The sequence below is a fragment of the Pinus tabuliformis genome, chromosome 9 (assembly GCF_031772625.1).
Source record: "Pinus tabuliformis cultivar Carrire ecotype Pingquan chromosome 9, CPIR1, whole genome shotgun sequence".
Taxonomy (NCBI): Eukaryota; Viridiplantae; Streptophyta; class Pinopsida; order Pinales; family Pinaceae; genus Pinus; species Pinus tabuliformis.
Genome location: NC_142307.1, coordinates 1,092,096,705 through 1,092,168,793, shown reverse-complemented (window position 1 = coordinate 1,092,168,793; position 72,089 = coordinate 1,092,096,705). Strand labels below are relative to the sequence as shown.

The 72,089-nt window shown below is 35.8% G+C and overlaps 1 protein-coding gene across 1 annotated transcript; it reads right to left on the bottom strand.

Annotated features, from left to right (window-relative positions):
* Window positions 1–24,351: 24,351 nt before the first annotated feature.
* On the bottom strand, window positions 24,352–67,550 carry LOC149152485 (uncharacterized). Its single transcript, XM_089441590.1, has 3 exons — window positions 66,802–67,550; window positions 66,347–66,697; window positions 24,352–24,676 (listed from the first exon to the last, which is right to left on the bottom strand). The coding sequence occupies exons 1-3, from the start codon at window positions 67,420–67,422 to the stop codon at window positions 24,581–24,583; spliced, it is 1,068 nt and encodes a 355-aa protein (XP_089297716.1). The 5' UTR covers window positions 67,423–67,550; the 3' UTR covers window positions 24,352–24,580.
* Window positions 67,551–72,089: the final 4,539 nt, after the last annotated feature.

The window sequence follows — 72,089 nt, the reverse complement described above, 5'->3', positions numbered from 1 at the left end:
ATCAAGCACCAAAGGAAGTAGGAGAAAGGAGGGTCTAGGAAGAAATGAAAGGCTACCAAGACATCACTGGACCCTATCACACTAACAAAGGGTGATTTGCACAACATCGGTGACACAGTGTGGGATGTCACCGCAGAGGCCCTACAACAATTTGAGCAGTAGCAGTAGATAATCCTAGGGGCTATCCAGATAGGTTTTTAGGAGTTGTAGACCTTCACGTCACAGGCTAGCATGGTTTCCACCAGCCTGGCTATCGACACTTTAGAAGCTGCCGAGATGTTGCGCACGAAGGCCTCCAATGCGATAGTGCTGCCTGATGGAGAAATGACCACAGAGAACGAAGCAGATAGGCCCACTGTTAGCTCCTAAAAGGGAGTAGGTTTGAATCTGGAAGCATTCCCTCATGAAGCGCTCCACCTCTTGCAGGAGGGAGTGACTGTAGAACTAAGGGCTAGTGAGAACCACGCCCTCTAGGTGATGAGTGAACAACGGATCAATAATGAGTAGATGGCACTACAACGAAATTCTTCCATCGCCACTATGACCAAGGTGAACGATCAAAATAAGCGCATTATGGAGGTTGTTGAGGAGGCCTACCGAATGGTCCCAGAGTTGGCCATTTCATGTTGGAAATAGCAACAAGAAATGCTAAAAATAGAAATGCTAAAAATAGCATTTCAGGTACCAGTGTTGGACATAACAACAAGGAATGAAAAATGGAAATGATAAAAATAACATTGCTATAAATATCATTTAGGGATAGATTCCAATTTTAGTTAGTCCCTAAACTAAAATTGAGAATTAAAATTCGAATTTGATCTTAGTAGCTGTTTGTAAAATAATTAATTAATTCATCTTGAGTTAATTAGTTGGAGAAAAACAAACATGAAGTCTTTGTGAATACATGCAACAGTTATCCCTTAATTAAGGGGATAAGGATGAGTTGTATTTGAGTTGTAATTAGTTAGCTCAGCTAATTCAATTAAGTCTAGTTAAATTAGTTCCAAACAATTGGAGGAACTAATTGTGAGTTTAGTTAGTTAATGCATGCATGCATGAAACTAGTGTTCTCCAAATCACTGAATACTCTCTCATAAATAACTCATGCATGTCAGTTCAGAGAAAGACCGAGTTGAGATTAAAGGAAGGGACAGTGTACTATTAGTTGGAGGAATTTTCCTATAAAGGAAACTCATCCATGCAGAAGGAATCATCTCCTTCAGGATTGCGCAGTTACTTCTAAGTTTAGGGAGCAGTGTGAGAGGTTAATTCATATAGGTGGTAGCATTGGACCCCAAGAGAAACTGCGCAAGGAAATAGGAGGCTTGGGGGGGCAGAGGAGAAGGTTTGTGAGAAGCCTTTGAGTATCTATGAACAGCAGAGGGATTGTACTAAGAGCTGGATAGCTTGTGAGCTAAAACTTTGTGTAATCTGGACATATTTCCACTTGTATGATAATACAGAGATCGGGGTTTTTAGCTGAGGCTTTCCCCAGAGTATTCTTCTGTGTTTCATGTGTATGCTTTCTCATCTTCTCTATTATATGTGCTCTGATTGATCTAGCTCAAATTGGTTAAGCTTCTGCAAAGTTTGATTATAGAAGTAGATCTAGTATTTTTCTTTAGTATATTGCATTATCAGGTGATCTACAGTGGGAAATTCTACATTCCGGAGGAGGAGCGAGTCGAGGTGCGCATCCGCAAGCTAGCCACAGGTGTATGTGACACTCGTACTAAGATGGCGAGGGTTTAATTGGAGTTGAACCTGCAGATCACAGAGTTATAGTTGAAGGCCCAGCCTTCAACTCTACCAGAAGTGAAGGAGTAGCAAGCAACCTCTGTCAGAGAAGTAGTAGCGGCGGTGGAGAGTGTAGTAGCAGACTGCAATTCGTTTAAGGTCCTGACAAGCTTGTAGGAGGACCCCAATGTACAGCAACTAGAGATGGAAGCATGCAAGCTACAACCACACTATGATGAGGTCAAGGGCATAGCACGAATCGTCGTGCTGACACGAAGACTAGCAAAGCTGTAACAGGCCAAGCAGTTGAAGGAACAGGTGGATGCAGTGCTATACAAGGAAGTAGTGCTGAAGGAAAGATGTAAGTCGTGGCTAGATGAAGCTTACATGGTGATAGGCTCTATTGAAGGAAAGCTTGCAACTCTGAAAGCGATGCATCAAAAGCTTTAGGTCGACAGTTCAAGAGTAGTGACCAAGCAGATGGTTGAAGACGTGAAGTAGGCGGCAACTTAGTGCATTGTTGAGGTTGCGATCATACGAGTCACACTGGAAGGTCTTCATGCAAAGATACCTACACCTTCTGAGTGACTCGAGGGTGAGTCACAATGTTTGTGTTGGGGTCCTATTGGGAACAGGATCCCCTAAGGATATTTTTGGGGCTAAAAGCTCATGCTTGGGTCAAATTTTGTAAGAAAATTGTAAATTCTTCGCATTTTGTGGTCGTGGAGCGTGAAGGTGTCATTTTTCATAAAGGGTTGTCTGCCCTTATTTTTGTAAATAAAGTCAGTTGTAAAAGATATACCCATGGTCCGCAGACCATGGGATTGTATAAAAAGAGCTAAGTAAGTAAGCTCTAAGTAGTTGATGAGTCGCTAAGATAGTCATAGCTATGAAGTAAGAATTCTAAGTTTCGGGTCGTAGAGTAGGTAAGGGCTCTGTAGCTAATTGCGCAGATGCCTAGGATAGAAGTCTGTAGTTGAGTGCGTAGACCACTGTAGATGTGTGCATAGGGTGGATAGAGTCTATAACCACTTGAAGATATCAATAAAGAGAAGCATTCTATAAATTTTGTCTTTGTTCTCATTAATGCATCTTGTCGTATTGTGTATGAATTTCATTTATAATGATTATATGATGTCTGAATATATGTAATTATGTTGGTTAAGTGAACGGAAGTGAGAACATCTATTTACATGATGCTAACTATGATTGTTTAATAAGATAAGTAAGATGCTTATACTAGTTTGGGAATCTCCACAGTATGTTGCCCTAGTAGCGTGAAAGAACCTGAGCCGTAGGTTAGGGCTACGCGAAGGTCGATCGTACCTTTTCACTGAGGTACAGAAGGGCAGAATATAGGGCTAGCCTGGCGAGCCCTAGAACTAAGTGACCTGCACGAAGGCAGGAATAGAAGGAATAAACTAACATCATGACCATCTCAAGGTTTGGAAACTTGGTTCTAGCATCCCCCCATACTGCTTCAGGTGAGACTTCGGTTCGCGCTCCGCGGGATGATGCCGAAAGGGCTAGTAGTGTAGGCATTTGTTTGGCTAACTAACACTAAACCTAGGTCAGGCCCCCACAAGCCAACACTCCATATACCTAACATCTTGCTGACTTGCCTGCAAGAACCTATCGTGTAGATATTTCCCATAGAATCTCATAGTTTCGAAGTGATTTACCTATACACGCCTGTTGAGAGAATCTTTGAGCCTCTTCCCTCTACCTTTGATGTACCAGATCTCGAAGTCAAACTCACTGATTGTGGCTAACCAGCTAGCCTACCTAGCATTCATATTTGGTTTGTCAAACAAATACCTCAACTCGATATGATCACTCATCATTACAAACCTCCTACCAAGAAGATAATGTCTCCACATATTCAATGCATGTATGACTGTTGTTAACTCAAGATCATGTGTTTGGTAGTTCTTCTCATGCTCGTTTAGTTTCTGGGACTCATAGCATACCACATGTCGATCCTACATAAGGACTCCGCCAAGTGTTCTCTTCCAAGCATCTGTGCATACCACAAACTCTTTGTCTCGAGCTGCAATTTGTAGCTCTGGTACATGTGTCAACAATTTCTTAAGCTGCTCAAAGCTAGACTCACACTCCTCTGTCCATTCAAACTTCTTTCCTTTCCTCCCAAATGGTCTGATAGGATAAGAAATATGTGAGAAGTTGTTCATGAACCTCCTATAATCACTGGCCAACCCCATGAAATATCTCACCTCATCGAAATTATTAGAAGCTAATCACTCCATGATGGCCCTTATCTTCTCTTGATCTACTGCAATTCCCTCCTTGGAGACCACATGCCCCAAGTAGTTTACCTCAGTATGAAGAAACTACACTTTTTAAGCTTAGCATATTACTAATGCTCCCTCCACAACCTCAACACTATTGCTAAATTCTCGGCATGCTCTTCCTCATTTTTAGAATATAATAATATATCGTTAATGAACACAATAAAAAATTTATCCAAATATGGACACAATACGTTATTCATTAAGAACATAAATGTATTTGGAGCATTAGTTAAGCCAAATGGAACGCCAATGAACTCATAATGCCCATACTTGGTCCAGAACACAGTCTTGTAAATATCTTCCTCTTTGATGTGTAGCTTAAGGTATCCAGATCTCAAGTTGATCTTGGAGAACACTATTGCTCCCTTCAATTGATCAAACAAGTCAACAATCCTCAGCAACGAATATATGTTATTAATAGTCACTTTTTACAACTGCGTGTAGTCAATGCATAATGTGAGGGTTCCATCTTTCTTCTTCACAAATAAGATCGATGCAGCCCAAGGTGATACACTTGGCCTAATCTATCCCTTGTCCAACATTTCCTTCAACTGCAACTTTAACTCAACCAACTGAGGTGTGCTCATCCTGTAAGGTGATTTTGATGTTGGAGTTGCCCCTAGTAATAACTCAATTAAAAATTTGACCTCTGTGTGAGGTGGAAACTCTATAATGTCCTCAAGAAATACATCCTTGAATTGCTGCAAAACTGGGTACCTGTTCAACACATATGTATTCTCAACCTCCTTACCCTTATCACTAGAAATGTGTACTGCAAATAACATACACCCTTTCCTACAGGTATGCTTTTCTTACATAGCAGTCACCATCCTAATTGATGTGGCTTTCTCCTTACCCTGCAAGACTCTTGGTTCCCCATTTTTATCCACACACTAAATATCTTTATCATAATAGTCTACCTTAGTTCTATGAAGGTACAACAAATCCATGCGCAACAACATAATGTATGATCGTAATGGTAATACATTTAGATGTGTTGTATTATGCATACCATTCAATTCAAATGCACAAACTCTTACCTAATGATGAACTCACTTCTTTTACCTGTAATCCACTGCACTAGCCAAGACTTTGCATACAATTCCTTACTCAAACCAAACTTATCCACCAAGTCAGGACTAACATAGTTATAATTAGATCCAGAGTCAATCAAAATAGAGATAACTTGATCACAAAGCTTACCATCCATCTTAATGATAGATGCGTGGTGTTATGCTTGTCTCCTTTCCACTGTTGCATAGATATGAGGAATGCTTTGCCCAACATCCCCAATAGTATGCACCTCCCATGCAATGTATATCTGAGGCCTACCACCCTGATTCTATTGACAATCTCTCTTATGGTGTTCCTTGCCACATGTCCAACACTCCAACCAACTAGTACCAAAACCTATATGCTATTGCTATGACTCATGTCGTTGTCTAGCTGCATTAAATCTCTTTTGTGATGCCACATTCTCTTTCTCATCTCCATCCTAAGGCCTTGTCCTCTTAGGCTGCCATTTACATTTACCTTTTCCATTTCCCATCCATCCTTGTTGAGATTCATTCTTACGCTTTGATTGTTCATAGAAATGCTTCAATTTCCCAATAACTCATTCAAGTGACTAGGGTCATCATACTCAATCCACTCTCTAAATGCTAATGGAAAAACCACTAACAAATATCTGAACTTTAACCTTCTCATCCGTAAGATATGGTGCATACCTCAATAGCTCTATAAACGTAGTCATGTACTCTTCGTCTGTCATCTATACCATCTTTATTTCATAGAACTCTTTATCCTTACTGTTGTATTACCTTTCTGATAAGTAATTCTTCCTAAAAAACCTCTTCAACTCACGGAAACTCAAGTCATCTGTCCTAATGTATCTGACCCTCTTAACATCTTCCCACCAAATGTATGCTTTACCTTTCAAGCTGAAGACTGCTACTCTGGCCTTCATGTTATCTATGTACTCATGCAACTCAAATAATTTGTTCATCCCACTTATCCAAGTCTTTTCATCTTCCAACTTCTTTATATCTGCATAGCTGTCACCATCCTAACTGATGTGGCTTTCTTCTTACCCTGCAAGACTCTCGGTTCCCCATTGTTATTAACAAACTTAATAGCTTTATCATATCCATATATCTTGGTCCTATGAAGATACAACCAATACATGCCCAACAACATATTGTATGATCCCAACAATAATTCATTTATATGTGTTGTGGTAGGTAGACCATTTAATTGAAATGCGCAAACTCTTACCCAATGATGAACTCACTTCTTTTTACTTGTAACCAACTGCACTAACCAAGACTCTTCATGCAATTCCTTACTCAAGCCACACTTATCCACCAAGTCAGGACTAACATAGCTACAATTAGATCCATGGTCAATCAAAATAGAAATAACTTGATCACAAAGCTTACCGTCCATCTTAATGATAGATTCCTAGTGTTTCGCCTGTCTGTTGTCCACTATTGCACAGATATGAGGAATTATTTGCCCAATATCCCCAACAATCTGTGCCTCCTGTGCAATGTATATCTAAGGCTTACCACCCTGATTTTGTGGACAATCTCTCTTAAGGTGTTCCTTGCCACATGTCAAACACTCCAATAGACCAGTACCAAAACCTCTATGTTTTTGTTATGACTCATGTCCCTATATAGCTACATTAAATCTCTTTTGCGGTGCCACATTATCTTTCTCATTTGCATTTTGAGGCCTTTTCCTCTTAGGCTACCATTTACCTTTACCTTTTTCCTTTCCATTCCATTCTTGTTGAGGTTCATTCTTACACTTTGATTGTTCATAGAAATGCTTCCATTTCCCAATAACTCATTCAAGTGACCAAGGCTCATCATACTCAATCCGATCTATAAATGCTAATGGAAAACCACTAACAAATCTCTGAACTTTAACCTTCTCATCCGTAAGATATTGTGCATACCTCAATAGCTCTAGAAACTTGGTTGTGTACTCTTTATCTCTCATCGATCCCATCTTTAGCTCATAGAACTCTTTAGCCTTACTATCATAGCACCTTTCTAATAAGTAATTCTTCTTGAAAAGAATCTTCAACTCCTACAAACTCAATTCATCTATCCTAATGACTTTGGCCCTCTTAACATCTTCCCACCAAATGTTTGCTTTACTTTTCAAGCTGAAGATTGCTACTCTGGCCTTCATGTTATCTATGTACTCATGCAACTCAAAGAATTTGTTCATCCAAAGTATCCAAGTCTCTGCATATTTCGGCTTCTTTATATCTTCATCAAAAGCAGGTTCCTTTGATTTCTTAAACTCATTTGGCAAGTATTCCCTATCATTCCCCCTGTAAGGATGATAATGATGACAATCATGATGTGTATCATAACCAGAACTAGAATAGTACATGTATCCATCGCCTCTCCTATCTAGAGTATCAGAAAGCCTACCATCTCTCACTGTATTAGATCTATCTGACCTGTGTATATGAGGATACCTACTACCATATGCCCCATTAGTTGTATCCTCATGTCCATGGCTGATCCGAAGTGGCTCTGGTCACTGAAAGTATAAAAAACTATAAAGAAGTATAACATTAACCTCTACATGTTTCTCTTATGCGTGTATGATCCGGTCATTATCTACATTACAACTCCTTATCTCTTCCTTCAAGCTTCTCAATGTGTCTACCAAATCATAAGAGTGCCCCACACCATACTACTCATCTGATTCATAGGGAGATTCTATGTAGTCTACCACCTTGCTAGCCATTTGATCTCTTTCTTGCAATGCATAATATGTCAAATAAACCAAATCACAATAAATCAATGTACCTTAGTATAATTCAGGGAGGATAGCTCATCTTCAAGGTCATCAAATCAGCATGATACATGTATACAATATTCATAACGACATATAGACATATAACAAGTAAGTGCATCAATGCGTAAACATCCTTCTAGTCAGGGTCCAGTCATCAATGCAAGGCCATATCAATAATGCATGCTATCACCTCATGCATGAAAACAACCATTACTCCACTGTACACATTGTTACATGCAACCATCAACATGCATAAGCAATGCCAAATCAACTACACATACAAATAAATGCATGTAATTGAGCATAAGCGATCAATTCTTGCAATCAACTTACAACATTGATACATGTAATAAAACCTACAAGAATGTAGCCTAACATACAAGGATGTAAGTAGGTGAAACAAATATCAACATATAAGTGAAATGTAACAATATGTAATGATTCATATACTCATGACAATGCATTCCACAAAATCAATATCCAATTCTCCATGGCAACATTACTACAACCATATTCAATAAAATGCAACAAGCACTTTGAATGCAAGTGTAAGAGACACACATGCAATTGACATGCATGCATGACCAACGCACACCACACATCCAATCTGAAGGGTGAACCATGCTTTCATACCACAAATACACCCTCCTCCCACATCCACCAAGTAACCATCCCAACTAGGGTAAACATGACACGAGAGGCTACTATGATCAGGTTCGACCTCCTATGTGACCTTAAGGAAGTGGAATTGATGGAAACATCACACATAGTCATCCAACATCAACTTCAAAATCCTCAAGAGACATGTGAGCCACTCAGACAGTTTGTCCCTAAGTCCCACTGATGTTATGGGTCTCTTAGGCCAAAGTCGCTCTCATGCTATGGGCAAGGGAGTGACCAGAAACCCAAATTCACTCTCACATGCTTGCCTCCAAGTGACTAGAGACCAAAGTTGCCAATTATGTGTTATCTACCATGGGATTTAAGCCACATTTTTAGGACGAGAGCCCAGGCCAGTGTCTAGAATGGAGTGATAGCTTAAAATCAATAAAAATACACTGAAACAATGATGCAAAAGCAATAAGTTGAACAATACCTGAATCAGACCGATACTAGCCATGTTGCGCATTTCATCAAACATATCATCAACATGTAACCTATAGGCGTAAACAAAAGAATTAAGTGTAGGGACCTCATAATTATCTGAGAATCACTATGAACCATTGTTCCCTCATGTCATTTGTTGCATTATGGCATCTATTAGGTCATAGACATATTATCCATTCATTTACAAGTAAAAGCATGCTCAGAGCCATACATAGCTATTATCATAAAACATACATATAGCCAGCATAATAGGGACAAAAATATCATAAGCATATCAGCCATCAAAACCCACATAGACATCAGTACATTTACACATGAAAATCAAGGGAATGAATTTCTCATTAATGAATGCAATAAAACAACTGGAGATGGGATTACCACGTTCCACCCAACCATAGAATGACTGAGCCAAAACTCTCTTCATCCATTAAACCCCATGCCATATTCCAAGCATGAATGTGGGACTCAAGCCAAAGAAACCAACCAGGGCATACCGAGGCTAAACCACCTCACCATCATCAATAGAAGCCAGGATTTAACGTAATCTATCCCATATCACTAGGCCAACACAATGAACACATCATAACAGCCATTACCATGATCTCCACCTAATCACTAGACTAAACAAGCATGGATGCCACCTAATTTCTCCACCTACACTGTGAGGAATTTTCCTTTCCCTTAGTCTCTCAAGGTTTACCACAATCCAAACCTGATATTACTAGGCCCAACAGAGAGCAAACCACCTTTTGGCTTTACCGTATATCTTGCCATTCACTGGAAAGGATTCCTATGCCATCTGAGGCAACACATTTTTGTTTTTTTACAACAACCCACAGTTCGAATCAAGGGTTCCTAGGGCATGTGTTCTATCATTTCAGAGATCCACTTCAATGGGCTTTGAATCCATCAAGCAATCCAACTCAACCAAAACATGAGAACCCCATCACACCATGGCTATCTAGAAATGGCAAGGCTAGGCTGAAAACACTGTCACACCTAGAAACACTCATGCCATGATAGAAAAGAACCACATGCAATCCCATTCATTACAAATCTAGTAAGGAAAATACACATGCAAGTCGATACCCGCAATGAAGCCCATTTTAGCTTCTTGATCCCACCTGAAGCCCATTTTAGCTTCTTCATCCCACCTTTCCCTGCTTGATTTTTTCTTTCTCTTGCCTTCTTTTGTTTTCTTGCTCCAATGCCAAAATGGTCCAAGCAAACTCTAAGTGTCCAAGAGTGAGTGAGAGAGAGAGAGAGAGAATAATGAAAGAGCTCCAAAGTTAAACTCACAAAAAATTACCAACTTATCCTCAAAATCCTTTTTATGAATGAGGACTCTATTTTCTTCATTTTCCATCATTTTCCTTCAATTTCCTCCTCACATGCAACTTGTGACCTTTCACCCTCATTTTCTCCTAATTTCCATTATTTTCATAAATAAATGTGCCAAAAATGCCATTTTTCCTTTCTAAAGCCTTAGCCATTGCATTTTCTAATTTGCTTAGTGTTATAGACATTTTTGGGCACTACAACCCCAGTCACAAATGTCCATAAACCAAGGGCTCTAAGTCCCTAAAATTGTTGTTCCAACCCCTAAAAGAACAAGGTCAACTGATTATAGCATCTTCTAGAAGTTCTCCATGAAAAACTACTCAAAACTGGTCAAAATTGGACCATCTCACCTGCTCCATGGTCAAAGTGCGTTGCATCCCACCTAAATACACATGGGAGGTGCGATGGATACTGAAAAGCCCTTCTATGGGGTGTGATGGACGAGAGAGGACAAATGGCAGGGTCAATCTGTGAGGTAGAGGATCATGGAATCTTCCAGAAACTTCTCCTGTGACACTTGCCTCTTTGCATTCGCCCAGGGATGAGTAAGAGATCATCAATCTCCAAGTGGAATCAAGAACTATCAGAGAGAGGAAACTAATCAAATCTCAGAAGCTGACTCACCCCCCTTTCAAACATCTATATATGGATCCCTCATCCCAGAGATCCGGAGACTGGAATTTTGTATCTTGTAAGGAAGTGCTGCTGGTTTCTTGGTGTAACATCATAGTGTTGGGTGATCTAAGTTTTTCATGAGGTGAAGAAGGGCTTTCTTACTGAGAGGATGATGCTGGGTCAGAACAATTGGTTGTAATCCGCTTTGCTATTCTTGATTATTAATAAAGATATTCAAGTTTTCTTCCACATTCTTGTATGATTGATGATATATGCATTTGTGTGGTCAATATATATCTGGTCCTATATTGTTTATGATAGTATATCTATGTTCTTGGATAGTGTTATGCTGCTTTGATTCTACAGGTGCTCTTTGAAGCTGGGTAGACGAGGAAGCGAGTGGCAAAGATCTATCAGAAAGGAGAGGAATCAAGCAAGGAACCAAGCGCAAGACAGAGGTTGGTCTCCTTTATTCCCCTCTTATCTACTTCTCATAAAGGAAAACGAAAGTGGTTTTTGTTTGTTTGTTTCTAAGGTAGCTACCAGCCTTAGTGGGACTAGCAGCTCTGCATAGACACTAGATTTCCCGATAAAAAAATGGCGACTCTGCTGGGGAGCGAATAGAGTGTTTGTTTGTATACATTTGTTTGCTTTATAAGCTTACATACGGAGCCTGAAGTCAAGCAAGCTAGCCTTCAAATTGCATTTGCTATGCAAGTTCAAAGTAGATCAATGCTACTTCAGTCTATCTCCGGGTTTTGTTTATGAATTTAACAATCGATTTACAAGCTCTCTAATTTCCCTTGTGGTGGCTCTATTAACCTCCTTAGATCTACCCCTGTGATTTATTTACTGATTATCACTTGCTCGGCCTAAATCCCTGAACTGAGCTGCAAACTGTGACCCGAAACCCAGTTGAAGTCTCGTCCCTGGACCATCGCACTGTCTCTTCTTTGGAAGCATCGCACTTCCCGTGTGTAGTAGGTGCGCTGCATCTCACTTTCCCTATGTTACAGGTGCGCTGATTAGACAAGACCTCTTCTGCTATTAGATTTTGGTTTCTGTGTTCACTCTTTTTAGCTCTGTTCAGGAGCTTTGTTGTCTGTAGTCAGTATACCTCTGTTGAAACCCCCTTCCTTGCCATTATTTCGCCTCCATTGTGGAATGAACTGTAAATGTTTTTTATGTATTGTGATCCATTTTCAGTTCTCTCTTACAAAGAAGTAGCGTAATTGAACTGTCGTTTCTTGATTTGAAAGTGTCACAAGTGTCATTTTCAGTCATAGAAGAGAATTCGATTGTTCTTGATAGTCGATTACATTGTTACTCTTGTATTTGATTTGAATTAGTAATTTTTCAAGTGTCGAAAGCAAGTCTTCAATTCCAAATCGCAAAGTGTCGTCATTGCCTTCATTTTGTCTTGAAAAGAAACTTGTTAGTAATGTCGCTTTGAAAAATAATTCAGATTTGCACTTAGCTTTCTTTTTATCATTCACACATTAAGAAGGCTGAAAACAAATACATGCATGTGCATTTTCATTTAGACTGTTTGTTGGTTTGATTTAGGACAGTGAATATAGTGTGTGCTCTCTGCTCTATGTTGAAAGAATATCGTTTCTCTTTCCTTAGTAGCTAGGATTTTCATTGCAAAAAGAAGATTAAACGATTGTTTATCATCTTAGATTGCATTTTAGGAATTATATATCTACATCACGCGGTGAACCTGAAAGGCAAATTTCTTAAACAATATCAACTGTAAAATAAATTTAATGAATCTAAAAATGCTTTGGAACCTAACGCACAACATTTAGAAGTCTAGGCTAGAGACGTATTCCGGCTTCGTAAAGCCTGGTAACTGTTGTTTTCATTGCTGGTTGGGTGATTCCTCCACTTTGAGACGATAAGTGCCAGTACGAACTTGTACTCCCACGTACAGTCGAGTATATATTGGGAGACCACAATAGGCTTTACCCTTTATCCATAGGAAGCCGTGTCTGCCGCCCTATCGATCGCAATGCACTGAACACAACATTCGGGAAGATTGACTGCGATACCGTAAAAAGTATTATGTGGTTTTGCGATTGGTTTGGTAATCCCTCTGTCTAGATTTCCAGAGTAGTCTCTTTCATTCCTTTTCAAACTCCTTAAAGAAAAAGGTCCATATGAGCACTTGTCACTTCAATCTCATTAAAAATCGAAGGCGGCTAGAGTCATCTTTTGTTTTTTCTCAACTCTTAAAAATTGAAAAAACAAGTTGTGTCAAAGCGTCTAAAATTTATTTTAATTGGAATAAACATCACCTTTCCTATGTTGGTCTTAGGTTGAGAAAAATGGTGTCCACCAACCAAGGATTTCCCCTTGGAGGAAATCCTAGTCTTTTCTCCTCTTGGGGAGATGTTGGTGCACCCCACATGGCCACATTGTCGCTTCCAGGATTGACAATCGGCTTGCCCGTATGGATCTACTCGACCTCTGTCATTCAGAATACCGTGATTCCTAAACAATCAAGTCAGCAACTAAATGATGCCAAAGTTACCCCCCAACCTTCTACTTCGTCCAGTTCTCCCTCTCCTCCTTCCTCTTCGCTTGATAAAGCTGGTAAAGCCAAAAATCAAGTAATTGAGAAGAAGAAGGAGAAGAAGAAGAAGGAGCCAAAGGCGAAAAGGGGTGACCAGGCATCGTCTAGCGAAAATCCACACACTTCACCGTCCAGGCATAAATCTCCATGTGTCATTTGCAAAGGAGGACACTATCATCAAGATTGTTCTTGTATTCCTCGGATCTTAAGGGACTGGTCTCCTCGTTTGCACAATCCGGTGTCGTCAACCTCTGATGATTATGTTGAAAATACACCGTCAACTAGTGAAAGTGAAGCACCTGGACAAAAAGGAAAATGTAAATTTCCTTGTAAACTGTGTGAAGGCGATCACGTCGTCCATCGTTGTCCCTTCTTAGACGAGGCTAAAAAGTTCTGGACGACCGTCCGGTTTCACCGTTACAACTTCCTCCTGGATATAAGAAACTCTTGCCGAGTCCGTCACTAGTTAAAAATCCGGCTGACACGCTATTGTGGTCAGCCGAAGCGTCTATCATTGAAGATAAACCATCTGAATCCACACCAGACGAAATTCAAAAGGTCGAGGCGGCAGTTGACCCGGTCTCACCTTCAGAGGATCCATCTTCAGATGATATAGTCACCGGAGAGAACAAGAACGACACCGTCCAAATTCTCTTCATAAGCACAGACTCCGATGAACATGGGGGCAGTCTACCCGTTCCTTTACCGCAAGAAGGAAGTTCGTCAAAGTCATATCCGGCCATCTATTCGATCCCACCTCCAAGCAACCTAGTTGTTTCCTTCGATTGGAATCTACTAGGCAGACCCCGCTTACTGGCTAGTGTACCATTTTGAATCATTGCTCAAATATATAGAATGGTCATGGCGGTACCATCATAGATGAAGGGGCTTCTGTGAGTATCCTTTCCTCAACTGCCTGGAAAGCGCTCAGTTCTCCATCGCTTTTGCCTGAAATGAGAAATCTAACAGGTTTTGACAAAGGAACCAGTTGACCGTTAGGGATCCTTCCCAATGTGTCGATAACATTGAGAAGGAAAACCGTTCACATGAACGTAATGGTAGTCCAAGGACCCCTGGATTATAATCTACTCCTTGGACGTGACTATATTTATTGCATGGGAGCCATTGTCTCCTAACTCTTTAGAGTAATGTGTTTTCCGCATGAAGGAAGAGTGGTCAAGCTCGTAGACCAGCTTTCATTCCCCGGTTCACACATCGTAAATAGTCAAATACCATCACTGAATGGTCTTTTCATGCAAGGAATGTCTCATCAATCCCCAGACCATCCACCTGATGAGTGCGAGTGATTTGGACGACATGGATGAAACCCAGGGGGCATGCACCCTGACCTGTTTCGATAGGAAAACCTTGGGTATAGGGTAGGTTTCCGTGAAGGATATATGACTAGTTTATGAAATTAGACTAGAATAAGATTCCTACGTCAAAGTTATGTGAGTGGAGCCAATCGCGCCACTCACCTTTGTTTATTTCGGTAGACATCGCTGAGGAAGTGTTTTGCCTAAAGTATGGATAGAACAATCTTTGGTAACCTGGAAATTTTTCGCTATACCTGGGGGCATGCGAACCTTTTGGCATGCAAGCGAAGAGCGACCATTTATTTTTTAAATTTGTAGGTCCTCTAACCCTTTAAAATCGTAGGATTGGTCATTTCCTAACTTGCATAAAGAAAGGATGCGGTCCAAAGATTTGAAAAAATGCTAATTATATGAGACATCCTTATTATACGACTGGATCGAGCAGTTTTAACGCGGAATTCAAGCTCGTTAAAAAATAAACATAAGCAATGAGAAAATGTTCCCCCAAAGTTTAAGCTCATTAAAAAATGAACCAATTTCTGGTAAATAACCATCGTGAATGTATTATCATCAGCCTTTGAAGCCTTGGTCATGTTCTCATCATCATCTCCACTCTATTTTGGCTGATCATTCACCTCCATTTGATTGTTTACCCTTTTTTAGTAACAGCTACGAAGATTGATCATGTTAGCCATCCTTGTGACACTGCTGTGATTGGAAAATTCCAAACCTTACCTGGAATTAGCTGCTACCCAAATTTATCACTCGTTCCTGAAAAAACGAGTCTCCTTTAAGCTCTTTTCAACTGACTCGTAAAATATGAAAAGATTGCCGAGTAATTGGCCTCTCCAGCTCGTTAAAGTGACCGAAAGTGCTATCCCTCCTTTAGATTTTAATCTTTTTGGACTTGAGGGATTATTACACAAAAAGATCGAGCGCTTGTTTTGTTTGACTCGTTAAAAGTACCGAAAATTCATCCCTTTTGTATTGTTTTATACTTTTTCAGACTCAAGGGATTATATGACGAAAAAGGATTATTGGAGTTTTCTTTATGTCCCTTTTTTAGAATCTCTAAAATTGAAAAGGACCGAGTTATCTTTGTCGTTAAACTTGTTGAAACCGAATAGCGACAAACTTGTCCATACAGACAAGAATGAGTTTCACTATCGCTAGGCTCGTTAAAACAAGCGATGGGTTTGCCCGAAGGGTAAATTATAAAACAAGCATATTTTATCCTCCTCAAGCTTGACAACAATAAAGAGGTACTGGTCAGCAATGACTGGGGAAAAATTGGGAAGAAAACTTGAAGAAACTTTATTGGTAGCAAGTCGCTCTTGAACATGACACTTTCACTCCGCATCCGAGTCGGGTTGGGTTCTTCCGTTCACTGGTCATATCACCATGGGTCCATCACACCATCCATATTTGGGGTTAACGCTACCAATCCATCATGTCAGTGTCGCCGATATGTTCAAGAGAAGTCGCTCAGAGAATTCACCTGTGTCTCACCCACTGCAATACATTCACGCTCCATCCTTTCATGACCACCACCCTGAACCTTATATCATTATATCATTTTCACCTCCATTAAAATCATTTTCTCCGTTCCGTGTCATTGATGTTGGATTCACCAAGGCCCTCCTATGACGGATCGCTTCTTGTCGACATCAGCTCATTATCCAGGAAGTCAATCTAGGAACAACCCTTTCAGTACTTTGAAGCTTGCATGCCTCAATGGCAAGTTTCTCAATTCCGGCGACAGGTTTACATCAATGGCCTTCGACCGAAAGATTTTGCGTGGTGTTCGACGCCAAGTCCCTTATTCACGCCATGTAAATTGTACTGTAGTACCTTGAGGGTCATCATCATTATCGGTGATTCCTCTTGCGCCTGTTAACAACTTACATCATTGGCTGGTAATCAGGCGATGTCTTTCCATGTTCGACTCCAGAAAATCTCTCACATGGATCGACTTGTACTTTGAGTGAAGATCGAACGCAATTGAAGACCCCGGATCTAGTTTCATCCATCCGGGCTGCGATATATATTCAGGAAAATAAAGACATCAAATGTACATCATTGCTGCACAGATAATCATCCAACCTAAGGGATGATGGCTCTACCAGAATCATCAGTCTGCACACAGACGATTATCTGTCTTAAGTACATGAAAATTAATTTATAAAGCTGAGCATGGGAATGCCCGCCTCAGCTAGATCATGAAAATATTATGAAGATAATGTATTGTATTGTACCTTATTACAGGTCACCTTCCAGCTCGAAAAAACTTCAGATCCTCATGATAAAGCATTTCACCCGACATCAATAGATTAACGACCTCATGTTTTAGGGGGCAACTGTTATAGAAATTTTTGGGCACTGCAACCCCAATCACAAATGTCCATAGACCAAGGGCTCTTAAGTCCCTAAAAGTGTTGTTCCAACCCCTAAAAGAACAAGGTCAACTGATTACAGCATCTCCCAGAAGTTCTCCATGAAAAACTACTCAGAACTGGTCAAAATTGGACCATCTCACCTGCTCCATGGTCAAAGTGCGTTGCATCCCACCTAAATGCACATGGGAGGTGCGATGCATACTGAAAAGCCCTTCTATGGGGTGCGATGGGCGAGAGTGGACAAATGGCAGGGTCAATCTGTGAGGTGGAGGATCATGGAATCTTCCAGAAACTTCTCCTGTGACACTTGCCTCTCTGCATTCGCCCAGGGATGAGTAAGAGATCATCAATCTCCAAGTGGAATCAAGAACTATTAGAGAGAGGACACTAACCAAATCTCAGAAGCTGACTCACCCCCCTTTCAAACATATATATGTGGATCCCTCATCCCAGAGATTCGGAGGCCGAAATTTTGTATCTTGTAAGGAAGTGCTGCTGGTTTCTTGGTGTAACATCATAGTGTTGGGTGATCTAAGCTTTTCATGAGGCGAAGAAGGGCTTTCTTACTAAGAGGATGATGCTGAGTTAGAACAATTGGTTGTAATCCTCTTTGCTATTCTTGATTATTAATAAAGCTATTCAAGTTTTCCTCCACATTCTCGTATGATTGATGATATATGCATTTGTGTGGTCAATATATATCTGATCCTATATTGTTTATGATAGTAGATCTATGTTCTTGGATAGTGTTATGCTGCTTTGATTCTACAGGTGCTCTTTGAAGCTGGGTAGACGAGGAAGTGAGTGGCAAAGATCTTTCAGAAAGGAGAGGAATAAAGCAAGGAACCAAGTGCAAGACAGAGGTTGGTCTCCTTTATTCCCCTCTTATCTGCTTCTCATAAAGGAAAACGAAAGTGGTTTTAGTTTGTTTGTTTCTAAGGTAGCTACCAACCTTAGTGGGACTAGCATCTCTACATAGACACTAGATTTCCCGATAACACTTAGCCATAAACAATCAAATGAACACCCCTAGGATGTCTTACCCAACATTTAGCTTGGGATAAGTGTCCCATCAACCATGATTATTATTTTTTCCTTTATTAACTATTATTACATCGAATTTTCACTCGGTTTGTTACACAATAGCCCGAGTTGAAGAGATTATTATGGAAAAAGATGAAAGGATACGATAGTTAGAGAAATTGTCTCCATAATTTCAAGCATAGTTGTAAGTACATGTCACCTTGGTTAAAGATCAATATGAGTCTCAAGTTAAGCAAAGAGATGAGAGGATAAATGAGCTAGAGCAAAAGATAAATCAAACATAGGCAAGTGCTTTAGATCTTGTCAAATGCAAACATGAAGCTAATGAAGTAAACCAATAGCTTCAACATCAACAACAACTCCGTTGCGAGAAGTTGAATTTGATATATGTTCAAAACAAGCTAGTTGATTCATTGGTTGATGTGGTTGGTGTAAGCCAATATAATGAGGCCAAGCATAAACTTAGTGAACTTTTGAAATGACTAGAAGACCCTAAAAGATTCTATCCAAACTTTCCAAATATTAATGAAATGCAAAAGTCCACAACACTTCACACTAGGAAGGATATGATACGCCTCGTTAAGAGATTAGTAAATGATGTTGAGAGGTTTTCAAATTCAATTCTTTGCTCTATCAGTGAGTCACTCAAGGAAGCCATTTTTTTTATCATGCGATGAATAGGATGATTTTCGAGAGGCAAATGTATTAAAACAAAAGTGGAAAAGTAAGAGGAAAAAATGTAGTAAAATAATATGCAATTGTCAAAAGTAGATTATGAGTTGACCTTGGAGTTTTTAATCAAACTACATAGTTACATTTAGGTAACCAAAGTTATTATTGAATAAGAAACTCAACTACTGCCACCTTTGCAAGCTCATGTCTTCATGTGTAAAATGAACATTAGGCCTCATTCTCCTCCGAGCTAGCATCACTTCTAGAAGTTTATTAGCAACAACAATTGCCCACTCTCTCCACATCATCCAAATTGATTATTTTATTTCAAATTGTAATTAATGTCTATTTTATTGTAGGTTGTTTCAATTTAGTTAATAGAATAGCAGACTATTAATTATTCTCTCTATTGTTTTGAGAAACTCTTTAAAGGCCTATGATGGGTTCTCAAATTTTGCAAGACTAGCTTTGTTACAATATTATACTGTGTCTTTTCTTTAATATAATTTCAACTGCTTCTTGATTCGAGATATATGAAGAGTAAAGGAGAATTGGTACTTTTATCAACTATGTTTTATTTTGATTTTTAACTCAAATATTATCTCATGCTTTCTAGCTTATGATTATGATTGATCAACTGAAATATTGTCACTTTTGATTTATGCTTATTTGTTGATTAAAAATATAAGTCAAATGAGAATTATATTTAAATGTTTTATGAAATTAATTCAATTAACAAATTAATTGGATTAATTTATTTTCATATTTCTTGAATTAATGAAATCGCCTTAAGATCTTTATTTTCAATTATAATTATATTTCTTTTTCACATATAAAGTATCACACCCTAGTTATTAAATAATTGTTAGTATATATTATAGTTTAATTTATACATTCATTTACTCTTTTCATTAGATATCACCAATCCATTCCCATTTCTTCTTTATATCTTTCACTCTTTCCAAGTCTTTATATGCTAGAGCAACCTCTTTAAAGGTAACTGGACCCAATTCAAAACTAGTCAAACCACCACTTCAAAAGTGAAAGACTTTAATTTAGTCCCCTAAATTAGACTATGAGTAGCAGTTCTCCTAAATGTTGATGATGACAATTTTTCCATCAACACTTAGCTTATATTAAAATTGAAAAAAATATTTACTTCAAATAAGGTTTGTCAAATTATCCATATTATTTATGGAGCATTATATTTGTTAATAGACATAACAAAATATTGGGAATTAAGTATAGAGCATTATATTTGTTAATACCAATAACAAAATATTAGAGATAAAAAAAAAAAATTTAAAAAACATAAACCCATTGAAAAACAATAATACATTCAGTAAAAAAAAATTAATAGATTAACATCTATTAGATTTCCTTTTATCACAAACATAAACATAGAAACACCAAAATTATACTAGGAAACAAAACTAATACCCACTAACTTTGCTTCCATCATAAGCACAAGTGCAACGCCAACAACATTCCACTATGATTGAAAGTTAACACTTATTAACTTTACTTCTCGCACAAGCATGAGTAAATCATAGATAAAAAAAAATGCATCATGATAGAAAGTCGGTTTTTTTTAAAGCACAAATACATTTCCCACTCCCTTTTCTTCAAACACAAACATAAGCATATACAAATTGTAATAATGGGTTTTTTTTAAGCACAAACACATTTCCCACTCCCTTTTCTTCAAACACAAACATAATCATATTTCCATTAACAAATTATTATTACATTGGGAAGGAAACCTAGAACATATTATCTTTCCTTTTAGAACCAAGATAATAATCCACGGAATAATAATCCACGGAACATTAAAAGTACACGTTTGAATATTTGTGCTTATTACGGGGAAATTGGTTTAGTGGTATTTAAAATTAATCAGATCCATAGAGAATAAAAATATTTGGAGCAGATTCACTGCTCGTTTCTTTGATGGGGGCAATTTGTAATTATTTGTGTGATTATGGGTTATTATTGTGATTAATCTAGGTTACTATTTTCATTTTAGCTAGTATAATGGGAGGAGATCAACATTATCTAAAATGAATCAGATTCATATAAATATAAAAAAAATATTTAGAGCAGATTTTTTGCTAATTTTTTTATGGGCAATTTGTAAATATTTGTGTTACAGTGGGGCCATCATTGTGATTAATCTAGGTTACTATTTTCATTTTAGCTCTTACCATGGGAGGAGACCAACACTAGAGTGGAAATTATATTTCTATTGGGTGTTTCCCTGGCTATTGAGTCATTAGAAGTATATGACTATTCAAAAAAAGTGATTGGTTGAGTGATGGAAAGTTCAATTAGAGAACTACCTTTGCTTATAAATTGGTTGAAAAGAATGAGAATATTGATTAATACTTTTGAGGTACAAGTCTCCTACATTTACAGAGAGCATAACCACATTGCATAAGCTTTACCAAAGGAGGGTCACTGATTTCCCCATGGGAAGATTATATATACTATGACGACACTCTTCAGGGATACTATGATGATATTCTTCAAGGGAGGGGCAGATGGACTATAATGATAGTTTTTTTCTATGGTTGTTGTTTATTGGGTGGATATTTTATGGTATACTGACAATAAGTGTTGAGATATATTAGTTTATTTTTTATGTGTTTTTGTAAAGAAGGTCATGCAAATATTATATATATATTGTTTATTATGATGACAGTGGATATTATGATGATATTTTTCAAGGGAGAGGTAGGTAGATTCTACATCATTGTTTCTTTTTTTTATGGTTGTTGTTTAATGGGTAGACATTTTGTGGTATACTAGCAATAAGTTATGAGATATAGTAGTTTATTTTTTATGTGTTTCTATAATCTGTTATTTTTAGTCTACATATATGCAGGGAAATGGGATATATGTTGTACTTACAGAAATACACTTGTATGGGTGTTAATTTAAAACAATATTTGATAATATGTAAACCATCAATTATTAGTATAAAAGATTTGTTGGGTTTTTCTTTTTGAAAAAAAAAATCTTTTATAATCATTAATCTTATTACCCATAGTAATTGTTAAGACAAATTTTGATTAAAAACTCTTTATAATCATGAAAAAAAAACCTTCAATAAGTTCACTATCATCTATGACAAAGGCCCTTCTAGTTATCTCAAACAACAATGCTCACAGAACGGGCTCAACATAGTCTATCTATTATCTTGTATCTTGCAATATTATTATAGTAGTTTAGGATGCAATCCATCCCTTCTTCACTATATTTAATTGGCCATCCTAGAAGTGTTGATCCTTACTAATTATCAAAATTAAGCAACAATATTTTGTTATTACACCAACAATTGTAAAACTAAATTTAAATGTTGGGTCCCTTTTCTATCTTGCTCCAATTATTTAGTCACAAAATATGTGTGTTCCATTTCAATTATAATTCCTAGGTTTCCTTGCTTGAAACTAATGTCACTTCTACTTAACTCATTGCTTAATAAAATAAACTACTTGCTATTGTGATTAGGTGAGGCTATGTGTCTTTCATCATTGCCAACATTTTATCTTTGCCAACTCTATTGATAACTTTCAGATTTTCCATTTTTCTTTTATTCTGTCCAAGAACTAAGATATTTCTATTGACTTAGTTTGTATTATCATAAAATGCACCCTTATCAAGTGGAGGTAAAGGTAGAAAATTTTGTTTCTAATAAAACCAAATCTAGAGATACCCGTAATCACTAGAACATCATCATTGACTCACTTTTGTAATACATCCATTATAAATTTCCAACAACTTATTAGCTATTTTTAATGAGTTGATTTCTCATTAAAGATGTTTCTTCAATTTATTCACTTTCTAACAAATATCAATTTCATTTAGAATGCTCATAAAAATTTGCACTAACCTAGGATAATTTATTTTTCTACTCATCTAGGATAGAAATAATACCTTTAATTCCACAAAATTAATACCTTTAATTCTACAAAATTCATTGATAATTTGAGAAACCTTCTTCACTATAAAAACCTTGGCCTTGTAGTAGCTATAATTGTTAGTCATGTTCTTCTACTCTTCATTGCTACTACTTATATGTATTACAAGACATCTTCTTATCTAGCCTCTACTCCAATCTTATATATTTTATGATACCCTACCTATGACAAATTTTAAGATATATTTCATAATCAGATTAATGTTCCCTTTCAAATTTGTTGAACTCATTAGATCAATAAGGTATTTCAAATTTGTTGAACTCAACTAATTCTACAGAAGTTAGTGATGCATATTTAAAAAAAAATCACTTAAGTTGTAGCTAATAATCACAAATCATTCATGTCATCCTATAGCCATAAATAACTATTATAAACTATTGAAGATGCATGAACTTTCTTTCCTTTCCTTATTAGCTAAGCAATTTGTCACAATCCACATAACAAAAATTATTAGCATTGAATCTTTAAAATAATGAACTCAAACCATTAAAAAAAATTATTTGGTAAGCAATATCATATAGTTAATATAATTTTAATTTCACATAATAACATAAAATTCTAATTTCACATAAGAACATAAAGATATACTTATATACCAAAAAGAAAAAATATTAAAACACTAAAAAAAGATCAATTTAGACTACAGTTTTATAAGGGGTTATGGTAAAGGGGAACACTACAGTGTTTTTCATCTTCTTTTCATGAAAAATGGTGTTATCTTAATATAGCACTTATTTAGTTACATTTGTGTTATTTTCCTCTAGCATTTTTTGTTTGTTAGTACTTGGCACTGCTATACAAGCCTTTAAAGCTGAAAATACTGATATCTTTGTTAGATTATATATTTTATTAATTTGTTTCTTTGTGATAGGTTATATTACATACCGTATGGGTGAATGTTGTATAAATTGATCTTAACTAATTAAATGTATTTTCTCTTTTCTAATTAATAACATATTTTTCTTGAATACATATTTAAATGTATATATACAAATATAATTTTGTTTTTTTATTCATAACAAAAATACATAATGACAACCAACTTTAAATCATTAACAAATATTTTTAATAATTTAAAATCTTCTAATACTAGTTATCAAAAACTTTAATTTATGAAAATTGTACTCGATCATGACCTTTTTTTAAATAAATCCAATAGAATTATTTTTCCCTCCAATGAACTGATTTAGCCTATTGTTAATTCTTCATCATTATGTTAAGAAACCTCTTCATCAGTATGTTAACAAACCCATAAGAAATTGAGGTTGTTTCTATCACTCCATTAATTAGATTCAGCAACACAACGCATAATTTCTATATGATTTTGCAATTAATTGGACACGTCCACAAAAAGACAAGTTATTTTTCTTTTATAATGAAATGATAATCGAAGTGAGCAGATCGTTCAGGTAACCCAGGCTTAAACACGGATGAAAAGATAATTTGAATCATATAAAAATTTTGGAAATAATCTGATAAAAATATTGTAAATGATCTCTTAAATCAACTAAACCATTTCTAAAAATGGGTTAAAAACAAGATAAGCTAATTTTAATAGTGTAGCAGAATCACATAAAAAAAAATACAGCAATTCATAATATAAATGTAAATCTGCGTACATAGTTTTCAAAGAAAGCGCTATGTATCTGCTTTACCACCTTCACGGCTCTAAATTGATTTGAGGCTCCGGCTTCATAAGCATGTGCAAGGCGTCCGTCAACGCCTTCCTGCCAGCAGCATCGAGAGTGTGAACAGCCTGTTAATCAGTCATCAGCAACACATTCAGATTTAAGGTGCAAAACTTAGAGCCCAAGATTTAGATTTATATATATATATATATATATATTATTTTATTTTTATTTTTCTATTTTAGATTTTGTGATTTAGAGATTGTTTTTCAGATTAATTACATTATTAATATTTAGTGGAATGTGATTTATATTTTATCTATATCTTGAAGATGAACTATATTGTGGTTTAGTGGACAGTGATTTATCCTTTATTCTGAACATGAACCACATTAAATGGTTGGAAAAGTTTACCAAAGGTTAATAATGTGATTAATCCTAAAGACAATATCATTATTTTAATTTTTATTCTAACTAAAATAATTGAAAATATGCATATGTAATGTAAAAAATAATGTATAATCAACATTTTTATATCTTTCTAAATAGGTTAAAATTATCATATTTTTTAATATAATATTTTACAATTGTCTTAGGTTATACTAATTTAATATATATAAAATTTATGCTAATATATAATTTATAACCCCATGTTATAATTAAATAACTAGAATTTTAACTTAAACGGATAAAATATTTCTTAATATATTATTTTGTAATTTATACTTAATATTAATACAATTTAATATACATAACATTTTTTAATATTATTCTTAAAACATGATATAGGAAATAGTATATTTCTTAATATAATATTTTGTAATTTATAATTATTTTAAATTTAATGTCATTCAATATATACATTCTAAATCCATTTTAATTCTCCATCCACCAAAATAAAATGGAAAAAGCAATTTTTTTTACTTTAAAAATGACACTCTGTAAATTTAAACTTAAAATAGAACTAGCTTAGTAAATAATATAGTTAATGTATACAAATTAAATAAAGTATATAAATTAAATATTAATAAACCTAGTAACGGCCATAATTTACTTATTCTGCAATGATACCTCACAGCACAAGAATGAGATCTAGGCAAAAGCAGTACAGGAAAAAATACTTTTCTAAATCATCGGGGAAACAAAAATTGCTGCTATTGGTGGTAGATCAACGGATTATTCAACCAGCAAAAATAATTGGACTAACTTGCCCTCATTCAATTGCTTCACTAGTAAGACGGCCAACTCTGGACGTCCTCTGGAACGCGAAAGAGCTTTGCGTCCACTGCATCTGCATCTGCATCTGCATCTGGAATCTCTTGAATGGTAACTGGGGATTCAAGAGGGTCATTCACCGATTCAAGCTAAGCAAAGGTCACTCCACACATTCTTATGGGGTCTCATGTCACAAATCTCAAATGTCACATACAGATTCATAATGAGGTCGAGGCCCAAGTCTCGCATGTTTCTTATTCAAATTGCATGTGCCAAAATCATCTCCAACACATATTGTACACATGTCCCAAGTTTAGGACACATGTCCTAGGAAAAACACTATTAAATTCAACCTATCTTCCTTTTTCACTCATTTCGCCCACTAACTTGGAGGGTGAAATGGTTTTGGAGTGTACGTGAGGGTTTTAGTGCAAGGTTAAATTGATTCCAAGTGATTAACAAGAGGAATTGTCAACTAGTCTTCAAATTTTTTCCTATAGTTGTCCATTTTCTTGGTCATTTCATAGAAATCATGGTTGAATCAATAAGGGTATCTAGGAAAGGTCAAAGGTGGTATGCCCCTATTGAGGTTATCATGGCTCCTCCAATTTCATCAACCTCTACTACTACTCTATATGCTAGAAGGGGGTTTCTAAGTTGAGTTTCAAGTGATCGAAAAAAACATTGTTGTAGCAAGGAAAATGTTTGAAGAGAAAAAGTGCTAAAACTTGTCATTTTTGATGGGTCATCCTCCACACCAACAAATGCACCAATCAAATTGGATATTGAGGAGGAGGCAAAAAGAAAGAGCAATGGTAGTGATGCTCATTTTGATGATTTTGACACGGAGGAGTACTAGGAATCACAAGCAATGACATTCTTCCATCTATAGTGCTAGTATGTACCCACTTGTTTTGAAATATCCCCAAGATGACACTTTTTATGTATTGATAAATCTTATTATTAGGTTGGTGAGGATGTGTTGGGATTGCATGCTCATGTGTATATATACTATTTTAAGACCCCCATGTCTTGTTTACCTATTATAAGACTAGAGTGTCTATGTGATTAAGGCCAAAGGGCCTATGTGCAAAAAGGAGAGTGGGCCTAATATTATAATATGTAATCACATCCATGACAATAAAATACACCATGGCTATAAACCACTAGAAATAAATAGTATGAAGGGGCTAAAATTCCACAAGGTTGGTAAGGTGAGAGGGTGTAACCATGACATTGTTCCTAAGATAAGTAGATAATAAAACATTGATAAAGTGATTTTATGAATATAAACCCAAATTCTTGAAGGGATATTATACCTTAAGTCCAAAGGTAAGGGAGACTGATTTCATTGTGCACCACCTCGTAAAAATACCCATGCACATATAATTTGAATCTCTCATCATTCTAGTATTGATCCTTCTTCTACCTCTACTCCCTTTTGATACTCTATTGGTTTTCTTGATCAAGTGTTGGTTCCTTCTTGGAATATGCTGAGACCAATCAAAATTGCTAGTTAAAAAAATGACTAAACCTCATTAACTAATAAATCATTATAAGTTCTATGGTGGAATTCAAAGGCCAATTCTCCTTGCTCATCTTGGGGAAGGATTGAGCTTGGATGGGGAACTGGTTGGGAGGGGAGGCTAGATCTTTAAGTGAGGATTGTTTCAGAAAATTTCCTAGTGAATGCTATTTTCAATTCTCCATTCTCCTCTTCCGTAAGGTTGGATTTTTGACGGAGAATTGGTTGGGATAATGTTCCTAATGTGAAGCCTAAGGAGTGCCTAGATGACTCTTCGAGGTAGTTGGAACTCCCACAACTACAAAACATTGAAACTTCTTGAACTGGTACATGTTTAAAACTCAAGAATTGTAATGGCATAACTCGATTAATTGAGGAGACAAAGAAGCCTTGGTGCATAAGCTAGGGAATGTAGGGTTATAGTTAGGGAGGTTGTTGGAGTTTGTACTTTCCATAATATTTTTTCTGTATTGTATATATGACTACAACTATATCTAGATGAATCTTTCTCTTTTGGAATTATTACCCCACCTCGGGGTGACTTATTGCTAAGAGAAATGGGAGTACATGGCCTATGGTTGGGAGGACATCTAAGCTTTAATGTTAGTTGGTATATTATTGCAGAGGATAAGTCTCGCAATCATGTGCTTAAATACTCAATGATGTGTATACTTTTATATTTTCACGTTATGAATATCTTTTGTGAGCATTTATGCTTAATTTTGTGTATAGTGTATGCGCATATCCTATTATGCAATATGTATGGTTATTTATGCGTGTAAGGCCTTTTTTAGTATGTTAATTGATACATAATAAGGTAATTTCATGGGGCCTACATCAACTTTAGATAGCCAAGGGATGCCTTAAATTTGTTGCTTATGAATAGAAGATTCCATTTTAAAGTGGAACTAAATGCTAAAGTAAAGGCCTAAATTTTAGACTGAAAACTCAATTGAAGGAATCTTCACATAACATCTCATCTAAAAGGTTGAAGAGTTAGGTGATAAACTAATGAAGTATATTGTAATTCATTGAAAGACTTGATTACGCTTCTATATCATTTTAAATGAATGCAATGGATAAGATATTTCCATGGGAATAGATTGTTATTGGACAACCAAGTTATGCCCCTATTGGTATGAGAAGAATTGAAGGTTTTCTTTGAATGAAGGCCTTAAATGGAATCAAATAAACATCTTTATTTGGTACAAGAACTTAGTCTTAAATTGCTTATATAGCCTATAAAAGTACCTTGGGTTGTTATATATACATTAAATATATATACATATGTATAAATGAATATCCAGTTGATAAAATATTTATGAGGACATGGTTCCCTCACAAAATTAGACATAATGCTAGTCTCTCCAATTATATTTGTATGGAACTGAAGCCTTGTGTTGACTATTTGAGAATGAGTGAAAAATTTTGACTGAGAAGGGAAAAATGAATGCGTGTTGTGGTCTTAATATACATTTTATAAGATTCCTAGTTAATGGTTTTAATTTCATGTGTTTTGATGAATTTTTAATCTAAGTTGGATTCGGTCTTCTCAAAGGAATTTGTTCAAGTGTATGCCCCATCGAAATTGAAACTATTCAATGGAAGGAATCGTGAAAAATACCTATTGGAAGCCTATAATTATGTCAAATTTGGTGTTTTCAAGTTTATCCCTAGTCCATCATCAGATCGGCTAGTGGGGGATGTGATCGAGGGCCTAGATGAAAAATATTTAAAGGTTGGAATCTAGAGATGAATGAGATCATCGAATATCTAAATCTAGACATCTATGTCCGTTCTAAATCCAAAAGATCTAGAATTCAACAATTTGTCCCTTATAAAGATTGCTGGGATTATTTCCCATCCTTTCACAAAATCTAAATCTATATAGGATTTGAAATCTCAGAATTCTACTAGTCGATAACCTAAGTGTGGAAATTTCGAGAAATAGAAGTCCTTTGCTTATCTGCAAGTATGGAAATTCTTTAAATTGCACTTAGAAAAAAAAAAAAACCTAGATATGAATCTCAACAAGGTAGATCGTGTGGTTGGAAAATGGAGCCATGTATACTAAACACATAACCTCGAGGCAACTTGGGTGTGGCATGGTGATTGAGGTATCATATGATGTGGCATGTTATGTGGTAACTAATATAGTAGTTGATGCGCCATTTTTGACATAACATGTTGACATGGTAATGTGGATGGGGTTGGATTGTGTGGCACACTCATGCGGTGTGTTAAAATGGAATGATTGTATGAAATAGTTTATGTGGAAATCGATTTCATGCACACCATGGTGTGTGACATGGAATCTTGGATTTTGGAGGTCGAAAATTTGTTTAAATTTGTTTTGTGATTTTTTTCTAGATAAATGGATTTTAGATATTAGAGAGTTTAGATATTTGGATCAGACTTTCTATTTTAAAGGGACTTACATATTTCTTTAGATAAGTGGATATTGGATATCCAAGAATCCAAATATCTATTAATTCCTCTTTATTTTAATGATATTATTTCAAACTTTTGGATGGAAGATGTTCGAGAGGTCTAGAAGTTTTCGCTTTTCTATAACAATGAAATATATGGAAATATTTGGATTCCAATATGACCAAGTAGGATTGCAACATGTCTATCATGTGTTGGATGTGTAGATTTGACATGTGCATTGCGATGTGTGAACTATGCAGAAATTTCTTATAGATTCAAACTACAGATTGTAATATGCTAAAACAATTGACTTGAATCTACTCTACACAATAATGGAAAAAATACATGAATGATGAAATCACAATGCATATAAGAAAAATAATTCAATCACATGTAACACAATGATCTTTTGGGGAAAGCCACAACTAAAAAACAGTGCTATCTGTATATTCCATTAAATAAAAAATATGAGAAGATTACAATGATTTTCTCAAGCCCGAGCAACCACTGCACTATCTCTATCTATCTCACTGCTTCCCAGAGAATCTCAATCCAATACTTAACCAATTATACTACATGCCAAGCTCCTATTTCCTTGCATTCTTCCCTTGGTAATTAGCCCATATTTAATTGGGAAATTCCACAATTATGAATTGCGCAATCCTCAAAGGCCTTCCTTTGATTGGATGCACCACCTATATAATTCACATGATTATACAACTTCGTAAATTGTCCTTGGAATCCAATCTCAACTGGGTCTTTCTTTGATCTGACATGCATGAGTTAAATATGAGCAAATCTTCAGTTTACTGTTCACTACAGGTTACACCCCACTACTACAGGTTACACCCCACTATAGTAAGTTACTATTAGGCCCCTATACTACTAGTGTAACCCCTTATTATTATTAGTACAAACCCCTTATTATATTGTTGTACCCATGTAGACTCATATTGTTATTATTGCGCCTCATAGAAGCCCACTATTGTTATTATTGTGCCCTTACATTATTATTGCTATATTGGCTCTGATTATATTATGACCCCTTAGACTCTTATATAGAAATGAGGTCTTGTCATTTGCATCATCCAAGAATTGTTCATTTGTGTAATGTAAGGGAGGTTGTCCCCTCGAAGAGACTTATTTTTAAGGCGTTCATCTATCTTTTCTATACATTTGTGAGCTGGTTTCATAACATTTGGTATCAAAGCTTTGGATTCTAGGGTTTCGCTGCTCCAAATAGGTCATCATGCCATTTTTTCTATAAATGTTTTTCTATGAAGTTTCAGAAGATAAAAAAAAAAAACTCATTTGGGATGAAATAGTTCTGAACTTCAGGTCCAAATTTAAGATCTTTTGCCACTCCATTTACGGAAATATGATCTGAGGAAATTGGCATTTTTGTAGACTTCCGAATTACATTCAAAATAGGTGACCTGGGGAAAATCATCATAACTTTTGTTTTGAGCGTCAGAGTGAAATCTCGTTAGAAGTTTTAGAAAGAGAATGGCCTCTAGCTTTCTGTATATTAGTTTAAGGTACTAAGGTCAAAACAGTGACACGTGGCATGTCGTACAAGTTCGCTCCACTAAACTAGTCTTTAATCAGGTCACCATGGGATATTTCGCATAACTTCTCCTTGAGAATCCAATTTTGATCAGAATTATGGCATTGGAAAGAGGACACAAAGGGCTATTGCAGGTCACGATTTCTGAACTAGGAGAACCAAATTTACATAGTTACAGTCGTTTCAAGATCAAGCTCCTAAAATCAAGAAAAATCAAGATGAGGAAGTTTGATGGCAAGGATCTAGTAAATTGGATACTACAGATGGAGAAATATTTTGATCTACATGGTGTACCACTGTTACAAAAGGTATGTATTGCATCTTCATATTTAGAACAAGATCAATTTTTATGGTATAAAGAGCTTTTTTCTCGCAAACCACTTGTTACGTGGTCAATTTTCACGGAGGAAATTATAGCACATTATGAGGATACAAAGAGAAACACCTTCTTTAGAGCAACACCACAACAATTGGAAGAAAAAGGAGAAAAATGTATTTGTTACAAAGTGGAAAGCAAAATTTTGGCAACAAGGAAGTCTACCCCTCACAACTATAAAGATGGAAGTGATGTTTCTCCTAGCCTTCCACAACCTACAAGGGTTACACCACAACAATTGGAAGAAAAAAACGAAAAAGGGCTTCGTTACAATTGTGATAACAAATACATTAAAGATCATAAGTGTGCTAAGAAGAAATTATTTTACATTGATTGTGGAGAGGAGGAAGAAAAGGATCAAGAAACGTCAAAAGAAGAGTGTATACACTAGGAACCAACTTGAGAGAAAGAAGAATGAATCAGACCATATCTTATAAAAGCATTAGAAAGAATTACTACTCATCAAACTCTTAAGATAGAAGGACATATCAAGAAGAAAAAGTTTCAAGAAGTGAAAGACCACATCAAGAAAGAAGAAATGAATCCAACCATATCTTGTAATGCAATGGCCAAAATTACCACTCCTCAAACTATCAAGATAGAAGGACATATCAAGAAGATAAATGTTCAAGAAGTGAAAGATCACATAGAGCATCAAGAAATGAATCTAACCATATCTTGTAATGCATTGGAAGAAATTACCACTCCTAAAACTCTCAAGATAGAAGGATATATCAAGAAGAAAAAGATTCAAGCAGTGAAAGATCACATTGATCATCAACAACAAGTTCTCCAACTTTTAAAGGATAATGCCACTTTGGTGCAAAATCGAATGAAACAACACGCAGATCAACATTGCAATGAAATAAGTTTTGATGTAGGTGATTGGGTATTTTTATGGTTACATACATACAAACAAATGTCCCTCAAGAAAGCTATTTATGAGAAGGAAATGTTGGCAATACTACACGCACTTGAGAAATGGTGACCTTACCTAATGGGAAGACACTTCAAGGTAAAAACGAATCATGATAGTATTAAATACTTCTTAGAACAAATATTATCCTCTGAAGAGAAACAAAAATGGGTCACAAAGATGTTGGGTTATGACTTTGAAATCATCTACAAAAAGGGGAAGCAAAATGTTGTGGTAGATGCACTCTCAATAAAGGATGAGGATATGGAAGCGTTCTTGTGCGCCATTTCTATTATCCAACTAGATTGGATAAACAAAACAAGGTATGAATGGAAGAAGGATAAAGAAGTGTGGCCACTCATTCAAAAGTTGCAGAAGATTTGAGTTCAAACAATATTGCCAGAATTTGACGAGGAAGGAAAAATCATGTTGGAGCGTGGAGCAGTCACAGAAACAAGAACCCGACAGCTACGAAATCGATCAATTTCAAAGTATCTCATCAAGTGGAAGAACTTAGCTGCTGAAGATTCCACATGGGAGGACAAGAATTTTATAGAGAAGCATCAAGAACTACTCAAGCGTTGAGGACAACACTTTTTGAAGGAGAGGGGCATGTTAGGCCCCTATATTACTAGTGTAACCCCTTATTTTTATTAGTAAAAACCCTTTATTATATTGTTGTACCCATGTAGGACCCAATATTCTTATTATTGTGCCCCATAGAAGCCCACTATTGTTATTATTGTTCCCTTACATTATTATTGTTATGTTGGCTCTGATTATATTATGACCCCTTAGACTCCTATATATAGAAAGGAGGTATTGTCATTTATATCATCCAAGAATTGTTCATTTGTGTAACGTAAAGGAGGTTTCCCCTCAAAGAGGCTTATTTCTAAGGCGTTCATCTATCTTTTCTATCTTTTTATGAGTTGGTTTCATAACAGTTACACCCCACTACAATAAGTTACACTCCATTGTAGTAAGTAACACCCCACTATAGTAAGTTACACCCAAGTAATACAAGTTACACACCACTGTTGCACGTTACACCTCACTGCTGCAGGTGACACTTCACTACTCGATATGCCACTAATTCTTTCATCCCTTGGAACTAGTTTAACTGAATTTAACTCAGTTAGATTGAATTAAATAATTACAAATCAAAATAAACTCAACTACTACTCCCAATTGTAGGAGACATCTACATGACTCTAGTTAGACACCCAACTCGAATTTAACTGAGCTAACTAAGTGAAACTAACTTAGTTAACTATTAAAAGTTTTCATGAGATATGGAATTACAATTTAATTCCTAATTTAATTTAAGGGAAAATTAAATTAGGATTTTCTTGTTACATTTTCAATACTCCCTCTCAACAAGAAAGGGATTATCTGCTACCCCAATCTTGCCTTTATGAAACTAAAATTTGCATCTTGACAATTACTTTGTCAAAATTTTTGCATCCTTCTCCTGTGTAGGAATGTACACCAACAACATGATTCTCCTTTGCATAGAAGATCGTAGATGGTGATATTGGATGTCAATATGTTTGGATGGATCATGAAAAAATAGATTCACAGAGAGTTTGATACAACTCCAATTTTCATAGTAAATCACTGTGGGATCCATCTATTGAGTAAATAACCCAAAAAGGATCTTCCTGATCCAGGTAACCTCTAAAGATGCTTGACTAGCATCCATGTACTCTACTTCTGCTGAACTAAGTTCAAGTGATCTCACCTTCCTATTGTACAAAGAAACTACTCCATACCCAATACTGAAGATTCCCCTTGATGTGCTCTTCCTTTCGGATGGGATCCATGCCTAATTCTCATCTGTGAAGCCTTGAAGCTTCACTACCTTTTCTCGTTTGTACCAAAGACCAAATTGAGAGGTGCCTATGAGGTATCTCAACACATTTTTAGTTTCCTTCCAATAGAGTTTGGTTGGCTTAAACATGGCTTAACTAAGTTGGTTAACAACAAAACATATTTCAACTCATGTGTTCACAAACTATAGAAGTGAACCCACAAGCTATATATAATTAGTAGCCTCCACTACTTCACCTGAAGTAGCACCTTCCTTCCTCCAAATACCTACTAGAGGAGTCTCCATGGGTTTGCTTCTCTCCATGTGGAACTTATTCAGTATCTCATTAGCATACTTGCCTGAGAGATGAATAATTCCCCATCTCCTTTCCATACTTCCATACCAAGAAAGTAATGCATGAGCTCAAGGTCCTTCATCGAATTCTCTTGAAAGATCTTATTTGCAATATTTATGCGCTTTTCATTACCTGTTAGAATCAAATCATTGACATATAATACTATAATCAACAATTTACCTTCAACCACAATATGGTAAGGTTTCACATCTGATTCACTTTTGGAGAAGCCCAACATGGTGAAATAGTTATCAATCCTGGTGTACCAAGCATAGGGTTCTTGTTTTAGTCCATACAACACTCGCTTGAGTATTCACACATGCAACTCTCTGTTGAAGGTCTCAAATCCTTCTGGAAGCTCAATATGCATCTCCGTATGTGTGGTTATATCTTCATGATCCATAGCATTTTGTTATTTTATGCATCAACGTTTCAAACCATCCTCTGTGGTTCATCATCAGGATTTATATTTGTGAAGAAGTCAGAGACAGATGAGGATAAATAAATAAAGGTTATGGTAGGTAGTGTAAGGAGCCGACATGTTTTGATGAAAGTAAGGTTTCTAATTAATTTAATTTAGTTTAAATTTACATTTAAATTTAATTATGATTTTTGTTTTAATTTAATATGTTTTCATTTAATTTAATTCTGATTTAATATAATTTACTAATTTAATTTAATTTAATTTTAACTTAATTTAATTTAATTTTAATTTTAATAAAATTTTTATTATAATTTAATTCACATGACAGCGAGATCAGCAGGAACATGAGCAGTAAGAACAGAACTACGACACAAGAAGAAATCTCCAGTATAAGCGTTAAACCCACAGTGACAACAACTATAATTAATGAAACAATGAACAATAATTACGATATTAGCCCCAACGAAGACTATAATAAGTCCCCTCATGAAGACATTAATCTCATGATGGATGACACGAGTAAGGACAGAATAGAATCTCAACAAATCAAAATAAACGGTCAGACAAAAACATCCAATGATGAAAAAGTAAGTATAATAAATCTCTCAAACACCCACATTGACGAAGTTACTATAGGTTTGCTAGAAAAAGGCTTGAATTTTGCTATTTCTCCACGCACTATCCCCAAAGAAGATATTTTGTGCAGTATAGAATATGGGATCAAGGACATGCCTGACAACATTAAAGAAATCATAAGGCAGGATTGTTCCATAATCCTCAGAAAAGCTAAACCACCCAGAAGCAACATCTCAAAACAAGAATACCTAGCTCTCAAAACTTTAAACCAAAACCCTTACATTGTGGTCCTAAAGGCAGACAAAGGGGGTGCGACAGTTATAATGAACACAAAAGACTACAATGAGAAAATGCTAGACCACTTAACCAATAGTGGTTGCTACATCAAATTAAAAAAGAATCCCATAAGGAAGATATCCAAGAATGTCAATAACTTAGTAAAATTAAGCAATGAAAACAATATGAAGAATCTTATTGAAACCAACCCCTACACCCCCAGGATATATGGAGCCCCTAAAATTCACAAAGAAGGTATACCTATTAGACCCATTGTCAACACAATTGGAGGCCCTACTTACCACCTCGCGAAACATCTTGCTAAAAAGCTCAAACCCTTGCTGGGTAACACTAGCTCCTTTGTCAAAGATTCCAATCATTTCATTAATGAGATCAAACATATAAAACTAGACCAAGATGACATCTTAGTGAGCTTTGATGTAAAAGCCCTCTATACCAACATTCCTATAGATGAAGCCATGGATGTTGTTCACAAGATCACTAACCCTAACACAGCTAAATTGGTGGAAATCTATCCAACATTCCTATAGATGAAGCCATGGCTGTTGTTCACAAAGTCACCGACCCTAACACAGCTAAATTGGTGGAAATCTATCTAAAATCCACCTTTTTCAGCTTCAAGGATGAGATATATGAACAAACTTGTGGCATGTCCATGGGATCACCCCTGCCTCCCGTCATTGCTAATTTGTTCATGGAACATTTTGAAACCAACATCATTTAGTCTTCCCCCTTAAAACCTAAACTGTGGAAAAGATTTGTTGATGACACTTATGTCATTTGGCCTCATGGAAAAGAAAATTTAAACAAATTACTAGAACACCTTAACAGCCAATCAAATTCCATCAAGTTTACGATGGAAGTGGAAGAAAATGGTTGTCTTCCCTTTCTTGATATCCTTATCAAAAGAAACTAGGATGGCACAATATCTCACCAGGTCTATCGTAAGAAAACACACACTGAACATTACCTACATGCTAACTCTCACCATCATCCGGCTCAGAAACTTGGGGTGCTAAACACTCTAGCCACAAGGGCGATACATATTTCAGATCATGATAATTTTGAGCAAGAAAAGAACCACCTCTTGAATGTTTTCAAAAAGAATGGATACAAGAGACAACAAGGAATCAATGTTTTCAAGAAATTTGAGAATCCCATAAACAAACAACACAGGGATGATTATGTTGGTACAGTTCACCTTCCCTACATTCTAGGCACCATTGATAAGATTTCGCACATCTTAAAAAAGAACAACATAAAAACCACTTTCAAACCTATGAAAACAATTAACAGATGTCTTAAATCAATAAAAGATCCTATTGACCCTAAACACCACAAAGGGGTCTATTTGGTCCCTTGTTCATGTGGAAAAACATACATTGGTGAAACCGGCCGGTCTATATTAACTAGGATTCAAGAACATGTTGCTGACATCAACCATAACCGCTCCAAAACCTCAGCTTTGGCTGAGCACTCTAGTAAAACCAATCATCACATTTGCATTGAAAACTCCTGTGTTATGGCCAAAATAGAGCATTACCACCACAGAAAATTTAGAGAAGCTATCGAAATAAGAAAACACCCCAATAACCTAAATCGTGATGACGGTTGGAAAATAAGTGATAATTGGATTCCCACGCTAACAGGGGATTCCACCACATCCTAGACAAATCTCGACCCTTTGCTTCTTGGTCCTCCTATTCCAATCCTTAAAAATCTTTAGTTAGATTAAACTCACTCATTATCATAATTTAATTACATTAAACTAAATCAAATCAAATTAAAACCATAATTTAATTAAAATAAAATAAATTTAAAATAAAAATTTAATTTAATTCAGAATAAATATATATATATATATATATATATATATATATATATATATATATATATATATATATAGATAATTGGAATTAAATTAAATTAAAATTAAAACAAATTAAATTATAATTATAATTATAATTATAATAAATTAAATCTTCTAGTCCATTTAGTTAACCTTAAAAAAAAAGAAATGAAAAAGAAAAAAAGATTAAAATAAATAAATCAAACTAAAATTAATTAAATTATATTAAATTAAATAAAAATACACTACATTATATCAAAATTAAATTAAATTAAGTTAAAATTAAATTATATTAAATCAAAATTAAATTAAATGAAAACATATTAAATTAAAACAAAAATCATAATTAAATTTAAATGTAAATTTAAACTAAATTAAATTAATTATAAATTAATTAAAAACCTCACCTTCATCAAAACATGTCGGCTCCTTACACTACCTACCATAACCTTTATTTATTTATCCTCATCTGTCTCTGACTTCTTCACAAATCTAAATCCTGATGATGAACCACAGAGGATGGTTCGAAACGTCAATGCATAAAATAACAAAATGCGATGGATCCGGAAGATATAACCACACATAATGCAGATCGCAGAAGTCTCAAATCCATTATACATCTCCTTCTCAATCATACCATTGAGGAATGCTGTCTTCACATCCATCTGATGTATCTTCCATCCCATCTGTGATGATAGTGCTAGAATAGATATGATTGAAGAATACCTTTCTACTGGAGAAAAGGTCTTATCGTAATCAATGCCCTTAATCTCATTGAATCCTCTAGCCACAAATTTGGTCTTGTGTTTCTCCATACTCCCATATGCTACTTTCTCTACCTTGAAAAGCCATTTGGAACTCACTACTGACTTGTCTGTTGGTCTTGGGACTACTTCCCAAACAATTTTTTTGATAAGGGAGTCATACTCCTCAACCATGGCATCAATCCATACTGGTTGTTTCACTGCTTCGTCAAATGAGGATGGCTCAACCTCTACACTCTCACTCATCAGAGCCATGTAGCCAGTGTATTGATATGGTGACCTCCTCCACTTCCGTTGTGATGTGGGTGATCCTGCATTCTCTCTAACATCATGCATCAATCTTTCATCCTCTTTGGTGTGCTTCATTCCATCTTTGGAAGTCTTTGCATGAGTGGGTTCTTCCGCTCTGTACTCCTATGCATGTGGCTGATCCACATCATCTTGAGGTTCCTCCTTTAGAGCTAAAAGCTCCTCATATGCATGTAAGTGAAGCTCCCTCTCAAGGGGACATCTCATGGGCTTCGCTTCATAGAAATTCACATCTCTATGAACCATTGTCATCATTTTGGATGGAAGGTACACCCGATAGTTGTGAGTTGAATTAGTGTACCCCACAAATATGCCCAACACAGTTGTTGGTTCTAGATTTTTCCATACATCCTTGGTAACATGCCAATAGACTGATGAAACAAAGATCCTAAAGTGTGCCACATCTAGTTTATTACCTGAAAAAACTTCTTCTAGTGTAATCATCCCGAGAATTCGATGAGGGCTTATGTTCTGCAAACAAACAAATGTTTTGCATGCTTCATCCCAAAAGTTCAACTGTAGGCCCTCATCATGTAACATCGTTTGTGTAGCTCCCACAATACTTATGTTCTTCCTTTCATCCACCCCATTCTGTTGTGGGTTATGAGGTTCTATTAACTCTCATCAAATTCCTTCTGATGCACAAAATTTCTTGAATTCATTCAACACATATTCTCCACCATTATCGCTTTTTAGATATTGAACTTTCCTACTAGTATTTTTCTCGACAAGTGCTTTAAATTCAAAAAATATAGTGAACATCTAATATTTCTTCTACATGAATAAAATCCAACACTTACGAGAAAAATCATCAACAAATATTACATAATACTTGTGCTTGGTCGTTGAGGTTGTCGAGAACGGTCCACACACATCTAAGTGAACTCTATCAAGTATCGCTTGCGCTTCACTGTCTTTATCATGAAAGGAAGCTTTGGTGTACTTCCCCAAAGTATACCCTCTGCATGTGTCTCTTTGCTCTATTATACCCTTGGGAAGTCCTATAGAAATTTTTTGCATGATCTTGAAAGCTCCATGGCACAAGTGACCCAATATTTTATGCCACAACTCACTTATGCCTCGGCTTCGCACCTTCTTAGCTTTTGTGCTTAAAGAAGTGTAGTCTTCTACATCAAATTTTTAGAGGTTCTTCACGTGAACCTCGATTTGTTTCACATTTCCTGAGGCTATGTGATGAAGGAAAGCCTTTCCCTTCCTAAATATCACATCGTAGCCACGGTCCTCCAACATGGCAATTGAAACAAAATTCTTCTTGAAACCTAGAACATACATGACATCTTTTAATATGAGAGGAGAACTAGACTCCCTCTAAAAGGTAAAAATACCGATGTTGGTTGCACTATACCTCCCATCATCTCCCATATCGATGTGCATCTAGAGGTCCTTCTACTCTAAGTCATTGAAGAACTCTTTGTTTCCAGTCATATGGAATGAAGCTCCACTATCCAGGTACCACACACTACCCATCACCGATGTTAACATGCAAGTGATGAGGATGAAATATAGCTTGAATTGTGAAGCAAAAGCTTCACCTACCGCTCCTCCTGAGGGATTCTTACTGGCCTTCTTGTGCAGACACTTTGTGGCATAGTGTTGCAGCTCTTGACAATGAAAACATTTAATATTCGAAAAGTCCTTCTTCTTGCCACCCTTACTGGAATCTAATTTTGAATGGGATGGCTTCCCCTCTCCTTTCTTTGCTTTTGTGCTCAAAGAAGTGTAGTCTTCTACATCAAATTTGTAGAGGTTCTTCATGTGAACCTCAATTTGTTTCACATTTCCTGAGGCTATGTGATGAAGGAAAGCCTTTCCCTTCCTAAATATCACATCGTAGCCATGGTCCTCCAACATGACAATTGAAACAAAATTCTTCTTGAAACCTAGAACATACATGACATCTTTTAATGTGAGAGGAGAACTAGACTCCCTCTAAAAGGTAACAATACCGATGTTGGTTGCACTATACCTCCCATCATCTCCCATCTTGATGTGCATCTAGAGGTCCTTCTCCTCTAAGTTATTGAAGAACTCTTTGTTTCCAGTCATATGGAATGAAGCTCCACTATCCAGGTACCACACACTACCCATCACCGATGTTAACATGCAAGCGATGAGGATGAAATATAGCTTGAATTGTGAAACAAAAGCTTCACCTACCACTCCTCGTGAGGGATTCTTACTGGCCTTCTTGTGCAGACACTTTGTGGCATAGTGTTGCAGTTCCTGACAATGAAAACATTTAATATTTGAAAAGTCCTTCTTCTTGCCACCCTTACTGGAATATAATTTTGAATGGGATGGCTTCCCCTCTCCTTTCTTCGCCTTTCCAGATAAGGCACAATTCTCCTCATCATCATGCTTGGATGAGGATCAATCTATGGTGTTTCGACAAATATCTTCTTGTACCAAGTCGGACCACAACCACTCCCACTTAGGTAGTTTCTCCCTCCCATTAGTTGAGTCCTGGTAGTTGTGCCATCTCTTTGGAAGGCCTAGAAGTTCTAGTCCCACCATATCATCTTCAGCCATTGTAACACTAACACTTCCAATCTCATCCCAACATTTAGTGAACTTGGTAAAGTAATTTCGTATAGAGTCACCCTTCTCCATCTTGATCTTTCTCAGTTTGTCCTTCAGTGCCAGCTTCGTGTTGTCACTTTTGTTTTGAAACAATTCTATCAAGGCCTTCCACATTGAAAATGGAGTCTCCTTACTATGGAGGTCTGAGACAATATAATCTGAAACTCCTTCTAGGATAATCCTTGCCTCCTTTGCCACACACTTTCTCCACTCTATCATATCTTGAGCATCGGATGACTTAGGAATATATTTTTCTATGAATTCTTTAAGCTCGTTGTCTTCCAACACTGCCTCCATCCTATCCTTCCAATAAATATAGTTCGAACTACCCTCAAGGGCATATTCAAGTCTAAATCCGTAAAATGACATCCTGTTGGATCTGAAATATGATACTGAAAATTCAATTTCTCCTGCAAAAGACAAACTTGTATTCTCCTCTTCTATAGTGATTTCATCTTCGGTACCATGTAGAAATTTCTTGTAGATTCAAATTGCATATTTTAATATGCTAAAACAATTGAATTGAATCTAGTCTATTCATCAAAGGAAACAATAAATGTTCAATGAAATCATGAAGCATATAAGAGAAACAATTCAATCACACATAACACAATGATTTCTTGGGGAAAGCCACAACGTAAAACCCTTGCTGTCTGTATATTGCATTAATGAGAAAATATGAGATTATTACAATTCTTTGCTCAAACTCGAGCAACCGATGCACTATCTCTATCTATCTCACTGCTTCTGAGACAATCTCAAGCCAATAATTAGACAATTTTGCTTCCTGCCAAGCTCCTATTTCCTTGTGTTGTTCCCTTGGGAATTATCCCATATTTAATTGGGAAATTCCACAATTATGATTTTCACAATCCTCATAGGCCTTCCTCTAATTGCATGCACCACCTGCACAATTCATATGATTGTACAATTGATGGTACACTGTCCCTAAACTCCAATATCAATTGGGTCTTTCTCTGATCTCACATGCATGAGTTAATTATGAGTGAATCTTCAATTTACTTATCACTGCAGGTTACACCCCACTACTATAGTTTACCCCACTATTGCAAGTTACACCCCACTATAGTAATTTACACCCCAATGCAATAAGTGACACCCCACTATAGTAAGTCACACCCCACTACTGTAGGTTACACCCCACTACTGTAGGTTACCCCTTACTATTGCATGTTACACCTCATCACTAGATCTCCCACTAATTCCTCCATCAGTTGGAACTAGTTTAATTGAATTTAACTCAATCAGATTGAATTAAATAATTACAACTCAAAATAAACTCTATTAGTTCTCCTAATTATAGGAGACACTCTACATGACTCTAATTAGACCCCAAATCGAATTTAACTGAGCTAACTAAGTCAAATTAAATTAGTTAGCTATTACAAGTTGTCATGAGATATGGAATTATAATTTAATTCCTAATTTAATTCAAGGACAAATTAAATTAGTATTTTGTTGTTTCATTTCAATAAAATATGTGTTAAAGGATATGGAACAACATGACAGGGAGACACATGGTCATAGTACTGCCGCATTTCTACCACATTTCAATTGTATGGATGTTGACATGGCATAAACTAGCAAATCTACGAAGGGTCATAACTTTGTACTTAAAGCTAAAAATGAAGTAAAATGTATCTTGTTGGAAAGGTCTCGATGAGTAGAAAATGATGGTGACATCAAAGAGAATATTTGAGATAGTCCAAAGAGAAAAAAATGGATACCCCTCCCCCATAAAGTGACCTTGGGGTGGGGTATGTCACAGAGTGGTACCATAGTTGTAGTTTGAACACTAGGCCTAGAAGGCTAGAGACACACCATAGGAATAAATTTGGAGGAATATAAAGCTTGTTGGTTATGTATAGTAGCAATGGTACTACATATAATTAATCTTAGATAGAGGTTTGTGTTGCTTGTAAACGAGCAATTGTGTAAAGAAAAGAGTGCTCTCTAGAAAGGAGAGTTATGCTTTGAAGTTATGCCTTGAGAAAGGTTGTTTAAATGAGTGTGACTACTATGATTAGTGTTGATATTGAAGTTAATAATGATGAATAAATTGATGAAAATCCCAATGGTTACACTTGCATATATGTTAAATGCATATAAACATGCATATGTGGGTAGTTTTAGATTTCATTGAAAGTTACAATTTTGGGAGCACATTGATGGAGGGTATAATTCCATGATTTGAGGCAGTGATTTAAGGAAATGATGAAATGTATTTATGAGATATAGTTGTGCATAAGCAAATCCCCTTTATGGATGCTTATGAGCTTAGTTGAAGGAACAATAATTAATATTCGTGGGGATGTTCTATATGTTGATATTGCCTAGCAACCTTGTTTTAAAGGTTATGAATGGCTTAGAATTGTTAAGCAATAACTATCTATGAAAGGGTGGTTTGGCATTTTCCATATCTCTTCATATCATTGAAATATTTCATCTTTGGATGGATTATGTGGCTATAATAAATATTCCCTTGAGGATGGGAAGTTTGATTAATGTTAAAATCCGAGATGAATGAAGTAGGTATGTTGATTTTCGTGATAAATAGTGGACCCTATGTTATATGTACAAAAATGGATAGGCCTATTTTAGAAGCCTTGACTCTAATTCTAAGTTAGGTGACCTTGACGGCTATGAAATTGTACCTTAAAGAGAAAGGATAATGTGGTGTTATAGAGAATGGAATATCGATGTGTTTGACACAATCCTAAAAAGGAATGTGTATGTGTGTCTCCAAATTGAATTGAATGAGGATATATGTATAAATCAAAACATAAGGCTTGATTGATTTTTGGGGGGCGAATTTAACGCTACTCTATTTTCTTAATGGGAGGATATGTGGCACATGGTGGTCATAAAAATAAACAGTTCAAGAGAGAGCTCTATTGACAATAGAGAGCCATATGGTTGTAGAGTATGATGAGTGTTTCTAAATGGATGAATAAGAAGGTAAACTATTGTAGATCATAATAAATAAAAAAATTACAAGTGAAAACAGATCATGTGTGAAGTGATGCACATGGATATATGTGTATATGCACGTGAGGCTATGAAAGGCATACCCAAAGGTACCCTTGAGTGCCTTGTATGATGCATAGAATGGATGCATGTAAATGGTATGAATGATTATGTGAGTATAGGATTGGAGGAAAGTGTATTGTGAGTAAGATAAACTTGTGGAAGGTTAACATTATTAAATACTTATGCGTAATAGAGATTAGGATATTCTTCAATGCATTGATATCAATACTCATTTGGAAGCAGGTGAGAGTGCTATGTAAAGAGAAAGTTTTATCATTTAAGATAAGAGGTCTATTGGTAAGTGTGTTTATGTGGCTTTCCATTGGAGCAATGGCAAGGTTTTTAAAGATGCTTTAGAAATCTCATGATAGGGCTATAAGAATTGAATTTCAAGCAATGAATTAATAGCAAGAACATATTAGCGATGTTCATTACCCATCCATATGGATGTCACCAAGAGAAAAAATCATCCTATTATTTCATCCTACCAGCCACAAACTTTTCATGATCCACAAATAGGTAGCCTTAAATGCCTCTCATCCACTCTTTGGTCAGTGCATTCATTCACCTATCCTACTTATTCAATGAACATGGTTTGTCCATTGTGAGGTACATCAACCATTTATGTATTCAAGTGCTTCCATTTAAATGTTGAAAATGGAATTCTAGTATAGATTACAGGTTCAGATGAATGATAGGCCAGTATGAGTTGTACACTTGTTCGTTTGTTTCACATGAGTGGTTATCAATTTCCCATAGTATAGTGTGACCTTATTTTAGGCCTTTCTTTCATTACCTATAATGGGAACAAATAGGAGCCTTTGATGATGGTAGCATACCATGATTTCCATAATGATGAAACCTTTGTACCATTGTCCTATATTATGATTGTTTTTTTTCACTCACTCACGTTGGATCATTGTCGAAATTTTCCTATAACAATATGGGGATGTATATACCTAAGTTTGATGAAACTCTAAAAAAGAGAAAGAGCACAAGGCAAATGTTAAAATTCAAAAGAATAAAAAGATATGTAAAACAAAGAGATGTAAATCATGTAAAAGACAAATTTCAGCCTAATCTCTTACCCCTCTTATGTTTCCACTCATCACCAAGAATATTCAAGTTTATCATGCTTATTATAGTAAAATAAGTTCTCTATGAAGACCTCGACCCCATTGAAGTGATGAACTACCCATCACAAAAGGAGATTAGATTTTTATTGTGTATCAATCAATCAACGTTGTTAAAAAGGATATCTAAAGGAAGAAATAAAAGACTAGTATGGGATCTTAATGAAACAATTGCAAGGAAGGTAACTTAGGAATTTCTAAAGTACTCCCACTACAAAGGCACTCATGGTAAATGGTTTCATATAACCTAGCATGTTATTGTGACTCCACTCATGAAGTAAACACCATATCATAATTCCTTTTCACAGCTATCTTATGAAAGGATTGTCTTAATAATTGTTCCTCCCCTTACTATTGGAATCACCTAACATGGCCTTATAATAACCCTCCCATACTTAAGCATTGTAACTTGTGTATAAATCATAACCAAAGAATAAATTTGAAATGATGCTTGTATGAAGTATTTTGATGCCTTTAATATTAAATATGGCCCATTTTGATACTCTTATAGTTGTTGCACCCATGATGTTGATCTCATTTGATTCTATGAGTATGCCTTAGACCTTCGTTCTGAGGTACTACATCCATTTCTTAAGGGATTGTGTGATGCTTCTCTAACACTCTAGGGAGGACATCCAACTCTACTTGATTATTGCACAAGGCACTTTGATAGAGGACATTGGACACTTATTGAGGAGCTTTGAAATGGGGTTTCCTTGGTATAGTTGATGACACCTCCACCTACCTCTAGTACTTTGGGCACTACCCTTCATATCTAGAACATTTATTTGAGATTTGTTGCACCGAATAGATGAAAATGTGTCCCTAGGCTAGAATTGCACCTGCATGATGGATGTTACCCTATTTTTGGAGATTTTACATGAGAATAATGACATAGGATGCTTATGAAATGGATGGTATAGTATTATCCATGATAACATCATGCATTGGCACTAAGACATCTCCTTCATGATTCTTGGGTTAATGGCGTGGAATACTTAACGGAGGAGGTTGGGATTGATGAGGTCTTTCTTGATGATTAGGAAACCATTCTAGGAGGACACAAGACCTTTGGATTACATGCACCCCTAGAGATATTCATTGATTTTGTTATGGAGGGATTCATATTTTTGGAGGATGATGTCACCCTTGGATGGAATTTATCTCATACACATGGGTTAACTAATGCATATTTTATGTTTTATAATTGATTTAACTATCTTTAGTGGTTGAATTATGACCTCTTCAACCCGTAATCAGAATGTAATATTATTTTAGGGGTTCTAGGGGAAAATTGGAGAAATATGACTGTGTTTCCCTCATATAAATAAAGGGAAGTCAATTTTCATAGATCATTATCACACATGAAAAATTAAGAAGTACTTGCTACTCATGTATTCCCTCTTGTTTACTATAGAGCACTAGTGTAGTGAATTTCTCTTAGAGAATATTTGTTTAATGGTTCTCTCTCTTGGATGATGATTCTTTGATTATATGTGTTATTTTCATGTAATATATCTTGTATCTTGTTATTTTTGATGAACTTAGGTTTACCTTCCTCCCTTTAAATATCCACAAAATATAGAAGGATGCCTGTTGGTATCATCCCATGACCCCCTTTTTCCTCCTAAAACATATCATTTGCCCATTCCTTTTCATCATATATCTCTTAGAATCCTTGAAAATTGATTAGTTAATAGTCCTATAGTTATTAAAATGCATTGAAAATGATTTAGGAAGTTTATGTTAAAGAATTAGAAGTTTTTGGTGAAATGGTTACAGGAAGTTCCAACATCCTGTAATTAGCTCATTGTTTGACATGTGGCACAACAGCTAGGCTAGAGCGAAAGGCATGGATGAAAAGTAGAATGTCCAAGCATGGACAAACACCTATCCTACAGCAGAATCGACCCTCCTACATGCGCGGTCAACACAGGTCAAAGCATGGCATACTGGCGACAAAGGTAGCAACAGCAGCACATTCTAATTTGATTTAGCTTTTGTTCTTTTTGAAATCAGTTAGGATAGAAACATTTTGAAAATCTCGATGTAGTAAAAGCGGCAACAGCCATATTCCGAATGTACTTTCATTTTCGAAATGACATGGTTGTAATAGACATATGTAAATACAGTCTGAGTAATGAAGGCATGGTTAATCATTGTATCATTCTGAAACAGAGTTTTTGAACTTAATACTAAGAATCTAGTTACAGTTACGACTCGTGTCTTGTGCATTGATTTGATAGTCGGTTGAATATAGTCCAGTATACCTTTGGAACGCGGACAGGCCCTGCGTTAAACCGTTATACTGTCCTTTTCATTTTATTTGCACTTAGGGTATTATATGGTTTGCACAGTAGTTACGATTGGTTTCCGATTTCAATAGCTCTTGACTTCAATTGAATGTATATGGTTTGCGTTTATGGTAATGCTTGAACAGTCATCACTGAGATCTTGAAGCACGTCCTGTAAGGGATTCGAACCCTGTGTATGTCCTTTAAAAGCAATGTCATGAACTTTATTTTCATTTCAAAATCCATTTATGATCTCTGTATATTTTTACCTTGTGTAAATATTAGTGAATGCTGGGTGTTTGCTGAACAGGGGTTTTATGTGTGATGTCTCTGTAAGGAGATCGAAAACTTGGTTTGCAGTGATACACAGTGTTTAGGTTCAGTATTTAATTTGGTAAAAGCATTTAGTGATAGTATTGTAATCAGGTATGTTAGCAGAGTGACCTGAGTGTTTGCATGATAGGTAACATACCCCAATCTTCCATAAAGAAGTACTGTGACCTACATCATAACCACCTAGCCAACAATCCTTTATGTCTATATACTTTAGACGCATGCCTCTAAGCTTACGCATCCTGGTCGATAATAAATATAGTCTAGTCTAGTACCCTAGCTAGAACACTACATTTTGGCGCCGTTGCCGGAGAGGCGTACTTAAAGGATTCAGACAAAAAGAAAAAAAATTCAACACACAAAAATAAACAAAAACACAGTTAGAAATCATGTTCATTTATGCCTAGATTTAGAGACAGTCAAGGTAGATTTGTAAAAACCCCCCACCATCTAAAAACTAACCCATCATCATCAGGAGCAGACTCTCTAGGGAATACAACACCAACCGAGGAAGTTATCCAAACATTGGAAGAAAAATTTTATTCAGGACAGAAACTTACTCTTATTGAGAGGGAAACTTTATTCACACATAAATCGCAGAAGAAGCACTTTCCTAGACCTTCTACACAAGGAGAAAGTAGTACAATTAGCGAACAATCTTCCTTTCTCCTTTTTCCACCAAGTGACACTGACACAGAGAGACCAATTAGAATGGCTGAGGAAGGATCTGGATCAGTACCACGCCAAGGAGATGAAGAGGAGTCAACTTTTAAGTTCCCTATACATGAACCACAGGAGGATGAGGAGATCAAAATGAAAAACATACCCCCATCCGTGCTACCAAATTTCTATGGTATGGCTTTGGAGGATCCAGACTCATTCTTGTTCGAGTTTGACATTGTATGTCGAACTTATGGCTATACAGATGATGCCCATAGGCTTAGATTGTTCCCAGCCACATTAAAGGCATCAACCTTAAAATGGTTCATGGGGCTAGGTGAGCATGCTATAGTTGATTGGGATGGCATGAGGAGAATATTTCTAAGGAAATATCAGCCTTATTGTAGATCCAAAGACTCTAAAGATAATATCTTTAGAATGAGCCAACAAGAGGATGAAACCTTAGAGGAATATTTAGAACGGTTTGTCTACAACTTACAAAAATCTAAACACCGAACTATGCCTCTTGATCTGGTCCGCACAATATTCTTGAAAGGTATCCGAGAGGAATACATGGATTATCTCAACTTGATGGGCAAAGGTGACATTTCTGCCTTACCCTTTGAAGAAATCGCTAAGTTGTGCGAAAAGTATTCAAGGAGTAAATCTAAAATGGGAAAGAGAAGCCTGTCATCAAGGGTCACAAAATCTGCCTCTGCAAGTGTCACAAGGGCCGAAATAGGGAATCTTTTAGAAGAGTTTAAAACATATCTGTTAAGCACTCTAGGGAACCAAATTGACACTTTAAAAGCCAAGAAGAAACAAGAAGATGAAGATCATATCATGGCTATCTTCTGCCCAAAATGCCGGAAGAAACATGCATTAAAAGATTGCCCTCTAGAGAACATCCAAGTTTGTGCTTTCTGTACTGAACATCATGATATGTTTAACTGTCCTAAAGTTAAATTTTTGCAGAACTATAATATGGCAGCCAATACAGAGATGGAAAACGTGTATTACATGGGCACAAAGCGACCATGGCAGCCAAGGCCAGCACCCCAAGGTATGTTTCCAAATCAAAATCTGCAATTTCCTATGAATGATCAAATGTATGCACAAAACTCATGGAATGTACCCATGCCATGGTAGCACCAAAACCAACCACAACACCAATGGAGACCGTCTCAACAGTACTCCCAATCTTATCATACATATCCTCAATCATACCCACCTTACTCACAACCATATCAACAATACCAACAGTCGTATCCATCACATTCTCAACCATATCAGCAGTATCCTCAGCAAGTTGTCTATCAGCCCCACCCTCCTCAACAAGCACTGCCTGCTCCTCCACCAATAAATGCACCACAACTGCAATTTCCAGCTAACTCACAACCTCCCAGACCCACTCAAATTCCTGCTCAAACTGTCCCAAATCCGAATAATAGAGCAGAGAGGGCAGCCTATAATGTAGAAGAAGGAACCTCATATTCCACACTGCCTTTGCAAAACATTAATTTGAGGTCTGGTAGGGTGCTCCACAAAGATTCTCCAATAACAGATAAGCAAGAAGAAAACTCAGAAAAGGAAAATGAAATGACAAATCAAACAAAACCAAACAATGATACCAAAGATAAACAGATGCAACCATTGCATCCACCTTTTCCAGACCGACTGGTCCAAATAAAACCACCACTGTCTATACCACAATTTGATGTCTTAGATGAACTTAAAAATGTCTACATAAAAATTCCATTGCTGCAAGCTATAAAAGGCATTCCCATCTATACCAAGGCCATCAAAGACATATGTCTCAAGAAGCCTGCTAGAAAAAGGATTGATCCTCAAACCATTCATGTCATAGGACATTTAGCAGGCCTTATGACCAATACCATCTCCATGGAAAAGTATGTTGATCCTGGCATTCCCAAAGTGACCACCATCATTAACAACATACAAATTCCAAACACTTTGATAGATCTTGGAGCCGCAATCAATGTCATGACTCTTGAAACCATGAGAACACTCCAGCTCATAAATTTGCAACATACCACGATTGTTCTAGAACTAGCTGATAGGTCCAAAGTCATTCCTGAAGGGATTTTGGAAGACATCATTGTCTCACTAGACTCTTGGGAGTATCCAATGGATTTCTTAGTCCTTCAACCCAAATCCAATTTAGGAGGACACCCATTCATCCTTGGTAGACCATGGTTAGCAACTGCTGATGCATTCATAGGATGTCGATCGGGCAACATGATCATTTCAAGAGGGACCGAAAGAAAACAACTCACCCTTTATCCATCGGCACAATCACCAGCAGTAACACACAATTTGTGGCTTGATGATAAATTTAATGATAAAGAAGAAGTACAATCTATTTTTAGCATTGACCAAATCTATGATTTCCAGGAACAAGACAATAATGATTTGGTAGAATTATTCATTTCTCAACCTGATATGTCTGAAAATTTGAGAAGTGAACAATATCATGCTGCAGATGTACTTTTGGCCCAAAAATTTCAGGAAACATGCACCATCCAATCTTTGCAAACTACATTTCACGACATTTTTCCAGTTCAATCCATCACCAATACACAGAGTCAGATCATAGAGATTAGTCCAGGGAAAACTCTGAACATAGGCAATCACCTAGACTCATCTCAACAAGAGAAATTGATTCGGCTCTTGAGAAAATGCCAAAAAGCCTTTGCTTGGGACTACACCGATATGCATGGGATTCACCCCGACACATGCACTCACCATATCTATACAGATAGCACCATTAAACCAGTGAGGCAACCACAGAGAAGAATGAAACCCATGCTCCAAGATATTGTCAGAGAGGAATTGCAAAAACTTTTGAGAGTTAATTTTATATATCCTATTTCTGACAGTCAGTGGGTATCCCCATTGGTTATAGTGCCCAAGAAAAATGGTAAGTGGCACATTTGTGTTGATTACAGACAGCTAAACAAAGCAACTCTCAAAGATTATTTCCCACTGCCATTTATTGACCAAGTGTTAGACACCCTAGCTGGCAAATCATCATTTTCTTTTCTTGATGGTTTCAGTGGCTACAACCAAATCAGGATCGCCTCAGAAGACCAGGACAAAACCACATTCACCTGTCCTTGGGGCACCTATGCTTACAATGTTTTGCCATTTGGACTTTGTAACGCTCCAGCTACATTTCAGAGAGCTGTGTTAGCTATTTTCGCTGATTTAATTCATGATTGTGTTGAAGTCTACATGGATGATTTTTCAGTATATGGCAATTCATTTGAACATGCATTAGAAAATCTTGAGAGAGTTTTGAAAAGATGTATTGAAGCTAACCTGTCCCTCAGCAATGAAAAGTGATTTATGATGTTAAACGAAGGGATAGTGTTAGGCCACTATATTTCTTTTCAAGGCATCCAAGTTGACCCAGCAAAGATCCAGATCATTGTTGATTTGCCAATTCCACAGAATCAAAGAGAGGTAAGAAGTTTCCTTGGGTATGCAAGCTATTACCGGAGATTTATTGAAAATTTTAGTAAGATAGCTTTACCTTTGTTTAAACTTCTAACCAAAGATGTACTTTTCAACTGGAATGAGAACTGCCAACAAGCATTCGAACAACTCAAAAAGAAGTTATCAACCGCACCAGTCTTGAGAGGGCCTAATTGGAGCCTACCATTTCATATCTTTATAGATGCATCTGACACTGCAGTAGGTGCATCATTAGGCCAAAAGAGGAATCTTGTACTTATGCCATTTATTTCATTAGTAAAAATCTAACACCTGCAGAGTTAAACTATATAGTTACAGAAAAGGAAACACTTTCCATCATTTATGCTGTGAATAAATTCCGACATTACATAACTGGTTATGAGGTCTTTGTACATACTGATCATTCGGCCATTAGACATTTAATGAATAAACCAATAACTAGTGCCAGAGTTACCAGATGGTTACTATTGTTACAGGAATTTAACATCACAGTGTTAGATAGACCAGGCAAAGAGAACCAGGTGGCAGATTTTCTCTCTAGACTGCAAAATCCAGGTGAGGTTGTTCCAGTTGAAGATTCTTTTCCAGATGAAAACTTATTTGCAATTTCCATAGTAACTCCTTGGTATGCTGATTTGGCCAATTATTTGTCTACAGGAAGGACACCTCCACACTTTACTGCAAAGGAAAGGAAGAGACTAGTCAAACAAAGTGCTAGATATTCATGGCTTAATGGCAATTTATTTTACACTGGTTATGATATGATTATTAGAAGATGTGTAAGAAATGATGAGGTAATTGATATTTTAAAATCTTGCCATGATGAACCGTGTGGTGGGCATTTTGCAGCGAAGCGGAAAACATTCAAAGTTCTTACTCTTGGATACTATTGGCCATCCATTTTCAAGGATGCCAAGAAGTATGTAAAGAGTTGTGACAGCTGCCAAAGAATGGGCAGGCCAACAACTACCGATGAGATGCCCCTTCAGCCCCAAGTTCACTTAGAGCCATTTGACAAATGGGCTCTAGACTTTATAGGACCCATTAACCCAACCTCCAATGGTAAGAAGTACATCTTAGTATGTATTGATTACGTCACAAAGTGGGATGAAGCAAAAGCACTGGTTAGAACAACCGAACACACAGTAGTAAATTTCCTTTTTGAAGAGATTTTTGTGAGGTATGGAGTACCAAGGGAAATTGTGACTGATCAAGGTACTCAATTCACCTCAAAGCTAGTGAAGGATATCACAGACAAATACCAAATCAAGCATAGGAAAAGTACCCCTTACCATCCACAGGCCAATGGGCAGGTGGAATCAACAAACAAAACCTTGGAAGGCATCACTACTAAAATTGTTGCAATGAACAGGAAAAATTGGGAAGAGAAGCTCAAAGATGCACTCTGGGCTTACAGGATTACCTGGAAAGATACTACAGGATTTACACCATATCAGTTGGTGTACGGCAAAGAGGTAATGCTTCCTATTGAGTTCCAAATACATACTTTTAAACTGGCTGCAGATTTACAAATTGATTTGGACCAAGCACAAAAAGAAATAATTCAGCAGTTGAACCAGCTGGATGAGATGAGGCAGCAAGCAGAGGAAACCACAATCCTCATGCAAAAACAAAGGAAGCAATGGCATGATGCACATATTAAGAAGAAGCAGTTCAAGGAAGGTGACTGGGCTTTACTTTTTGACTCTAAATTCAGAGATCATAAAGCCAAGTTCACCACCCATTGGATGGGCCCATACAAAATTGTTCAGGCTTATGACAATGGTTCAGTCAAACTCAAAACTATTGATGGAGAAGGTCACTCCTTTACTGTCAATGGTCATCGCCTGAAACTATACACCAAGCCCATCAGCAAGCAAGATTTTCTTCATACACTATCTCAGTAAGGAGAGGTTGAGATACTGCAACCCTCAGCTGCAGTATCACTGCCTTAGTTTCTTTTATTTCAATTTCAGAGTCAAAAAGCAATAAAAGAAATAAATAAAAAATTTTATATAAAACAAAAACTAAAAAATATATAAAAAATATATATATATATATATATATAAAATAATGGGTTAGATGTGAAAACCAGCCTCTGGCACACTCTAACCCCGAATTCCTACTTGAAAACCAATTTGTTGGCGGGTAAGAATTCTCTTTCTTTTGTTCACTATTTGATTTATCAGCTGAATCATGACTTGAGGACAAGTCAAAATTTTAGTCGGGGAGAGAGGCATCAGCATTTTGTTCTTTTATCTCTCCATTGTAAATTCTTAAAGATTTCTTATCCTATATCTTCACTGTAAATTTCCAAAGCAGCTTGTTCCAGCATTCTAGACTTCAATAAAGAAGTTGTTTTGTCATTGTTTTATCTCAGAGGGACCTGGTTATAAACATTATGCAGGGGGACCTTTTCTTTCCAGACATCTATGCTACCAACACCAGTAGTAAGGGGACCTGTTTAAGACACCCAGAAGGGACCTGTTAAAGAGATTGACACCAAGGGCTACTTCAACAAAGTTTCATCAAGTTTCTACAAGGATTTGGGCACCAAGATTCCATCAAATGCCCAAGCTCAATGAACCTGTATACATACAAGGACCTGCATAAACATTTTCAATCTTTCTCAAGGGACCTGTTACATCTTCAAATTTTTCTCAAAGGACCTGTGCATTCAATCATTCTTAGAGGACCTGTTACAACAAGCAAAAGAACAGTCAAAAGGGACTAGTCCTACTCAGCATGTCAATACAACAACAACCAACAAAAGAGTAATATGTTTCTTATTCTTAAACATTTAATTTCTTAGATTGATTTTTAATGTAAATTTGATGACTGTGAACTGTTATGATCGATTTCAAGGACACCTACATTTCCTATCATCCCTTATTCCACTGATTCTCATCATTTCTCATACTTCAACCTATTCATACTTCTAAACCCATTACCAACACATCAACCTTGTCATGCTAAATACATCCTACAGCCATACCAACATCCTCCATCTGACCGAATGCCAACTAAAACAGGACACGTGGCGGATTGTGTTTTTAAATACAAGGGAAAGAAACAAATGTAAAGTGGCCTATTCATTGTATTCCACACGGCCAAATCATGACTCCACCACCCGACGTACCTAATGATTCAAGGGATTCCCCGAAATCATACCCAGCATTATATATATATGCTCCCAGCGCTCTTGCGGTGACATCTATGTAAGCGTACAACACTCCTCTGTTCTAAAAAAATGAATACGTTGTGAGTAAGTACAGCTGGTTATCCCACCATCATTTTCGCATTTGATCCCTGTAACTTTCAAAGTAGAATCAGAAGCAGTGAGCGCCGAAAGAAGTATTATCATTTGGGTTCGACTTACACAGTGAGGATTGGAAGCAGTGAGCACCGAAAGAGGAAAAACTAACCACTCTGTTTCGACTTCCACCACAGTCATAAGACAATCGACCGACCGAGCATCATACTGAAGATTAAGGGAAGCGATACACCAGGTAACAAATTTGAAATTTCTTTGTTGAAATTGTAGAAACATAAACAGAGAAGGGTTAGAGCACGACCCTCTACCATTATGACTAATAGGGTCGAGCCGAGTGTGTTCGACAGTTCACAATATCATGAAGATTGCATTGAAATTCTCAGAGAGATACAGTGGTTACCATTTTTAGAGAAATTTCATGGAAGTAATGAGGAGGTTACCAAGCAATTTGCTTTCACATTCAATGGAGAGAAAGCCCTAATAGGTAACTTCTCATTCAGGGTTTCAGAGGATACTATAGCTCAGGCAATAGGGATTAGTCCAGAAGGGGAGAAGTATTTTAAAACAAAACAATTTAAAGAGAAATCGTGGACGCAGTTTATGTCTAGATCCAGAGTCTCATCAGTTAACTGGAGGAAGGGTGTTCCAAGAAGTTGGTTGATGCATCCCTGGGATGAGATGGTCTACATCCTTCAAAAATTCATAACCTGTGAAGGCCGTTACAGTATTGTCTATCTATACCATATTAAACTACTGCTCCACTTGAAGAAACAATGTGTTATCAGTCTACCATATTTTCTATTACAAAGCTTAACCAAGTTGTCCAAGACTATCCAGAAGCAGAAGGGGAATGAAGACAAGAGCCTATATCACTTTGGCTTAATTAAAATTCTTATTGAGCATGAATTGCAGAGAAGAGGGAAACCGTGGAAAGAATTCCTAGCTACTAATCAAATTAGAGATGAGGAAGATAAAGAAGAAGTGCAAGAGGACTCAGGGTTCATGAAGGATATTGATGAAGAAATCCCAGTATCCAAAGCCAGCAAGGCACCTCTACCTGTGGGCAGCATAAGGACCAGGAACATGAGAAAGGAAGATGCTAAGAGGGCCGAACAAGATAAAATTTTCACCACTTACTCACGAAGAACAAGGAGGACACCAAAAGCCCAGTTACAAGAAGACCAGCTTGAATCCAATGCACCTGCACAAATGGATGTTGAGAGTGGTGACCACTCACTACCAGGACCAGAAGTTGATATAGAGGTAGAAAGCAATAACAAGCAGGAAAAATGTTCACCACCTCCCATTAAGAGACAGAAGAAATTGGAGAAACAAATTGAAGAATTAAAGGAAGAGCTCATGGAGGCTAATATGCTAGAAAAAGTTATCAAGAGAGAAAATGAAATGCTCCGGGCGCTGAGTAAAGAAACTCAGAAGAAGAATGAAAAGTTAAGGGAGAGAATCAGTGAACTGGAGGCTGAGCAAACGGAGATTTCTAACTGGGCCACTAAGTGGTACAATCAGAAGAAGACCCTCAAAGAAAAATACAAAAGGTTAAAGCAGGAGCTCAAGGGTCAGAAAGATAACCAGGTGAAAAAGAATGTGGACACATTGCTCAAGGCAGCAGAGATCCAGGCAGGGACAGAGTTCAAGGGAAGCACTTCGAGGATAGTATGAGGACATGCTAATTCCTTAAGTCGGGGAGAGATGTTGGTATCATCCCATGACCCCCTTTTTCCTCCTAAAACATATCATTTTCCCATTCCTTTTGATCATATATCTCTTAGAATCCTTGAAAATTGATTAGTTAATAGTCCTATAGTTATTAAAATGCATTGAAATTGATTTAGGAAGTTTATGTTAAAGAATTAGAAGTTTTTGGTGAAATGGTTACAGGAAGTTCCAACATCCTGTAATTAGCTCATTGTTTGACATGTGGCACAACAGCTAGGCTAGAGCGAAAGGCATGTATGAAAAGTAGAATGTCCAAGCATGGACAAACAACTATCCTACAGCAGAATCGACCCTCCTACATGCGCGGTCAACACAGGTCAAAGCATGGCATACTGGCGACAAAGGCAGCAACAGCAGCACATTCTAATTTGATTTAGCTTTTGTTCTTTTTGAAATCAGTTAGGATAGAAACATTTTGAAAATATCGATGTAGTAAAAGCGGCAACAACCATATTCTGAATGTACATTCATTTTCGAAATGACATGGTTGTAATAGACATATGTAAATACAGTCTGAGTAATGAAGGCATGGTTAATCGTTATATCATTCTGAAACAGAGTTTTTGAACTTAATACTAAGAATCCAGTTACAGTTACGACTCGTGTCTTGTGCATTGATTTGATAGTCGGTTGAATATAGTCCAGTATACCTCTGGAACGCGGACGGGCCCTGCGTTAAACCGGTATACTGTCCTTTTCATTTTATTTGCACTTAGGGTATTATATGGTTTGCACAGTAGTTACGATTGGTTTCCGATTTCAATAGCTCTTGACTTCAATTGAATGTATATGGTTTGCGTTTATGGTAATGCTTTAACAGTCATCGCTGAGATCTTGAAGCGCGTCCTGTAAGGGATTCGATCCCTGTGTATGTCCTTTAAAAGCAATGTCATGAACTTTATTTTCATTTCAAAATCCATTTATGATCTCTGTATATTTTTACCTTGTGTAAATATTAGTGAATGCTGGGTGTTTGCTGAACAGGGGTTTTATGTGTGATGTCTCTGTAAGGAGATCGAAAACTTGGTTTGCAGTGATACACAGTGTTTAGGTTCAATATTTAATTTGGTAAAAGCATTTAGTGATAGTATTGTAATCAGGTATGTTAGCAGAGTGACTTGAGTGTTTGCATGATAGGTAACATACCCCAATCTTCCGTAAAGAAGTACTGTGACCTACATCATAACCACTTAGCCAACAATCCTTTATGTCTATATACTTTAGACGCATGCCTCTAAGCTTACGCATCTTGGTCGATAATAAATATAGTCTAGTCTAGTACCCTAGCTAGAACACTACAATGCCACGATTAAGGTGTGAGGGACACAAGTTTCTATTATTCATTCTTTTTAACTCCGCATCCATTTATTTTATTCCACATAATTTTACTCTTAGACTTTGTTAGCCCTTGATTGATAAAGGCACTAGTATTATCATGTGTGCTAATCTAAGTTAATAAAGTCCTATATATTTTGATTTTATATTATCTAGGGAAAAGATAGGGTTACTTTATAGAAAAATGTTTTTGAAGTCATGTAGATAAAAAAATATTCATAAAGTCACTTCATGAATATAAACCCAAAGTCATGAAGGGATATTATATCCTAAGTCCAAAAGTAAGGGTGAGTTATTTCCTTATGTGCCACTTGGAAAAAATACCCATGCATATATAAGTTGAATACCCCATAATCTTGGCATTGATCCTTATAAATTTTCATCTCCATTTATTTTTGGTACCCTATTGGTTTTCATGTCCAATAGTAGGTTTCATGTAGGAATATCTCAAGACTAGTGTAGTTGCGAGCTAAGACAACCATTAAAACCTAAGACCTAATAAAGTATGGTATATCATATCATGGAATTTGAAGGTTGATACTCCTTACTTGTCTTGAAGAGGGCCAAAGCTTGGAGGGGAAATTTTCTCAACAATTTTCCAAGTGAATTCTATGGCCAATTCTCCTTGCTCATCTAGGATAATGATGGTACTTGGAGGGAAATTGGTTGGGATGGTATGCTAAATTTGAGGCATAAAAGACTCTTAAGGGTATCTAGAACAACTATATAACTTTGATACTTATTGAACTAATCTATGCTAAAATCCCAATAATTGTATTGGAACAACCTGATGGATTGTAGAGGCAAAGAAAGGGTGCACTACCTTGGTAATTAATCCTATTATATTTTGTTTCAAGTCTTAATTAGTCTTCTACAAGCCTTTAAATGAATGTTATTGATAAGATATTCCTATGGGAACAGCTTGTGATTGAACAACTAAGTTATGCCCTTGTTGGGATGAGAATGGAAACATTATATAGGATGAAATAAATCCCTTGATTTGGTTCAACCATATAACTTAGTCTTTAATTGTTTATATATCCTAGACGAGTACCTTGTTGTCATAAGCCAATTACAAATACAATTGTAGAGACCAATATTATGGCTAATTTCATGAGCAAACCATGTCCGCTTGAAGCTTTTATAGGGATTTTGAATTTATTACTATGCCTTGTCATATGGGTTGATGGGGGTGATGAAAAATGGCCTAGTACAAAAGGGAATAAAGGTTAGAATCTAATGATGAGATAAAGCCCCAAATATCTAGATATTCAGATATTCGAGTCTTTTAATAATACAAAAGAATAAGAATTCAACAATTTTCCCCTTTTTTAATTTTCTTAGATTCTTTCTGGTACTTTAATAGAATGCAAATATCTCGAGGATCCTCAATTCGAGGATTTTGTTAGTCTAAAACCCAAAGGTGGAACTTTGAGTATCCTAAAGTCATCTATTTATATAGAAATCCAGATGTTTGGAAGTTCTTTAAATTTCATTTTTGGAAAATCCTAGATTCAAATGCGAACAAGGAAGACCACATGTTGGACACATGGAGCCACATATAATAAACCCCTAACCTCACAATTAATTAGGGTGTGACATGACCATTGAAGTGGCATATTGGGAAATTGACACTGATGCTAGCATGTCACTAGTAACATGGCATGATGTTGTCATAATGTGGATAGGGTTGAATGATGTGGCATGCTAACATGATATGTGATGTGCCAAGATAACATGATGAGCTAACACAAAGCAATTGTATAAAAAGATATTGTGGCAACCAATTTGGCATATTTCATGGTCGACCACATTGAATATGAAAGTCCAATGACTCCATGGTTTTTTAAATTTGATTGATGAAGATTTTCTTAATGAACAAATTTTATATTCCACAATCTAGATTTCTAGATTTGTACTTTTATTTAAAAGGGACATGTGGATTCCCCTCGATAAGCAAATTCCAAATATCAATATAACTCTTTTTTTCAATGCGATTATTTCCAGCTTCTAGATGGTGGATATTATTAAATCTAGAAATCCAACATTTTCTATAACGAAAGGATATACAAAAATTCCAAGAACCAAATATGATCAAGCAAGATTGTCACATGCCTATCACATGGACTACCACATGTCAAATTACATGGTAAAATATGATGCAGAGACAAGTGGGTATATATTGCCACATGATTGCTACATGTCAATGATATGGATATTAACATTGCATAAACCAACAAATATTTTGAAGGCCATAAATTTTTGCCCTAAGTTTAAAATGAAGTAAACTTTATATCATTAGAAAGAACTACGTGAGAAAATGATGATAATGACCTTAGAAATAATATTTGATATGGTCTAAAGAGAAAGCATTTGGATACACCACCTCCATAAAGCTAGCATAGGGGTTGTTTATGCTACTTTTTTTTAATTTAGCATTTCATTTTTTCTCTATAACTATAACAACTATATATCTATATAATACTTTTTGATTTTGATCACATAATGAGAAAAAGAGACTTTATGTTTCTAATATATAATATTTTTGTGATTTAATCATCATTGATAAAGTGCTAAATTTTTTTGTCATCATCATGTAGTTGTTTAGCTTTTAATTTTAATAAATTTTTAATATTTATGTCTATATTTAATTTTTGTATTTGTAATTCAATGTTACAAAAATATTAATATCCTATATTATCAAGCACAACTACCAAAAAACAAAGACAAGTAAAGCAAACTAACCCAAAAAACAGACATGTATGTGCGTGTGTCTATGTTAGATATATATAATGAATGAATGAATGTAGAACATTCCTACGTGTGTGTGTGTGTATATATATATATATATATATATATATATATATATATATATATATATATATATATAAATAAAGGAAACACGAAACTCATACTTTTTCATATTATTTCTCCAATATCACCATGTTAAGGAACTCAACAAGTACAACATAAAAATATCAAAAATTAAAAGAAAATTAATATTTATCTTAATTAATATTTTTCAATATCAACCATATAAATATGAAATAATTAAAAAAATTAAAATTAATCTGATATCAAAATTTTTAAATGTATATATATATATATATATATAATATTTTCAAATGAATCACAAATTTAACTAAATTTATAGTAACTTAAATTCATAATAACTGAGTCTAAAATAAGATCAAGTTAGACCCCTTTCCAATTATAATAAATATAAGTATTTTATCGTGAGGGTTAAATAGGACATATTTTTATGTTTTATAAATGAATTAATCATATTTAATCGTCCAATTGTGACCTATGCAACATGTAATCATAATTTAAAATATATTATTTTAGGGCGTTTACCATAAGATTGGAGAAAATTGACTTAGTTTCCCTAATATAAATAGGGGATGTAAAATTTTCTTATATCATTATCCCACTTGAGATTGAGAAAATTCTCTTAAATCATTATCACACAGATTAAGAAGCACTTGATACTTCGGTAAACTCCCTTGTGCACTATGGAGAGCACTAGTGTAGTGAATTTCTTTTAGAGAATATTAGTTTGAAGGTTCTCTCTTGGATGATTATTAGTTATTCGTTGATAATATGTGTTATTTTCATGTAAGTTATATTGAATATTGTTCTTGTTGAGGAATTAGGGTTTAATTAAATTTTCAACAAGGTTTTGTGGATTTTTTTATTGCACTCAAATGCTTTTACACGATATTTTAATCAAGTTTCTCTTAAGGAATTTAGATTTAGTTTCCACCCTTTAAATATACAAAGAATATAGAAGGATGCTATGTCTAAAGGAGTCACTGACACAAGTTTGTATTATTCATTTTTTTTTACTCCACATCCATCCTTATCTCCTAGACTTTATTAGCCCATGATTGAGAAAGGTACTAGTATTATCACTTGTGTCAATCTATTTAAATAAAGCCCTAAATATCTTTATTTTATATTAACTAGGGAAAAATAAGGTTACTTTATAGAAAAAAGTTCCGTAAGTCATGTAGATAACAAAGTATTCATAAAGTCACCTTATGAATATAAACCCAAATTCATGAAGAGATATTATATCCTAAGTGCAAAAGTAAGGGTGAGTAAGTTCCTTCTGTGCCACTTGGAAAAAATAGCCATGCATATATAAGTTTAAAACCCCATAATTTTGGTATCGATTTTTATAAATTTTCACCTCCTTTTCCTTTTGGTACCTACTTTTCATGTCTAGTAGTTGGTTCCATGTTGGAATATGCTAAGGCTAGTGGAGTTACCGACTAAGATAACTATTAAGCGATGTGACCTAATAAATTATTGTAGAATTTGAATTTTGATTCTCCTTACTTGTCTTGAGGAGGGCTAGAGCTTGGAGAGGCAATTAGCTAAACAAGTATCCTAGTTAATTCTATGGTTAATTCTCTTTACTCATCTCCTATAGAGATGGTGCTTGGAGGAGAATTGGTTGGGATGGTATGCCTAATTTGAGGCCTAAAAGAATTTTAAAGGTAGCTAGAACTTGTAGAGATATATAACTTTGAGACTTCTTGAACTAATATATGCTAAAATCCCAATAATTCTATGGGAACAACATGACAGATTTGATAGGCAAGGAAGGGGTGCACTTCCTTGTTTTTGAAGGATGGGAGATCCGAGACCATAACTAGACTAGATGTTCCACTTGCTACCTAAAATAATAGTATTTTCTTATTCTTTGCATGGAGATGGTTGGTTCTAGATAATCCTTTTCCCTTCTAGAGTTATGGTTTGAACTGAGGGGTGACTTGTCACTGAAAGGAATAGAAGAAATATGGAATATGAGAAACATGGTTTATGTCTCTTAAAAAATATAAGTATCCCAATTATGTGTTTGAATACTCAATGACGTGTATAATTTTACGTTTCCATGCTATGAATATCTTTTGTGAGTATTTATGCTTAATGTTGTGTATATTTTATGCATATATGCTATCATGAAATCTATATGGTTATGTTTCCATGTAAATACTTTATGAAAATGTTAATTGATACGTAATAACTTAATTGCACGAGAGTTGGGTTAGGTTTAGATAGTGGTAGGATACCTTAAATTTATTCAATTATGAGCAAAGGATTCCATTGAAGAAGTCGACCTACATGCCAAAGTAAAGGCATCAATTTTAGAATGAACGTTTAGTGGAAGGATTCCTCATAGAACATATGATCCTAAAGGTTAAAGAGTTCTTTGATAGACTAATGAATACTATTATAATTTGTTGAAAGTCTTGATTAGTCTTCTAGCACCCTTTAAATGGATGTGATTGATAAGATATTATTGTGGGGATAACTTGTGATTGAAAAATTAAGTTATGCCCCTCTTGGGATGAAAATGGATAAATTAAATGTGATGAATAAATCCCTTGACTTGGTTCAACTATAGAAATTAGCGTTAAATTGTTTGTATAGCCTAGAGTAGTACCTTGATGTCATATATATATATATATATATATATATATATATATAGAGAGAGAGAGAGAGAGAGAGAGAGAGAGAGAGAGAGAGAGAGAGAGAGGGTGATAAAAGTTTTAGGAGGACATGGTTTCCTCATGAAATTAGCCATAGTGTTGGCCTCTCCATTTGTATTTGTAATGGGAATAATACCATGTGTTGTCTAACTAAGAATGAGTGACAAATTGATATAGCATAAGCCACATTGATATTGGTGCTAGCATGTCACTATTAACATGGCATAATGATGTGGTAATGTGGATAGGGTTGAATGATGTGGCATGCTAACATGGCTAGCCAACATAATTCAATTGTACAAAACTTTTGATGTGGTAACCAATGTCTCATATTTCATTATGCATGGAATTGAATATGAAATTCCAAAGAGTCCATGTTTGTTTAAATTTGTTTTATGAAAATTTTCTTGATGAGTAGATTATCTAGATATATGGATTTGTATTTTGATTTAAAATGGAGTAATGGATTCACCACCATAAGCTAATTCCAAATATTAATATCTATTTTTTTTCAATGTGATTATGTGGAACATAGAATGGTGGATGTTTGAGATGTATGGAAATCCAAGGTTTTCTATAATGAAGGAATATACAAAAATGCCCAAATCCAAAATTCCAAATATGACCAAGCAATATTGTCACTTGGACTGCCCCATGTCAAATTACATGGCACAATATGATGTGGAGACAAGTGGGTATAATATTACTACATGATTTCCACATGTCATTGATATGGATATTGACCTTGCATAAACCAACAAATCTTTTGGTGGCCATAATTTTCTACCCAAAATTTAAAATGTAGTAAAATTTGTATAATTAGAAAGATCTCCATGAGAAAATGATAATAATGGCCTTAGAAAGAATATTTAAGATGGTCTAAAGAGAAGAAATTTAGATATACCACTTCCATAAAGCTACCTTGGAGGTTGTTTATGCTTCATTTTTTAGTTTGTCATTACCTTTTCTCTTTATAATAGTACTTTGTATCTATGTAATACATTTTAATTTTCATCACATAATGAGAAAAATGGACTTTATGATTTTAATATATAGTAAGTTTGTGATTTAATCATCATTAATATAAAACTAATAATTTGTATTACCATCTTGTAAATATTCTAGCTTTTAATTTTATGAAAATGTGAATCTTTATCAAAATTTCATTTTTTTATCGGTAATTCATTAACTCATTGTTGCATAAATATAAATGTCCAATATTATTAAACACAACTACCAAACTAAAAAAGGTATAGAGACACATAAAGCACAATAACACCAATAAAAATACAAATTAATTTTATATATATATATATATATATATATATATATATAATGGATGAATGAATGAATATATATAAGATATATAAATGATGAATGAATATAAGACGCATAATAACACCAAAAAAAACAAGATATATACATCATCATCATTATCATAATGAATGAACCTATATGAAGTATATAGGTGCTGAATGAATATAAGGCACATAATTTTTCTCCAATAACACCATGTTAAGAAACTTACTTCACAATCTAAAAAATATCAATAATTTTAAAAATATATATATCTATTTTAATTCATATCATTCAATATCAACCTATATTAAAAAATATCAATAATTTTAAAAATATATATATCTATTTTAATTCATATCATTCAATATCAACCTATATTAAAAAAAATAAAAAATTGATCAATATTATCCTATTAAATGTTTAAAGTATATATATATATATATAACAGAAATGTATTTAAATTAATCATGAGAATCATAAATAAAAAATTTATAGTAACATAAATTCATGATAATTGAGTCTAAAATAAGAACTATTTAGACTCCCTTCCACTTGTAATAAATCTTACCATTATCGAAATCAATAAACAAGAACAATTTACACTTCCCTAAGCGAAAATTAAGATAAATTTATATTATAAACATCCACACCTGCGAAAGATGTACGCACCTTGAGGTGGAGGCAGTGGAAGGCCACCGTATCATTTGTGGAAACGAAAGCGTCCTTCACTTCCAAATTCTGTCGCTCAACAACCAATATGATTGAAGGTAATAGGTTGCCCTTCTTCGCACACTTTATCGTAATGAACAGGTCTTTACCTGCATGGCTATTCACTGATATCTCCGGCAATATTGCATAGTCCAAAGAGCCAGTAGTGGATAAGATGGTGTCGGTTAGCTGCGATTGAGAACTACCGGCCGTGTGTGCACCGCCTGCGCGTTTGTTAGTGCGAGTGCGGAGACGCTGCTGGAGATGGTGAATGTAATTTATAGTCTCCGCTACACTGCTGATTTTGTCAGTCTGGAAATTACCATTACACCATTGACGAGTGTCAGTAAGGTGATCTAAGAACGCAAACAGTAAGGAATACACGGTAAAAAAAAGCGATGGAGGCGAACTTGTACCTTGACAGTTTGATCCGGCAGCAAAGAATGGATTTTGGAGAACAATTGATTCATGGTGCTGCGTCGCCGTCTTTCCGAAAGAATATGAATCTCCCGATCCGATATGATCGCATTCGTTTGAGGGCCGCATTGATTCCTCTTGAGAACCTTATACTTCCGGTATTCTTCATCTTCAACGTCAGCCCTCCGTTTATTCGAAAGAAATTGCGGCGTTGGCGGCGCTGCTTTAGCCGCAATATGCGAGCAATAGCCTTTCTCCTTGTTATCGCTCTCGATAGAGTCTTGTGAATACACATGGGTGATGGAGTTGAGGGATCCGCATCCATTTCTTGTTATAAGATCTGGATGTGGATACAGGTTATCCAAAACTTTCAGATTAGTGCATTTTGTGACTACAGCACTCAAGTCATCTATCTGGGCTACCTCAGTAGGGTGAAATTTTATTAGGGTTTCCACTCCAGATCCGCCCTGACCAGATTGATTAAAATATTGCAAATAAGAGGAAGGGTGATTCATTGACATGGAATGGTGGATGGACATTCTGTAATCAGCAACTTGTCTCCTTGTTGCTATGTCTAATGGTGGGATCTCTGAATTGGTAGCACCAAGCAGAAGATGCATTTTGGGTGTATCTGCTTCAGAGCAGTCCAGCGGTGCAGCCAAAGTTAGGGGAGGAGCGGGCTGACTGTCATGTTCATCTTTGCCTACTCCATAAACCTCCCTTATAAAGTATAAACTACAACAACATAATTATTAAAATTTAAGATTCCAAGCTACAGTGACAGCTAAGCTCCTCAAGAAAACGACGTAAAAGTGAGAATATCATTTTAAAGGGCGCAGTCGACTCAGGACGATATCAGAGCCTTGGCCGTCAGGTTACGCGCAGCGGCTTTAAGACAGGAATATCTCAATCTATTGTGGCTGGCAACGGAATTTAATGAGACATCGTGTCACTCTCTCGTGAACCGTTAGTTGTCACATCTTACCTACCATTCATTTCGGCGACGCGCACTTTGCAAGGTGGCCGGAGGTGAAACTCCAATGAGGGGCCAAAGGGATGTACTATTCACGGCAACAGACTGCCCTGTTGCCTGCCCTGCAGAGCAGGTGGATTGCTTCAGTTTCTTAGGTAATCCTGACTTCAGCTGTATATCGTGAAATAAATATTATGTCACGTGGTAGATGTGGCAATTACAGTTGGCTAGGACGAATCACTACCCACCTAATGTTACGGACACCACCAAAATGGCGACTCGCGGGGCTAAGCATGAGAGAAGCAGCTGCCTTTGCTTTCACTGTGTGATATTACATATAGTATAAACAAAACCATATGTTCGGGCATATATAGTTTGATATTTGTAAGTTTGTTCTCGGGTTAGTTTGATATAATAAAAAGCCAACAATTTTATTATATAAGATGCTTGCATATGGCATGCAGATCACATTCATATTCCCCATATCCATATAGTTACTTACATATTCCTTTATTTTTTTTTACTATTAGCAAATCTCCTCGATTGTTATTACTTCTCGTCTCATAGTTAGAATATATACAAATCTTTACATTGTTCAAGTATACATATACGATCATCAAATATAGAGTATCTAATGTTTATGGAAAAATTTGAAGGATGGAAGTTTATCTTAAAGTTTAAAAACCTTGGTGAATTTTATTAGTCTCTAATATGTAAATTGTAAATTTTTTGCTGATATTTTATAGAAATATTTAGATTTCCAATGATTTTATATTAGTAGATATAATATTTTGGAGATTTTTAAGGTAAAACAATGGCGTGCCATAAAATTTGTGCGAATCATTTTAGAAAAAAATGGAAATTTGTGAATCTTTTTTATTTTGAAAAAACATGGAAAATTAACCCACCCAAGAATATTAGCCCATAAAATTTTCCATGCTAATGTGTATGGCCACCTACATATGCGTTCCATCCACACAAAATGCACAAAAAAAAGATAATAAAGCATATGGCAATGATCCCTCTATAGTAGATGATTATATCATTTGAATATTTCGTGATCCTTGGAAATTGTCATTGTAAAAGGCGGAGTAAAAAATTCCCCTAGGTGGTTTGTTGAGTGATTCTTTTGATAGCCCATGGACAACTAAATTCTACTCCGATATAAATAAGAGAAGAACAAGTCCTAGAATTCATCCATAATCATTAAGATTCTCTTCATCCAATTTATGAGTTTGGTGAGCTCGAAAGAAGATTGTTTCTGAACCCAATCTATAATCACCTTTGAGTCTCCATATATTATCAAAGAGTAGATGAAGATCCATCTAGCATAGAATAGAACCCCCCACAGTGAAATGACCCTCACACAAGTATTAGTGGCCACCCCATTATTCCACATAAAATGATAGTAATTACTTGGTCTAGTAACAATATAAGCCCTTCTCCCAGAATTATCATTGCAGGTCGCCCCATCAAAGAAACCCTTAGAAACCTGTCCCAAATATTCAAGAGTTGAAGATTTGTCTCATGCCTCTTTGATTCCACCATACCAAATTCATTAAAATATGCAACAATCAATATGCAAGTCCTCTTGATGTCCATACAAGATTCCTCAAATATTTTAGAATTTCCGCTACACGAAATGCCCCAAAAAATAAATAAGAGAAGAGTGCACATAGTCTATAACCCGAAAACCAGTCCTCGGGGCATGCATCAATAGAATTGTTGTTCCAACCAACAGACAACTTTAAGATGTCCAACGCTCTCGTCTCAATGAAGATCATGTATCGCATTTTTAAAATAGGTGTTCCACATCCTCAGATGTCGAAACACGCGTGACACATCTCCCTGGCCCTTTGAACCCCCTCTTGCATAAATTATCCCACTTCACGATCTTATTCCTCAACATCAACTAGCCAAAACACTTAAGTTTGAGTGGACAATTCCATTTCCATATTTTTTTAATACACCTGGGGATCTCTATAATTTGTTTTGCTAGGTTATATAAATCTAAGCCTTCTTAAATGAAATCTGTAAATTTTTAGTAATGACGTCCCATTAGAATTTGTCCTCCTTGTCATTTAAGGATATGCCCAATAAGCAGCAAACTCACCAAATAAAACAAGATCCCTTGAACTACCCCAAGAAGGAAGAGATGAGATTGGACATGGATTAACATGTATCTGGTTTAAAAAATATATCCCCAAATTATGAATATATCAAATGAGATTCACAGGATGAGTATGGCCCCTCACATATCTCCTGATGGGATCCATGCTAATTTCCACCATATTGCCCAAACCAACCTCCCAGCCAAGATTACCAATCAACAATATTTTGACTTTCATCATACTGTTCCAAATGTATGGTGTCGATATTGGGACCCCAACCCCATCCTTAATCCACGACTGCAGATACAATGACTTCAAATATGTTTCATGAACAATCCTTTGCCAAATTCCATTTCCATTCAGCACTTACTGTAAACTCTTCATTAACAGAGCCCAACCGCATTGCTTTCAAGATATTTAATAAATCCTAGCCCCCATCCTCCTTCCTCATATATAAGAATTCTAGGAGAACAAGGTGGATTTTATTGGAGCTCGTGGAACCTTCCAATATAAATTTAGAGATGAAAGTATTTATCTTATTGCTAATATTTTTTGGCATCATAAAAGTGCATCTAGTAGACCAAACTACTCTGTAGGACTGACTAGACAAGTATGAGTCTACCCCCTAATGTGAGCCATTTATGTGACCATAATGAGAATATTTGTTCAAATGTATCCATTAACTAACTCTAGTCCTTATCCCATATTTATTTGGTTTAAGTTTAAAACCCAAATACTTGAAACCATTGTCGAAAGGAGAAACATCAACCCTGAAGAAGTTTGCAATTTCCACAATGGAAGGCTCATTTGGTGATGCAACAATTAATAATGATTTAGTTTTATTGAAGAAGAGACTTGATGCATCACCAAATGAGTATATGATCTCATGCAAGTAATTCCACTCCATAACAAAAATCACCCCCATGATAAGAACATCATCCACAAATATGAGACGGGTAATAAAAACATTACTAGTAATCCAAAAGCCCGAAAATAAACCATATGAATGTGCCTAAAAAGTCTTCCTACTTTATCCATCAATCACCAACAAAAATAAGAGTGGGGAAAGAGAACAACCCTGATGAAGTCCGCGTGAGGTTTTGAAGAAGGGAGAAGGAACACCATTAATAAGGACAACATAATTGAATGAATTAATGCACGCCATAATCCAATCAACATTAATCAAAGCTAGGGTGATTTTGTGTAAAAACAATCTCTGGAAATCTCAATCCACATAATCATAAGCCTTGATCAGATCTAATTTCATTAACATCGCATGCTTCTTCTTTACCTTGATGGAATGGATGTACTCTTGTGCAATCACCAATGCGTCTTGAATCCGTCAGTGTTCCAAAAACCTAAATTGTTCACATGATATGTATTTTGATAATGTAGCTCTAATGTGCAACGTAGTAATCTTGGAAATCAGCTTATAGACAATATTTCCTAGAGAGATAGGTTGATATTCCATGAAAGTTTTGGCCTAAGAAACTTTGGGAATAAATGCATTGAATGTGGAGTTAAGTGCTCCAGAAATTTTGCATAGACTTCGAGAATATAAGTAGTAGGTTGGATGCCATGATATCCATGAAATGTAGAAACAGTTCCAGTGTCCATCTGTCTAGACCAGGACTTTTATCCTTAGCAAATGATTTTAAAACCACCACAAATTCCTTAATAGTAATTGGCCTCCAAATATTTAAATTTCTACCCTCATTAAACATATTTAGGTATGTTTGTATGTTTTCCAACTCGTTCACAAAATCCACTTCGGCCCTAGCTTGATACATCTTCGCGAAAATAACATACATTCCCATGATGTAGATACTTAATGGAAACAATATGTCCACCCTTGTCATCAATCAACCGCCATATAATATTCTGTCTTTTTCTGTTAGTAGCATATTTATGATATATTTTCATATTTTTATCCTCCCTAGATAACCAGATGGCATGACATTTTAGACACCATTCTTCCTCATGAAGCAATAAATTCTCATGCTTTCACACTTCAAAATGTAGAATTAAATCCTTATGGGTAACCGAGAGGTACTGTGGCGTAAACGAATCATATAAATCCAGAATTATCTTATCAATTTCCCTCACTTCATTAATATGGATCCTCTTTTTCCCCTTTCCCAATTGCTCACGGCTCATTTAAGATTTGATAGTTTTCTTTGAACCACCTCCATCTCAGTGATCT

What these genes read in the sequence shown, in the direction of transcription:
- LOC149152485 (XM_089441590.1), bottom strand. Translation starts at nt 67,422, where the DNA reads ATGCATCTTCTGCTTGGTGCTACCAATTCAGAGATCCCACCATTAGAC. An exon ending in TGCCGGATCAAACTGTCAAG is followed by an intron (nt 66,698 to 66,801) that starts GTACAAGTTCGC and finishes GGTAATTTCCAG; the next exon opens with ACTGACAAAATCAGCAGTGT. An exon ending in TCCACTGCCTCCACCTCAAG is followed by an intron (nt 24,677 to 66,346) that starts GTGCGTACATCT and finishes ACTGATTAACAG; the next exon opens with GCTGTTCACACTCTCGATGC.